The sequence below is a fragment of the Gymnoscopelus microlampas genome (assembly GCF_963454915.1).
Source record: "Gymnoscopelus microlampas genome assembly, chromosome: 7".
NCBI classification, from domain to species: Eukaryota; Metazoa; Chordata; class Actinopteri; order Myctophiformes; family Myctophidae; genus Gymnoscopelus; species Gymnoscopelus microlampas.
The window spans coordinates 52,956,364-53,028,452 of record NC_139944.1 but is presented as its reverse complement, the minus strand read 5'-3'; the positions used below and the strand labels follow the sequence as shown (position 1 = coordinate 53,028,452).

Below are 72,089 nucleotides of genomic sequence, written 5' to 3'. Positions count from 1 at the left end.
ACAGGGAGCCAGTGTAAGGATTTAAGAACTACAGTGATACTGTATGCTCCACTTTCTTGGTATTATAGTAAGGACTCGAGCAGCAGCGTTCTGTATCAACTGCAGTCGTTTTTTTTTATGGAGACCTGTAAATACACTGTTACAGTATAGTCTAAAAGTTTACTGAAGAGATGAATGCATGGACACATTTTCTAGATCCTGCTGAGACATGTATTAGTGTTTAACACATTCACTGCCAGGAATTAATGAATTAATTCATCAGCCAGTGCCAGCGTTTTTACTAATCTTTGGAGACCCACATACATGTTTTTCAAAGAAGATGTGAACATCAGATGTCTGGGGGTAGAAAAAAAAATTGTAACCACAATCTTTCCTTCTTTAGTTATCGGCAGTTGAATGTGGCTTGTTTTCACCAAAAACGCAATCTGGGAAAAGAAATCAGAGAGAATATATATTTTTATAAATCTGATAACTCTATCGTTATCACTGAAAACACCAAATGACGTCTATATGGAAGTCAACGGCGGTTAAGTGTTGGATTAGAAATGACTTCTATAGACGTCAATGGCAGTTTTTCGAAGGCAATGTTAAGGTCACTTCACTGCAAATCCAGAGTGTTAATCTAACTCTTTCAGGCCCATTTTCTTTTACACTCACACAAGATTGCTGTTATTGTAACACAACCAGTGGTGGAAAAAGTACTCAAATGTTTTACTTAAGTAAAAGTATCAATATCAGGGTTCCCACGGTCATGAAATTCCTGGAAATATTTTGAAATTAGAAAAACAGTTTTCCAGGCCTGGAAAAGGTTTGGAATTAATCAAATGTTTTGGAAAATGTTTGGCTATCGTCTCTGTCGGGTGGAAACCTCATATGTCCAAATCTGTTACTTTTCAGGATTAAAATTCTAAAATGGCAAAAGTAGCAGATCTACAAGCTCAAAACACGTCGCCTGTTACTCTGTTACTTTTGATGCTTATGTGTGACACTGTTTGATTTACAAAAAAACAAGGAGTTAGAGTACGGAGATAAGAGATTTCTGCCCGACAGCAACGAAATACATTGTTTTTGTCTAACATTACGTGCAAGATGGGTAAAACGTGGTAACACGCAGTGCTACTTGATACGTTGTTAACTTGTAGATCTGATCTTTTTGTCACGTGACACCTTCGCTCGAGTCTGTCTCGGGGCATTGATGGCAGACTGGTTTAAGAGTGTCATTATTGCACTGTATGATTTCTATAGTCCTGGAAATGGGGTAAAATACTTTAGAAAAGTTATGGAAAAGTTTTGAAAATTCATTGTTGAAAGTGTGTGGGAACCCTGCAATATGTAGAAGTACTCTGTTACAAATAAGAGTCTGTAATAAAAAAAAATAGTAAAAGTACAAAAGTATTGGTATCAAAATGTACTTAATGTACCAAAAGTAAAAGTACTAAAATGTTTGAAAATAGCAGATCTACAAGCTTGTTGATCGGATATTTTAAAATAGCCTAAGACAAGTATACAGTACAGTTGGGCTAAAGTGGTTAATGTATGTTTTATAATGTAATAATTTATATCGGCAAAGTAACTAGTAACTAAAGTTTTCAAATAATTGTAGTGGAGTAAAAGTACAATATTTGCCTCTGAGATGTAGTGGAGTAGAAGTATTGACAATGGGAAATACTCAACTAAAGTAAAAAAAATACCTCAAAATTGTACAGTACTTGAGTAAATGTACTTAGTTACTCTACACCACTGAACACAGCATAAACCCATCTCCTCTCCTCTAGACTGCAGGGACATGATCTCCAGCATCAAAGCCATGAAGATCCTGAAGAGGCTCGGAGGCACGAGGGGCATGTGGACCAAAGACATCGGCGAGAGCCGCTCGGGCAAGGTGTACGTGTTCAACGGCACGGACGGAGACGCCATCTACGAGTTCAACTCCGTGCACGACTTCACCGGCTCGCCCGGCGCGTCTCTGGCCAAGCTCCAGAAGCTGCCCTCGGCCTGGAAGGGCACGGGCCACGCCGTCTACAAGCACCACGCCTACTACGTGAAGGAGGCCGACGGCGTGCCCATGGTGGTCCGCTACGACCTGAGGAACAGCTCGGCGGTGGACAGCGCCGTGTTCCCCGTGCAGGTGAGGAGGAAGAAATCATAAATTATGCTATTATTGGTTGTTTATATGTAACGTTTATTCCAGTACGTTAGTTATGTTGTTCATCTTATGTTATTTATCTTTGTGTCCTATGATGACATGATATTTTACATGGCGTAAGAGCCAAGATGTCGCTCTTTGACCTGATAGTTATCGTTTATGGTTCTCAACCATGGACAGTAAAAAATATGGACAACGTTACTCCCATAGACTGTACAGACCGTAAATTAAGCCTATTTTTCAATTTCAATGTTTAAATAAATGGGACCATAATTTACCATGGTCCCATTTTTTTGAAAGGAGACTTTAAACTAGCGACTGGAAGCACATAGTATTTATGACAATGTTTATTAAGGTAATAAAATCAATGTAAAATTCGGCAAAAACCCAACCACTTGAATAGAGCCTAATTGCTTCTGACACGAGGATGGGTGAAACAGCGAGACTACAGGCCATTCATATGAACTGTCACTTCCTATATAGCCTCAATTTACAACTCAGAAGCTGGCCCCTTGCTCTGGACCCCGTTTAATTCCTATCACCGCTTGACCAATGAATTCCCACCAACACAGGACCAGGTGCCCGTGTACGGCCTCAACGCGGAGACCAAGATCGACCTGGCCGTGGACGAGGAAGGCCTGTGGGCCATCTACGCCACGCAGCAGCACGAGAGAGGCCACATCTCCCTGGCCAAGATGGACGCCGGCACCCTGGACATCGAGCAGATGTGGGACACCAACTGTCCGCGGGAGAACGCCGAGGCGGCGTTCGTCATCTGCGGCACGCTGTACGTGGTGTACAACACCAAGCAGCCCGGGCGTTCGCGCGTGCAGTGCGTGTTCGACGTCTCGGGCCTGGTGAGCACCGACGAGGCGCCGCTGGTGTACTTCCCCAAGCGCTACGGCTCGCACGCCAGCATCAAGTACAACCCTCTGGAGCAGCTGCTCTACGCCTGGGACGACGGCTATCAGATCCTCTACAAGCTGGTGATGAAACAGAAACTGGAGGTGTGAGAGCTGAAACGTTCAGATCAGATTAGAATAACGGCAAGTTAAAAAGTGGCTGACTTTAGAAAGGCTCCTGTAGTTATTTAGTATATTATGAAGATTTGTTTAAAGGGGCATGAAACCATTGGCCGATTTTGTCATTTGTTTTCTTGCATAGGTAAACACATTAAGACCGGGAACGCATCTGTGTCATTTTTTAAAATTTATTTGGCTATTAAAAAAATAACAGATATACAAGCTCATAGCTCGGCACCGAGTGCCGAGCTATGAGCTTGTAGATCTGCTATTTTTGAAAAATCGTGGAAATTTGTGCAAATCTTGAATATATATATATTTTTAAAGCAAACATCTTTAACTCAAATCTTTGCTTCTGGGGGTCCCTGGAACAAAATATTTTGAGATGGGGTCCGCGGCCAAATACTAATAGTTTTGGGTGGTCCTTGACATGAGAAAGATTTTAAGCACCACTGATATTATAGTAACATACGTTTTTTCCAAAAACTGTTAGAGATTTAGAAGACATTTGTAGAATCCCCAGAAGCAATACGATTTGCGGTACAAATGTTCGCTTTAAAAATATATATATTCAAAGATTTGCACAAAATGTTCATGATATTTTTTAAATAGCAGATCTGCTATTTTTGAATAGTCAAAGAAATCTAAAAATGAACACAGATGCGTGTCTTAATGGATTAAAGTCACACTATGTTGCTCTGATGTGGCAAACTATGAGTACGACTGCTCTCCTAAATTCACGACAGTTGATGAGTTCTGATGATAAGCAGATGGTGGACATTGTATTTGCTTCATCTCAGTTGCACTATTCCCTTTCTTGGTAATATAAATCAGATGAAACAGGTTTATTTCCAATATACTGTACCTAAAAATATAAACGATGTACTGTAACTGTTATGTTATTTAAGTCTTGTATTTCTTGCTAAAATGGAACTGTAGCAGAATGGAAGACAGCAGATGACCTGTAGTTGACTTTGTTTGTTTTTTCCAAGATGTCAAAATAGTGATCCTCTTGCATGGTTTAATCCCCTGTTCTTTCTGCGATCCATTGTTGAATAAATACCAAAACATAACACAGTATTCAGTGTCTTTTCCTATACAAACATGATATTATAATAATACTTTCACTGTGAAAGCTACTCCTTTTTGCTTATACAAACAAACCTAGCAGACCACAAGTCAATGATTCTTAATTTATATTACCTTACATCCAAAACACTTTGGATTTGTTATGCCACATGAGAATGAGTTGGAAAACTATTAATTCACCTATTAATCCCCTTCATTTTGGCTTAACTTTATTTTATTTTAAATGTGCATGAATCCAACATACTATTAGCAATTATAAATTGAAAGAAAGACTACCCAACTATACCCCCAACCCCCACTGTGTGGGGTACAGTAGCAATTCAAGCAACAGATAAGTTAAACCAGGGGTCGTCAACAGGGGGTCCGGGACCCCTAGGGGGTCCTCAGAGTTACTACAGGGGGTCCGCCAAATCTTTGTGTGATATGATTTTTTTTTTACCTTAACCACTTGAACCCTAACATCCCTTTTCTGAGGAGAACTTTAGCCAAAAATAGCAGATCTACAAGCTCACAACGCCTCGCAGCGCGAGGCGTTGTGAGCTTGTAGATCTGCTGTTTTTGGCAAAGAGGTATAGGTGTAGAGGGAAAAAAAGAGCAGACCAAGTAAACAAAAAAGTAAAAGTGTACATACTTCATATAATTACAAATATTAATGATTATGATTAATAGATAAGCCCTAATAAAAAAGCCTGTCAACAGAACCAAGAAGCAAGTTCACACTTTTGAGTGTTACTTGCATAATGTCCTATAACGTGAACCACACTTCACGCCCACATATGTCTGAGAAACGTTTACATTTCCTTCTTCTGTTGCGTGTTTTTAAAAGCGTTGCATAGCGAGTGCTGACAACTTAATTAGCTATTTTCGTGCCTTTTTTACTCTGTATCTGTATTGAATGAGAGCAGGGTGGAGAGCAACTGTGGTTCAGCCATACCCATATTTAAATAAGAGAAGGGCAATTTCTCCTCTGAGAGTAAAACAGGCAGGTGCTGGAGCCCTGGGTGGCTCCTATGTGTGCACCTGATGGAGGCCCTGCATGCTACACAGGTTAGAGGGTAAACTGCATGCTACACAGGTTAGAGGGTAAACTGCATGCTACACAGGTTACAGGGTAAACTGCATGCTACACAGGTTACAGGGTAAACTGCATGCTACACATGTTACAGGGTAAACTGCATGCTACACAGGTTACAGGGTAAACTGCATGCTAGTTACAGGACATCTCAGGTTACAGGGAGTCACTCTTAACGTTGCCAAATAAATTAGTGCTGAATTGTCAGATGTCATGAAAGCTGTGAAGAAGCTGTGAAGAACACCCTGCTCTACTTCACCATTCTGAGGTTCGATGGCTATAAGGCTTTCACACAGAACAGTGTTGTTTGGCATGTTGAAGTTACTGTATGTGTCTAGTCGGGAGTTTTTCTACTTCTCTAAAACCGCACAGAGCTGAAACAGAATTCTTGAAAATGTGTGCAAATCTTTGAATATATATATTTTTGTAAAGCGAACATTTTTAACTCCAATATTTGCTTTTGGGGGTCCCTGGAACCAAATATTTTGAAATGGGGGTCCTTGACATGAAAAAGTTGGAGCACCACTGACATAGCAACATACTGTTTCGATTTATAAAACATTTTTAGATATGTATTTGGCGGACCCCCATCTCAAAATGTTTTGTTCCAGGGACCCCCAGAAGCAAAAATTTTAGTTAAACGTTCAAAGATTTGCACTATTTTTTACGAAAAGCCAAAGAAATCTAAAATGACACTGATGCTTTCCCGGTCTTAATGGATTAATGAAGCAATACCAAATTCACTTCCAGATTCTATTCACCCTTTCAGCCTCTTGGTGTCAGTGTTGACAAGTTGAATTCATGACATCTCTTCTAACAGCATAGATAGGCCTAACCTTTGGCACATAAATATGCAAACCTTGCATTAAAGGTTAATCTTGCAAAAAAAATGAAAAATCAACAGAAATGTAGGTCTATGTCTGTGAACAAACCCCTAATCGAAGAAAAACGATGGTAAGAGAGATGGCTCAAAGGAAATTAAAGGACTACAAGGAAGGGAGGAAATGTGACCTAGGTTTAGGTTGCCTGTGGTTTTCTGCTGCATCTCTACAGTATATCGTCAGTGTACCAGCCAACCACGGGCATAAGAGCAGTAAACAACTTCTCTTTCGTCTTTAGTCACAGAATGGAGTACTCTGATGATGATGATGATGACTATAGCGAATATAACTATACAGATGATGACATGTCTTATCTTCTAACCAACGAGGAGGATTGTCCCGGCTCAAACCTCCACGGCTCTCACATCTATCTTCCCATCGTGTACTTCCTCATGTTTTCCATCGGCTTCCTGGGAAACCTCTGTGTGATCGCGGTCGTGGGCACCAAGGGTAAGAGGAAGGGTCAGGGTGGCCGGCGGCTCGTGGACACGTTCGTGCTGAACCTTGCCAGCGCCGACCTCGTGTTCGTCCTGACGCTGCCCCTGTGGGCCGTCTCGGCCAACCAGAGGGGCTACTGGAACTTCGGGGAAGTGCTGTGCAAGCTGAGCAGCTACGTCATCGCCGTCAACCGCTTTTCCAACATCTTCTTCCTCACCTGCATGAGCGTGGACCGCTACCTGGCCGTGGTCAAACTTATGGACTCCAGGTTCCTGCGGAGCAGCCGGTGCGTTCGTCTCACGTGTGTCACGGTCTGGGCGATGTCCCTGCTCCTGGGCTTGCCGTCCCTGGTGTACCGCACCGTGGTGAAGCGGTCTGCCGATGACGACGACGACGACGGAGCGGTCTCGGTCTGCGTGGACGACGACGGATCCCTGTTCTTCCTCAGCATGAGCCTGATCGCCGTGTTGCTGACCTTCGCCCTGCCCATCCTGATCATCGTCCTCTGCTACGGCACCATTCTCGTACGCCTACACAAGCACTGCGCCGCCGCGGCCGGAGGGAATCCCCGGGCCGATGCCAGACGACGGCACTCCCTCAAGATGGTCCTCACCATCATAGTGGCCTTCGTCGTGTCCTGGTTTCCGTTCAACGTCTTCAAGACCATCGTCATCGGCTCCCGTCTCTCTAAAAACGGCGCCGGCTGTACTCCGTCGTGGCAGACGGACGGCATCGTTCTGTCCTGCTGCCTGGCCTTCCTCAACAGCTGCGTGAACCCGGCCATCTACTTTTTCCTGGACCATCACTTCAGACGTCAGGCGGTGAGCCTGGGTCTGGTCTGCCTGGGCAGGAGGTCCAAGGGTCCTCAGATCCTCAGCTCCTCGGCCTCGTTCACCACCAACAACTCAGACACCTTCGGGACGAATGCCTTTAGACTGCGACTTCAGTCTGGTGACCAGAACATCTGATAGAGCCAGTGGTTGTCAAACTTTTTTAATTTTGGGGACCCCTGGTTTGGTATGTATACCCCTATAACTCTGAGAATGAACAAATGGAACCAAATGGACCTTTACTGGTCCATTTGGTTCCATTTGTACACTCTCAGAGTTACATGCCTGCAAGGGTCCATTTGGTTCCTACTTCCAAGCTATAATAAATCACTTTGCTGGGGAACCCCTTCAAGGACCCCTGGGGGTCCCCAGACCCCACTTTGAGAACCACTGTGATGGAGTACAGGCCCTCATTTTTAAAGCATTAGATATTTGTTTCCATTTTGTGAGCCTTGTGAGTTCTCATAAATGAGTTAATATCCACTGACATACATAAATACTACAATTTACAATTTGGGCATTTAGCAGACGCTCTTAATCCAGAGCGATTTACAGTAAGCAAGGTAAACACAAGGTAATACATAAAATGCATAGAAATAGTAATCTAGGATCACAAGTAAACTAAGAACCAATCATCAGTCTAAACAGTATAGTATAGAAATGTAAAAAATCTTTACATTGAAACTATACAAACTATGGGATGCCGCAGGTCAACAAATGAACCTGGTATCTGTCTACATAACATGCTATTTAAATTACATTTTAGCCTTTGCATAAGACTGCAAGGTCGTCGAGGCTAGGGCAAGTGCTTTGGGCTAAAGTGGAGTCTGAAGAGGTGAGTCTTCATACTGACAAATATATTCATAGTTAAAAAGCTGTTCAAAAAGCTTTTTGGCATAAGTTAGAGTAAGCTTGCAACGCTTTGATAACCCTATTAATATAAATTTGATACAAGTGAACTTGAATTTGTTGGGTACTAAAAAAAGATCTCCTTGATTTTAAGTTAAGGTTTAAACTCATGTGCATAACACGCTGTAATAATATTATTAACGCATTGGTTATTATGGAATAAATAGGCCAAAAGGAAAGGAAATTCTAGCATTTCTAGCTAAGAATGTTTGTTAACTTTTATTGATTTAACATTAGTTAAATTACAAACACCTTTGTAGAGTAAATCTTTCATCTTTCCAAATTTATATTTCATTTAGCCTATATTATTATTGTTATACTTTTTCCTATTTCATGGGATATTTACACATTTTACTAAATAAAAGTAAAAACATTAAATATATTATATGGAATCTTGTCATTAATGCTACATTTTATTTCCTCAAACACACTCACATTTGTGAAATGTTTATTTAAAAAAGAATATTTATAAAAATTAAAATACAGAATGGCAGGTATGATGAGACCTCTTAAGGCAGGCAGGTATCTTTAGCAGCACTGGGAAATGTGCAGAAGAAGAAGCAGAAGGCATATATACAACTATATCACATTCTCTTGACTATTTCACTTGTCTATGTCAGTGTTTCACTGTTTCCCATATAGTGGGTCGGGACCCATGCGTATGTGAGTAAATACCCCTCTATTGTTTGTGTCCTACAATTTGTTTTTAATTATTATTTCAAAATATTCCCCAAAGAATTCCCCCAAAATTAAAAAAGTTTTGTTTTCTAAAGAATTCCGTAAAAGAAATTATAAAAAAAACGAAAACCATAAATTAGTGCATGGGGGGAAAAGGTGAAAATAACAGATCTACAAGCCCACAACACGTCACATTGTGACGTGTTGTGAGCTTGTAGATTTGCGATTATCTACAAGCCCACGTGTGAGCTTGCAGATCTGCTATTTTCACTAGTTTGGGTCCCAGGGAGACGTACACAATTTCTCTTCTGGGTTTTGAGCTAAATTAAATTCTGAACCACTGGTCTGTGAACACACATGTGCAAGTAACATTGTGAGCAGCCGCTTACCTTGATAGATGTCGGTTTCCCCCTCTTAACAACACAATACGTGTCCAGTGATCACACTTGATCACTTCACAAAATGTCTCTACATATAATTTACTATTTCATTTACTACTTAATCATTTAACATTTACCAAACGTTTTTGTCAATGAATGCTTTGAGACAGGTTTCATGATAAAAAAAAAAGAATGTGGCTCAAGGAGAGCTTATATTTGTCAGTTCACATTTAAAAGGAGAACAGAATGTGCTTTGTGAGGTGGCCTGTGATGTGAAAGTTCAAATGTTCAGCGGTGCCCACTTGATTTTCTGTTTTTGGTTGTATTATGAATCATCCATTCAAAAAAGTCTTGGGTGCCACACAGCGGGTAACGTTTTCACATGAGAAAGGATAGTTTCACATAGCGCAGAGCATCCATCATATCGTCGAGCAGAAACCAACTATATATTTTTAATAAATCAGTGCTATTGAACACCCTTTACGTCTGTGTGTCTGTTTTACAAATATTGAACCAATGAAAAGTATTAAAAAGCAATTCTGACTAAACCTCCTAACTCCATTGGATGCTAAAACTGTCAGTCAAACCACCTAACTCCAACTCCAACTTTTTTTTCAGTCAATTGTGTTGTTTTAAAAACATGGTATTTTTCATTTCATGAAAAGCTAATATTTTGGACATAGTTGGTTTCTACCCAAGATATTGTAAAATATATAATAGTAATAATAATAATAATTTTGATCAGTTTGTGTATTACAAGGGCTTCGGTTTGTGTTCAGTCCTAAAATCTCCTAAATATCTCTTAGTATTTCCTGTTGTGCTGCTACACTGTCCTGTAATTAAGCTGAAATATCTTTGATAGAAAAATATAATCCAGGAGATCTGGATCATCCTTTCAATTATTTTCATGGTAATGTGTATGTTATTATGTTGTTGTATGTAGGTTATTAGAGAAAGAAAGAAAGAAAGAAAGTTTAATGGTTTCAGTAGCCACAGGCTCCATTCCATTAGTAAAAATAGGAAAGAAATAAAGGAGATATCGTTTACTCTAGATAGATTTGCTTCTCTTCAAAAGCAGACATGTGTCTTTTTCATCACCAAGTGAACTTGTGTTTAATTTTGTGCCAAATTAAGATCTTTGTGTTACAAAGTTAAGTTGTTAGAAACTATTTTCTTAGATTTGACTGTAACAACAATCAAGATACGATAAAGATACAATAATAACTAGCTACTACTTACTAAATCCCAGTGGTGGAAAAAGTGCTCAAATATTTTACTTACAGTAAGTGAAAGTATCAATACTGCAATATAGAAACACTCTTTACAAGTAAAAGTCCAGAATTCAAAATGTACTTGAGTATAAGTACAAAAGTATTGGTATCAAAATGTACTTAAAGTACCAAAAGTATAAGTACTAAAATGTTTGAAAATAGCAGATCTACAAGCTCACAACGCGTCACTTGTGAGCTTGTAGATCAGCTATTTTCAAATAGCCTAGGTATAAAATAGGGCTAAAGTGGTTCATGTATGTTTCATTATATCATAATTTATATCTGAAAAGTAGCTAGTAACTAAAGTTTTCAAATAAATGTAGTGGAGTAAAAGTACAATATTTGCCTCTGAGATGTAGTGGAGTAGAAGTAAAAGTATTGGAAATACTCAAGTAAAGTACAAATACCTCAAATTTGTGCTTAAGTGCAGTACTTAAGTAAATGTACTTAGTTAATTTCCACCACTGCTAGCTACTACTTACTAACTAAATCCCCATATATAACAATGCACTATGTAAACCTGGATTTGAACCCAGTGCTGATATTTTTTTACCATTGAGCTAACTCCTTGCTCAGGGGATGAATTGAATCTTGACCATCAGGTAATATATTAAAAAAAAGATTAAGCACAAAAGGTTAGAAAATGGAGATAGGAGGTTAATGATAAGATCATTTCTGTTGAACCCGGTGCACAGAATGAGAGACGAAACCTTATTTTTTACTGCCAGCCACTTGGGTTTCAGTGGGTGACTTTTTTCAGTGGGTGTCATTTTCGGTTGGTGAGAACCATGAGAATATCAACTCTCTGCTGTTCCCATGGGTGCTCTGTGGCCTACAATCTCACAGTAGTTCCTGCAGTGTGACTGTGGTTGATTAAAACTTTAAAATGATTACTCAAACATTACATTTGCAAAGGGTTTTGATTTATTGATATACAGTACATCCTGCATGCACACATCTTTTGCACCGTTGCTTTTGCTATAACATGCTGACCAATGAAGAATAAAAACAATAATCGTGTCTGTTAAGAAAAACAAACAAACAATTTAAACATGTTCAAGGGTCTTGTATTCAGGTTACAACAAAGCCGCCCCCGCTCTTGCCGTGTTCAAAGCCTTCCTCAAAACCCACCTTTTCAGACTTGCTTTCCCCGCCTAACTCAAACCAAATCTCCCGTTCTAGTACTTCTTAGTCTTAGCTTAATGTTTTTAGCCTTTTAACTTTTTTGCTCCTAATAAAGTTGTTTATTTTGATTTGTTTTGTAACGCCACTTTGGGTACTAAGAAAAGCACTATATAAGTCTGATGTATTATTATTATTATTACATAGTAGCAGTGGTGGAAAAGGTACTCAAATTCTTTACTTAAGTAAAAGTACCAATACTGCAATATAAAAATACTCTGTTACAAGTAAAAGTCCAGAATTAAAAATTGACTTGAGTAAAAGTACAAAAGAATTGGCATCAAAATGTACTTAAAGTACCAAAAGTAAAAGTACTAAAATATTTGAAAATAGTAGATCTACAAGCGTCGCATCGCGTTGTGACCTTGTAGATCGGCTATTTTCAAATAGCCATATGTATAAAATAGGGCTAAAGTGGTTAATGTATGTTTATAATGTAATAATTTATATCTGCAAAGTAATTAGTAACTAAAGTTTTCAAATAATTGTAGTCGAGTAAAAGTACAATATTTGCCTCTGAGATGTAGTGGAGTAGAAGTAAGCCACAAGTCATAAGTATTGGAGGTGCTGTGCTGTGATGTTGATAAACTCATACCACATGCACAATATTATTGTGAGCATGCAGATACTGTAAGTTAATGGTTCTCAACCTTGTCAGGCCGCGACCTCCCAAAATAATTAGATTTTAACTGGGGACCCCCCAAAAATAACCATATTTTAACTGGGGACCCCCCACCCTGACACACACTTGGTATTATAGGAGTTGAGGCATTACATTTTGTTACATACATTTTGACTCGGTTCCACAGATACTCAAAATATTGTGAAAATAGCCGATCTACAATGTTTCATCATGTTTTTATAGTATAGTTTGTTGATTACCTTTGATGCAGCAATGTCTTTTTTATTTTCTTTCTTTCTTTCTTTTTTATTAAAAAGATCTTAAAAGTCCTTAAATTGTCACTTCACTGTCATCTGGGAACCCCCCAAAATCACATCAACCACTACAAAAACAGTCTTTTTTTTTGTTGTGGATGTGCTTTTTTTTCCTCTAACAACAACTGCACCTGAATCTGTCAAGTAATTCCATTGTGTACTTGTGAGAGCAGTACTCAGTCATATTGATTGATTAAATAGTTTATTAACAAGATTGTTAACAGTACTACAGTTACGGTCAAAGGTTAAAAAGAATAACGCAAAAAGCCACCAGGGGCTTTGATAGCCTACATTTGATGGAAATACTGTCACATTGAAAAGGTTCTACTTTGACCTGGAAGCCTTAGTTCTACAAAGACATAATGTCTGGTAGGATATCTGATAGAATAGGTTATATCAAGTCCCAGCAATCTATAAGTCAATTACATGTTTCATGAACTCAGAATGCTTGTAGAAAGTAAAGTGTTTAGCATCAGCTGCAGAGCTGTAAAAATAATCACCACACTATGTCATTCTTTTTTTTTCATGTAGGCTACTACATCCATGTAGGTTAATACATCTAGTTAATATTTTTATTAACTAGAAAAGGCAGTTCCTGTAGAAACTGCGTGAGCTCGCTGAAAACACATACAGTGTACAAAATATGCTAATTAGAACATTAATTTCAGGGAAATATTCCTTCAAATGTACAAAAAGTTAATATTAGTGCTGCTTTCAACAGTGATCAGAAAAAGGCAAGTTAACTTACAAAATGTAAGAACGTTGAAGTAGAATTTCTATCACAAAGTATGTGGAAGTTTTTAGAGTAACATGTTTTTAAGAGGACATGAGTGTGCTCGCTGGGCAGCGAGTCTACCAATAAAGTGAAATGGAGAAGTGAAAGCTGTGTACTGTACAGACGGGTTCTTTACATAGCCTCACAGGTTCAATCAGGAACTGTAACGTCTAGCGATAAGAATCTATTTTATTTATAACACCAACATAGTGTCTCACCAACTCAGTTCGGTTAACAGAAAAGGTGTGTGTGTGTGTGTGTGTGTGTGTGTGTGTGTGTGTGTGTGTGTGTGTGTGTGTGTGTGTGTGTGTGTGTGTGTGTGTGTGTGTGTGTGTGTGTGTGTGTGTGTGTGTGTGTGTCCTCATAGTTGTCCCCAGAAAACACATGATGTATAAATAAATTGTTAAAGTAGCACTGTAACTTTCTTTTAAGGAATAAAATGTAATTTTATCCAATCTTTATGGTAGAGTGTGTTAATACAATATAACTTATACAATCTAGATAGTAGATCGGCTATTTTCAAATATGTTAGCACTTTTACTTTTGGTACTTTAAGTATATTTTGATGCCAATACTTTTGTACTTTTACTCGAGTAAATGTTCTCAAAGTGCAATATCTCCCCATGACAAGTGTTTGTCCCGTCTTAGCTCAACAGGCATTTTGTCTCTCATGCAGGAGACGCGGGTTCGAATCCAAGGACATAAAGGTCTCTCTGTCATCTACGGCAGTGGTTCTCAACTTGTGTGTGGGTGGCCAAATTATTTTGGGGGGTCCCCAGATGCTTTGCTTTAATGTGGAACATTGTTTTCTCATCAACAGTAAACAAACCAACATACAGTATAAGTGTATACAGGGTATCTGCTTTCTAAAGTTACAATTTAATGACTTTTAAGATGACTTTTTAATGACTTGTAGTTTGGCTATTTTCACAATATTTTCTCCTCTACCACGGATTTGAACCCGGTTCCCTGTGAAAATGCGGAAATGTTTACATCATGACCACGGCCAATCAGTAGCAAGCAGCATACCGAAACATCATGACCACGGCCAATCAGTAGCAAGCAGCATTACACATCACCGGTTTGGCCCTGTTTGGCCTGCCTCAGACCACCCTGGAGTGGGGTCATAATTGGCACCCTCTTCGGCCCTCTTCGGCCCCACAGAGCCCACTTTGCCGTTATATGGAAACGACGGCACAAGTAGGCGGTGTGGTGTGGTGTGGTCACTGTGGTGTGGTAAGGTGTGGTGTGGTGTGGTGTCAAAATTCACCAGAACACAGGAAATGACTCTACTATGTTAAAAATCTGTGCATGCCATCACACAGAGATATTAACTTTTAAGTAATGAATGGTTATTATTAAAGATGGGTCTTACATTGCTTCAGTCATCAAATCAATTTCTGTAGGCCTACTTTTTTAATGGATGAAAGTGTACCCATTATTTTCCAATGCTAGTAAAGCAAGCCTGATAAAAGTATCAAACTCACAAAATTCACCAAAACACAGGAAATGACATCTACTCTGTTAAAAATAATTCAAGGGGAGGACCCCCAGACCCCCAGCTAGCCACGCCCCCAACCTATCTCCTGGATTCTGACAGTCCAATGTTGGCAGCCCTGTGCTGTGCTGTGCTGTGCTGTGTCTGTGCTGTGCTGTGTCTGTGCTGTGCTGTGCTGTGTCTGTGTCTGTGTCTGTGCCTGTGCTGTGCTGTGCTGTGCTGTGCTGTGCTGTGCTGTGCTGTGCTGTGCTGTGCTGTGCTGTGCTGTGTCTGTGCTGTGCTGTGCTGTGCTGTGCTGTGCTGTGCTGTGTCTGTGCTGTGCTGTGCTGTGTCTGTGTCTGTGTCTGTGCTGTGCTGTGCTGTGCTGTGCTGTGTCTGTGTCTGTGTCTGTGCTGTGCTGTGCTGTGTCTGTGTCTGTGCTGTGCTGTGCTGTGTGCGGACTTTCCAGTGGAAACCCAGTGGACCAGTAGGAGAAATTCACCGAGCCATGGACCAGGAGGAGAATCATGGCCCTGCACCGAGCCATGGATCAGGAGGAGAACTTGAGCGCAGTGCAGGGACTAGGAGGGGAGGCCTCCAGCTGTGACACAGCAGGCCGTAGATCAAGGGTTCCCAAACTTTTCCGGCAGTGTTGAAAATGTGGGCAAATCGTTTTTTAAACTAAATACATTGGCCCTATTTTGGGGGGACAGTCCTTAACATGAAAAGGGTTTGAGGGGAGGACCAACCCACTACAGAATGTGATTAGGCTAACTCTACTTTACAACATATGATGCAGTGCAGTTCCTGTCCAATTGGAGAGGCTGCTATGCTATGGGCATGTTTTATTTTTAACTGTTATGCTCTTAAATCATAACAGTGAACACTACTGTATCTATATGTCACCTGAGTGTAATTTGTAAAAAATAAAATGTAAAAAAGTGATTAAAAAGGTTCATGATTTCAATTTGAATGAATCTGGAAACTTCTATTGTTATTTACAAAAGTAAAACATGTCCTGTAGCAGGCATTATTATATTAGTAATATTGTTATTATTAGTATGATGTAATTTAGTTTATCTCTTTCCCTTTATCAATACGTTCAGAGGAACCAGACCTTCTGTTTAGAGAGCATCACAGATTCCATAGCTCATGCTCTGCTGCCCTCTAGTGGCTGGGATTTACAAAGACCCCTAACAAACATTGAGGTTACAAACACAAACAAAGCTCGTTGTTTCCATGGTTACCATGGTTACCAAATGATTGTTATTCTGAGCTCACCTGAAAAGTAAACTCAACAAAGTACTGTTGAAATTAACACAACATTAACACGACAAATGCTCTCACACAATAGATGCAGAAAGCCTTTCTTTTCTTTTCTGCCTTTGCATACCTGCCCCCCCCCTCTTCTTCTTCTCCTCCTCCTCCCCTTCTCCCCCCGCCCCTCCCTCTTCCTCTCCGCCCCGCCCCACAAATAGCAGGACATTGGTAGTGTTGCCATGTCTGCTTATTATAAGCGACTTTGGGCTTGTCTTTCTGTAAAGTTGCTTGTATTGTAAATATTGGTAGTTGCAGGTTTTTTGGGGGCTTGTGTACAAACAAAGGGTAGTTGTTTATTTAGGCTTGTTTCCTGATGTTGTTTAAAAATGTTGTTTATGTGGTTCTCAAAAATGTTGCCCCCAAATGATTTATCATGTCAAGGACCCGGGGTCCTTGACATGATAAATCATTTGTTTGCAGACCCCCATCTGACTGACCCCCATCTGAAAACAAATATCCATGATTCAAGACTTCATGTGCTGTTTAATTGATAGAAAATAAGTATTTTTTTGAGTGAACTACTCCTTTAAAATGTCAAAAAATATTTTATTTGTATTTTTAATTGTTTTGTATCAGATCTACAAGCTCACAACGCGAGTGTGAGCTTGTAGATCTGCTATTTTCAAATGGCTGATGCTGATGTACAGAGACAGGGTTCAATTGGGATGCTTATTATACCTAGTTGCTTGTTTCTCTCCCAAAACCTGGCAACAACACACTCACATAGCAGGACATGGAGGGAGTTCCAGTGAGTGGAGGAGGAAGGACTTCCAGCCAGCAGCTGGATGGATGATGCATTCAAGGATTGGATGATGGGGGGCTGCAACTAAAGTTGATCTCCAAACCCCCCCCAACCCCCCTTTTTCCCACCCAACCCCCCCCAACCCAACCCCAACACAAACCCGTGTGCATGCATGTTGTGGGGAATGTGTTCCTCTACATCTGGACTAGGACAGGACCTCTGTCTGTAAGGTAAAGGACATCTTGTTTTATCATCTCCTCTGTATTCTAATCTATACGTTAGAGAAGAGAAACCCTTTCATTGTGCTCTGATCTGGACTGAATGATGCAACAATAAAGCATGGAGACAAATCATAGAATAGAATAGAGTAGAGAGCACAATGTGAGAGCTAACTACAACTAGCTCCCTGGGTAGCCTACTATAGTATAGCTAAACAAGCTTGCAGGTTTTTAGGTTTAAGATTAAGATCGAATCGTGTTGTGCATTATGGAGGGTGTGCATTCCTCAAAGTTTCTAGGGTGGTAATTACACTATGCCATGCATTTATTTATGCATGCATAGTTTTCAGGATCTTTAGTTGTCCTGTGCTGTAGAAAGAACCCTCATGCTGCTGCTAGCAAAGACCACCTTCTAAACTCATAGACTTTTTGCAGCATTCCAGCAGCTAGCTGCAGCAGCAGCAGTGTGGCTGAATGGATGATGAAATGTATTGTTGGATTTTATACACCAGCTCAATGTTTATAGCAGCCAGGGGAGGTCTAGTACTCTGATTTGTTGATGCTTTGGGGTTGCCACCTCTTCAAATAAATCTGTGCATGGCATGCACAGATTTATTTTTCAAGTGTCCTCTCTCTCTCAAGGATGTTTTTAGTTGTGGGAAGGGAGTAGGGTGACTATTGAATGATATATGTAGGTATTATGCATTAGTTCACAAAAAGTTATTTACACAAGATTGTATTTACTGTTTTTTTCTGGGGAGAACCACTATAATTTGCTTATTATTTCAGGTTATAGACTGGATTGATTGATTGATTGATTGATTGATTGATTGAATACTTTATTAACAATTTGCAAAAGGTACAGAGGTATGATTGTATATTGCATATTGCTTAAAGGATAACAGAAAAAGCCCCGAGCTGAGGGTTTGTTACCATTGTGGTCCTGTGTATTCAATTCATCTCAAGGATGTTTTACTTAGGTTGTGAGTGACTGATTGAATGATATGATGTAGGTATAGGCATTATTTACTTCACAAAAAGTTATTTGCACGAGAGTGTGTTAAGATACTGTTTTCTCTGGGGAGAGCTACTGTAATTAGCTTAGTATTATTTCAGGGTATTGGATTAATCTTTTTATCTGACATAATTCCAATGACTATCATTGTAGGAGACAGAATGATTCAGACACACAGCAATGTGCTGTGCATCCCTCTGACCAATAATGCAACAATAAGTTAATAGAAGGCAATAGTTCTCAAACCTTTTTCGTGTGAAGGACCCCCAAATTGACATGTATTTGGCTGCGGACCCCCCCATCCGAAAAGAGATTGTGCCAGAGAGAACCCCAGAAGAGAAGATTTAAGTTAAATGAAAGATTTAAAAAAAATAGCAGATGTACAACTTGTACATTGTATAAATAATAAAACATATAAATGGATAAAGTGGTTAAAATTATTGTGATGCTATGTTAACTACTTTAGCCGGGGACCCCCTGGAACCATTGATGTAAGGCAGGGGCCTTCAACAGGGGGTCCGGGACCCCTAGGGGGTCCTCAGAGTTACTACAGGGGGGCCGCCAAATCTTTGTGTGATATGATTTTTTTTTACATTAACCACTTGAACCATAGCATCCCTTTTCTGAGGAGAACTTAAAATAAATAAAACAAATAGCAGATCTACAAGCTCACAACGCCTCGCAGCGCGAGGCGTTGTGAGCTTGTAGATCTGCTATTTTTGGCTAAAGAGGTATAGATATAGAGGGGAAAAAAAGCAGACCAAGTAAAAAAAAAGTTTAATCTGAAACACAATTTCATACAATATAGAGGGGGGTCCCTGCTTCATCTCTCTCTCACCTAGGGGGTCCTTGGCCTGAAAAAACGTTGAAGACCCCTGATGTATAAGGGAATTAAGGAGCAGAATATTTGTAATATGTCACCCTATACTGTCACTAATGACATGTGACGTGTGCATAACCTAAAGCTCTCTATGCGTTGACCTCAGCTTTATTGGCTCTCATTGTTCTCTTTGTATGCAGAGTTCTGTCTCTAGTGGCTGCCATGGTAACTAAAGTCCACTTTTAGGAGGATTACCAGAAACTAATAAAGCAGCACGAGGAAGTTAACAAACCTGCAGCTTCCTGTTCTTTTCTTAACCAGAAGGACAAAAACAGAAGAAATGTGATATTGATTAAGAGAGAGAGAGGAACCAACAATGTCACAAATTGACTTTGTTGTGTTTGCTAGTCACAGTGTTAGGCTATATAATGTCTCTGTCAGGAAACCTCATATATCCAAAACTGTGACATGTTTTGAGCTCATAGATCTGCTATTTTTTATACTTTTTGTGTGACACTGTAGTATGATGAAGTGGTTAAAATGATTGTGATGCTGTATCAACACATTTTGCCCTTTAATTTATGACATTAAATGTATTACTGTAATGACATGGTAATGGCAAATTTATAAATGACTTACGTTGGGTGTTTCTCCGTTCAGTTAGGCTCAACTTGGGGGGCAACAGGCTCTAAGTACCCCCCTGGGGGGGGGTTCCCTGGATGTTGTCCATGAGGTACAAGCTCTAACTAGGAAATACCACATCTTTACAGAGTTTCCATCACACCTCTTCATTATGCTCAATTAGTACCTTTTGGTTTAGGCCACTGGTTCTCAACCTTTAAGGCTGCATCCCCCCCCCCCCTCCCAAAAAAAACAAAAAAAGAACATATTAGAACTGGGAACCCCCCAACCAAGCACATGGAATTGTAGGAGTTGAGGTATTACATTTAGTTTGACTCTGTTCCACAGATAAATATTGTGAAAATAGTCGATTGCGTTGCGAGGCGCATGTAGATCGGGTATTTTCACAATATTTTTTCTCAGTTAGTATGTTAACGCAGTAATAGTCTTGTTTTGCTGAGCCATGAGGCCCATAGGGCAGGAGCCTATCTCCTGTTTCTGTAGCGTGAGGCGGCTTGACGCTAGTATGTCGCTAGTATGTCGCAGGGACTCCCCCCCCCCAAACCAAACCTTGATGCTGAGTGCCAAGCAGGGAGGCATTGGGTCCCATTTGGTATGTCTTTGGTGTAACCCGACTGGGGAATCGCACCCCAACTTCCCAGTCTCAAGGCGGACACTCTAACTAACCACAAGGCCACTGAGATGGTCGTTAACATTACAACCAGTTAAACTAAATAGTCAGACATGGCTACTATACATCGATGTGGGGAAAAAAGATTGATTGTGTTGACATTCTTGCCTCATGGAAAACTGAGCGTGGTCCATGACACATAGTGGCTGTAGTAGCAGCAGGCTAGTAGTATAGTAACACTTATAAAAAGGCCTGAAGGATATTCAAAGAATTCCGTTGAGCCAGCTGTTGTGTGTCGTTGCTGGCTGCTGCCTTCACAAAATGTCCTGTCTCTGTGACACTGTGGGATTTGTGGTTTCATAAACGCAGCCATGAAGCCAACCATGACATCCACCAACTGGCTCAGCTTGATTCATGTTCATTCATGTTCAGCACTGTCTGCAGCACGACTCTGTGTGTACAAACTGAACCATTGACCCTAATGGCCATCATGCATTTAAGAAATGGCACTATATACTGTAGATAAATATATGGTCTCTGTCGGGGTGGAGACCTCATAATTATGTCCAAAATTGTTGCTTTTCAGGATTCAAATTCAAAAGTAGCTGATCTACAAGCTCGAAACGAGGCGCGAACACTGTTATGATCAAACAGGAGCGTTAATTTACGAATAAACGCGAAAAGTGAAAGTTTGGAGATAAGAGGTTTCTGCCCAATGATATGCCTAATGTCCAGGAAAGTGAGAAGTATAGAATCAGATATACAAGATATACAAGCTCGTAGTGCGGCACTCGGTGCCGCACTACGAGCTTGTATATCTTGTATATATATTTTTGAAAAATGTTGAAAATATGTGCAAATCCTTGAATATATATTGTTTTAAAGCGAACATTTTTAACTCAAATCGTTGCTTCTGGGAGGTCCCTGGAACAAAATATTTTACTTGGGGGTTGGCGGCCAAATACATATCATTTTGGGGGTCCTTGACATGAAAAGGTTTGAGCACCACTGATATAGAAACATACATTTTTCAGAATACTGTTAGGATTTAGAGGGCCTTTGTAGAATCGGCTTCCCCGATGGCAGGGAGCCATTGTTTGGTTAAACAGTAGGGATACTCTATTCGTCTATTGGAACCACACAGTGGCTTTCAGACTACTTGAGCATAAGTTACATTCCTGCAGTGGTTCCCACCTCACCAGCAATGTTTAAATCTGGTAATCTTGTGCTTATCATCATGGAGCATATGTCTGTCACATGACCTGCCTCTCTGCCAGTAGACAGACACTTACTATTGTTTAATCCGATCATCTTTTTAAAGCTCCCTCTCTTGTAGCGCTCGGGTGGTGCAGCGGTAAAGTGCCTGCATGCCCACCACCGCTGAGGAGGTTGTCGGTTCGAAACCACCGTGGTGCATGCGGCTTTGTCGAGCGTCTATACGAAGCACAATTGTCCCGTGTTTGGGGGGAGGGAAGCGTGATAATTGTCACTGCAGGTATTCCTACGGCCTGGGGCGGCACTTGTCGGCAGGGAGTGTTGAGCGGGAGGAGTAGGACGAAGGCTCTACCTACGTCCTCCCGGTGGGGGCTCCTCCTCACAGGTAGGTGAGTCAGTAGGATAAAACAGCAGTGACAACACAGAAATGTGTGTGTGGGGAGGAATTAATAATTGGCATAACGACTTGCCCTGCCTGGTAATCGAACCTTATGGTCTGTGATGGAATCTCTACTTGGCCAGGGGAGATATTGCACCTACAGCAGGGGTCTTCAACAGGGGGTCCGGGACCCCTAGGGGGTCCTCAGAGTTACTACAGGGGGTCCACTGTTACACTGTGCTGCTGTGACACCACAATTTCCCTTTGGGGATAATATAAAGTATTTCTCATCTCATCTCATCTCACCAAATCTTTGTGTGATATGACATATTTTATGTAGCATCCCCTAGCATCCCTTTTCTGAGGAGAACTTTTAGCCAAAAATAGCAGATCTGCAAGCTCACAACGCCTCGCAGCGCGAGGCGTTGAGAGCTTGTAGATCGGCTATTTTTGGCAAAGAGGTATAGGTGTAGAGGGAAAAAAGAGCAGACCAAGTAAACAAAAAAGGTTTAATCTGAAACACAATTTTATACAATATAGAGGGGTTCTGTTCTAGCTACCATACAGATGTAGTTATATTGTATTAACATACTTTTTGTTGCTACTACTGTTGTTTGTGAAGTGGGCCCTAAGAGGCATGCTAACAATGTTGAAGCCTGAGGGGCCCTTACCCCTTATGCCTAAACCTATTAAGATATTTTCTACTATTTTGAAAAACCTTTTAAAATAGTTCAAATTGCTGATCTACAAGCTCACAACGTGTCGATTTTTTCTATTTTCACTATTTGAAAATGTTTTTTCCAAAATAGTAACAAAACAAAAAAAGGCAAAAATGTTTAGGCATAAGTGGTAAGGCAAGGACAAGCTAGGGCCCTTAATGTGGGAAAGACTGAACCAAAAACTCGTTTTTTTTTCTTCTGTTTTTTCACTTGCTGCTATGGTATGTCGGTGCCATCGTGTCATTCGACACGTTCTGCTCTTGGTGTCTGAGAATTGCTGGACTTTGTCCAGAGTGTCTCTGTGCGTGGATTCCTGGAGAGCCAGAGAGAATATCGGGATTCTCCCTGAATGTGAACCATGCATTTTACACAGCAGGTGCTGAGCCTGTTGTGAGCCTGGAGGCCTGACCCCGGCCACAGTTTGTCAAATTGGACATAGTCCCCCCCCCTACAGCCTCTGGTAGTCTGGTTAGTAGACTTGGAGTCTATATTCGTTGGAATTATAGATATGGCATATCTCGGCTGTCAGGGCAGAAACCAACTATGTCCGAAAATATTGACTTTTCAGGATATGAAAAAAGAAACATGTTTTTAACACCATTCTATCCGGGAAACGCATCTCTGTAATTTTAGATTTATTTGGCTATAAAAAAATAGCAGATATACAAGCTCATAGCGTGACACCGATGTATGGAAGAAAATAAAAAAAGTAGAAAAACGGAGATAGTTGGTTTCTGCTCGACGGCGTTGATAGGTAACCGGAAGACCCCCCCCCCCCAAAACCCTCGCGAACCACCGGTTCTTCTGTTTGTTTTACTGAGGATAAGGTTCAAGTTTATGGTTAGGCATAGTTTTACTGAGGTTAAGTTTAGGAATAAGGTTAGGTTTTGGCACCGTTTTACTGAGGTTACGTTTAGGAATACCAGGTGAATACCGCCGGATTTCCCTCGGGGCGACTGTGTTTTGGGGGCGAGCGTTTTGGTATTCCGACGCTATAGTAGTAAAATGATGAAAATATTTCTGGTTCTAGTTCATGTTTCAGATACCAAAAGAACAGCATTGTTTGATGGGCCCTTAAACAGCCAGGAGGTGGCAGTAGATTTTCATTGACAAGTTTTATTGGCAGAGCAGCTGCAACATAAGTTAAACAATGCCTACATATTGTCATTCCATAATAAGTCCAAAGAGCAGTCACAGAGAACTGACAATGCTGCTGTGTCACGTTTTTCTGCTTACAATATGAAACTGCAGCCAGTAGACAAGTTGTATGCTAGTGTGTGTGGTGGTGGAAAGTAACTAAGTACATTTACTCAAGTACTGCACTTAAGTAGAAAAAATCATGTCCAATTTTCAGTACTTTTACTTCTACTCCACTACATCTCAGAGGCTAATATTGTACTTTTTGTCACATAGCGACGCATTGTGAGCTTGTAGATCAGCTATTTTCAAATGTTTTTTATATTTGAAAACTTGTGAAATGGGACATTCTGCATAATGAGTACTTTCTACTTTTGGTACTCCAAGTGCATTTTGATACCAGCACTTTTACTCAAGTAAATTTGGAATTCCGGACTTTTAATTGTAACAGAGTATTTCTACATTGCAGTCTTGATACTTTTATCTAAGTAAAAAACAAAAAGGGAGTACTTTTTCCATCACTGAGTGTGTGTGACAGAAGCATTGATTCATTTTGGGGGGGTTGGGAGTTAGTAGGGGGTTGATGTCTTGCCAAAAGTATTCTTTAGATGCTTAAAAAAAAAGAGTAGACATTAGCTTGGAATTGTTCCTCATATTTGAGCATTGGTGGAAAAAGTACTCAAATTCTTTACTTAAGTAAAAGTACCAATACTGCAATATAGAAATACTCTGTTACAACTAAAGTGAAAGTCCACAATTCAAAATTTACTTGAGTAAAAATACAAAAGTATTGGCATCAAAATGTACTTAAAGTGCCAAAAGTTAAAGTACTAAAATGTTTGAAAATAGCAGATCTATAAGCTCACGACGCGTAGTGAGCTTGTAGATCTGCTATTTTCAAATAGCCTATGTATAAAATAGGGCTAAAGTGGTTAATGTATGTTTCATAATAGCATCATTTATATCTGAAAAGTAACTAGTATCTAAAGTTTTCAAATAATTGTAGTGGAGTATAAGTACAATATTTGCCTCTGAGATGTAGTGGAGTAGAAGTAAAAGTACTGAAAATGGGGAAACACTCCAGTAAAGTAAAAATTCCTCAAAAGTGTACTTGAGTAAATGTACTTAGTTACTTTACACCACTGTATTTAAGCCTAAAGAAGAACTTGAGAACCACTTTAAACACTTAATTGCTCCGATATGTATTTTGGGCAGTGCTGTTTGCCCAGGATCTCGATACTGCTGCCCTTCTGAAAGCAAAGGATTAGGTCATAATGGTCTGCAAGTTTCAGTCCGTTTACTGGTTATCGCCTCACAGCTCTCAGAAGAAATACTGATAAGAGTTTAAAGTGAAATGTTAATTCATCATTATCATCATCTTAAATCAGTGTTATTGTTGACACAGTTCCAAACTCTAGTACAAGAGCAGAGTGTTATATGACTCCATGACCAGCGTTGCCATGTCTGCTTATTATAAGCGACTTTGGGCTTTGTCTTTCTGTAAAGTTGCTTGTAAATATTTGGTAGTTGCAGGTTGCATTTTTTTTGGGGAGCTTGATTCTAAAGTGCTTATTTGGGCTTTTTTCCTCACACTGTTTAAATCAGTGGTTCATGTCAAGGACCCTCAATTTAATTTAATGTATTTGTCAGCAGACCCGCCCATCTGAAAATATTTATTGCCAGGAACCCCTCAGCATCATAGAATATTTCTGACTAGCATTTAAGTGTAGTGCTGACTGACGCGGTTCTCATACAATTTGTGGATTTGGACCCTGCAGGTTTGTGCGTGTGTAGTGTAGTGTCAACCTTTAAATACCATGTCTAGTCCTTCCAGTCTCCTCTTCATATTAAGCATTGAGGTCATCTGTGAGGTTATTTTCTCATGGGTTGCCACCCTAAAAAAATGTCAGTCACATTAAAATCAATGGGTTAAAATGTTCCTCATTTACCTCAGCCGACACGACTGTGTAAAGGTAGGGATTAATGTAACTGTCAGGGTGAGTCAGATGTGCTGGTTGTTCATTACATTACATTACATTACAGTCATTTAGCAGACGCTTTTTTATCCAAAGCGACTTACAATAAGTGTATTCAACATAGGTAGGGAACGAAAACTACTAATCACCAGAAGTCTCAAGTGTACCAAGAGTATACCTAGCGCTAAGGTAAAAGTGCAATATATCAGCTACCTACTTTCTTAAACAGATGAGACAAAATAGCAAAATCAAATGAGCACGAGCTCAGACAAATAGGTGTATCGACTAAACAAGATCCAGTAAAACAATACAAAACTAAAACAAGAGTTCGTACAACTAGTTAACAACAAGTAGGCCAGGCAAAGAGGAAGGGTAGTGTTTCCTGAAGAGGTGGGTTTTCAGCCTGCGGCGAAAGATGGGCAGTGACTCTGCTGTCCTGACATCAGTGTGAAGTTCATTCCACCACTTTGGGGCCAGAACAGAAAAAAGTCGTGACCGTGTCGATCGACCAGAAGGACCCCTGAGTGACGAGGCAATCAGTCGCCCCGAGGTGGCAGACCGAAGTGGTCGGGCAGGGGTGTAGGCATCAACCATAGCCCGGAGGTAGGAAGGAGCTGTTCCTTTCACTTTTTTTTTTTTTTTTTTTTTTTTTTTTTTTGTTCTTTATTTACCCAGGGTAGTAGCTGAGCACAAGTGCTCATTTTCAGCAACGCCCTGCACGCCCTGCACAACGCACGCCCTGCACAACGCACTGCCCTATAGGCTAGCACCAAGGTTTTATACTGGATCCGAGCTGCTATGGGGAGCCAGTGTAGAGAACGGAGAAGGACGGTTGTGTGGGAGAACTTGGGGCGGTTGAAAACCAGACGAGCTGCAGCTTTCTGAACAAGCTCCAGAGGTCTGATGGCATGGCAGATGCCGGAGCACCAGCAAGTAGGGAGTTGCAGTAGTCCAGGCGGGAGATGACAGTCTCCCGTAGTCCTAGATTATGCCAATTGTATTGATAGCTACCATTCCTCCTTCGTTAATGGGATTGTTATGAACTTGTAGATCTGCTATTTTCAAATAGATGTGGTAGCCTAGTCTAGTGGGTCCCCAAATTATTTTGGGGGGTCCCCAGATGATTAGCTTAATGTACAACATTGTATTCTCACTCAACAGTAAACAAACTAACACAAGTGTATACAGGGTATTTGCACATTTAAAGTTACAATTTAATGACATTTAAGACCTTTTTAATACCAAATTGGTCAAATTGTCAAATATTACAAAAGAAATAGGCATATATTGTTAAAATAGCCGATCTACAAGCTCACAACGCCTCGCAGTGTGAGGCGTTGTGAGCTTGTAGTTTGGCTATTTTCACAATATTTATCTGTGGAATTCGAAGTGCTTGTCAGGGTGGGGGGTCCCCAGTTCAAATATGATTATTTTGGGGGGTCGTGGCCTGAAAAGTGTGGGAACCCTTGGCCTAGTCGCTTCTTATGGGCTTTTCTTCATAGACCTGGTTGCTTATGTCTCTCGCAAAATCTGGCAACACTGCCCCTGACTCCTCTGTTCTCAGCCTTGTGGCCTTGTGGCCACTCCCCCTCAATGGGCGAGTCCCACTAGCAGTAAGTGGGTGAGTCTCTCTCGCTCTCTCTCACACCTACTTTACACTCTGCTCACCAAAGCATTGTTACTTCAGTTACTTCAACCATTCAATACAAGGAATTCTAGACGCAACTTTACACTTTATCAAGATTTTGTTGCATTTTTCTTTCATTCTTTTTTTTGAACAGGCTGACCATGAAGTAAGTGCTTTTTTTTGTTGTATGGGATATACTGTCCTTCTGACACAATGTTGCTCTATGTATTTTTTATTTCATTGAGAGTTTTTTCATAGAGTCTGTTCTAGTCCAGTTAGTTCTAAAACATAAACATTTCAATGACCCCGATAACTCTGAGAGTGTACAAATGGAACCAAATGGACCCGGTTCCATTTGTACACTCTCAGAGTAACAGACCTGTAAGGGTCCATTTGGTTCCATTTGTACACTCTCAGAGTTACAGACTGGTAAAGGGTCCATTTAGAATCCCCTCAAGGAATCCTGAGGGGTCCGTGGACTGGACCCCCACTTTTTGAGAACCACTGCTTTCTAGGTTCTAGCTCAGTGGTCTTCAACAGGGGGTCCGGGACCCCTAGGGGGTCCTCAGAGTTACTACAGGGGGTCCACCAAAACTTTGTGTGATATGATTATTTTTTTTACCTTAACCACTTGAACCCTAACATCTCTTTTTCTGAGGAGAACTCTAGCCAAAAATAGCAGATCTACAAGCTCACAACGCCTCGCGCTGCGAGGCGTTGTGAGCTTGTAGATCGGCAATTTTTGGCAAATAGTTATAGGGTGTACGGGAAAAAAGAGCAGCAAAAGTTTATCTGAAACACAATTTTATATAATATAGAGGGGGGTCCCTGCTTCATCTCTTTCTCGGCTAGGGGGTCCTTGGCCTGAAAACGTTGAAGACCCCTGTTCTAGGCTCTAGCTAATTACCTGGTACAATGTCAGTTATAACAACAGTATTACTAAGTTTTGTCTTTTGGTGAAGAAGAGACATTGTCAAGTTTGAATTCACTCTTTTAAAGAGACTGCAGCAAACGTCTTGAATGGGTTTTGTTGCTATTTTTAAAAATGTCATTTTTGTGTTTATTGTATTGGTGGCAGCAGCTGATGACAGGGATGTTTTGGTTCGTTTCATGTTGCTTTAATTTGCTTTTAGACGTAACCAGTGGCACATGATGTGGAAGTGTTGCCTGTCATTAGCGTTTCCCCATCAGTCGTACGAGCTCTGTTAGTTAAGCACCTGATGATATGGTGCAGCGGTTCTGTTCAGGGTGGTACATGGAACTGTAACTGTGATTTAAAGTTATTTAGATTCCATAGAAGCCAGCATGTCTTCTATGGAAGCATGTTGCGGTTATTAGTTATTTTTAAGATGAAAGCGTATTTGAAGTGGTTAAACTAGCAAATGTAACTTAACTATATTAGTGGTCTCCCCTGGACCAGTGTTTATGTCAAGGACCCCCACAATGATATCATTTCATTTCATTCCAAACCTTTATTTATTCTAGAAGGACATTGAGGTTGGCCTCATTTTCAGATCACAGAGACAATTTCATTTTCATTTTTACATCAATATTAATATAAATGATAAAACAAAACAAAACAGAAACAAAACAAAAACAGAAACTTTCCCCTATCTTGTGATACAACACACATTTAAAAGTAGTTGCAGATACTTGTGGGCAGGTTTTCAATCAAAAATTAAATTGACTGTATGTTATGGGGGAACAGATCTTAAATTTAAGCTGTAGGTCTTTCCAAGTGGTTGGGACATTAAAACAAAAGGCTGTTTTCTCCAGTTCAGTCTTTACTTTTGGGACATGTATTTGGCCGCGGACCCCCATCTGAAAATGTTTTGTGCCAGGGAGGGAGACCCCCAGAAGAGAAGATTTGTGAAAAAATCCAAAATTTTCCACATTTTCCACACTTTTTCAAGATTTTTCTAATTTTTAAAAAATATAGCAGATGTACAAGCTCGCAGCTTTGTAGATCTGCTATTTTGGAGAACCACTGTTCTAAACCAAGGGTTCCCCAAACCTTTCAGGCCGCGACCCCTCAAAATAATCATATGTTTTCAACTGGGCACCCCCCACCCTGACAAGCACTTGGAATTGTAGAAGTTGAGGCATTATTTAGTTTGACTCGGTTCTACAGATAAATATAGTTAAAATTGCAGATATGCGAGGCGTTGTGAGCTTGTAGATCGGCTATTTTCACAATGTTTGCCTCTGTCTTACGTAATATTTGACAATTTGACCAATTTGTTATTAAAAAAGGTCTTAAAAGCCCTTAAATTGTCATAAATGTGCAGATAACCTGTATACACTTATACTGTTATGTTGGTTTGTTTACTGTTGAGTGAGAAAACAATGTTGCACATAGCTAATAATCTGGGGACCTCCCCCAACAAACTATTTGAGGACCCCCTGTCCCCTTTAGGGGCCCAGACCCGCAGTTTGAGAACCACTGCCATAAGGAACAATTGTTAGATGAAGCATACTTGACTTGGCAGTGAGTGATGTGTTGGGCTAATGACTCAGACATGAGACATGATCCCAGAGCCTAGATAAGTCCCAGTTCCAAAGCATTACGCATCATGCATGTTGATACTCTGTGTCTGGGGAGCTTCCTGTGACTGAACTACCTGTTTGTGAGAGCCTGACATCATCACAATATACAGCTTGTGTTGTGGACAATGATTAACTGAAAATGCAATGAGCCATAAGATTCAAGTTTGGTGAGTTCTTTTAAACACATGAGCGCCTCGCCTCTATGCTGTGATTTCTTGCATGATTGATCAAAAATGATGTGGTTGTTCTTTAGAGTTCTCAAATTCTGCCCGAACCCGACCCCACCCCGACCCGACCCAGCGTTTTCGGGCCGGGTCGAAATTGTATGTATGAGACGAGCCTCTGGTTCCGTAAAAAAAAAGTATATATATATATTTTAAATATATATTACCCCTAAAAAAGAAAATTCAACTGCCTCTTGCAGCCGAACGGTAAGGCAGACAGAAATGGCAGTAGATGTGTTGGATGCAGCTCAAAATGAACTGAAAAATGAACACTCAGGTATCTAGTTTGTCACCTTCCGACCCTCCTAGCCCGTGTTATTAAAAAAACACTGGCGAAAATGTCCAAAACTCAAAAGTGGCCGTTTTCAAGATGTTTTGGTCATTATCTGACCGTGTATTTGAACTGTACTTTCATGTGCTTTTTTTCTGCAAACTTCTAAATAAAGTATTCAATCAATCAACCTCTGGAACGGAAGTTCTAATCTGCTCAGTTCAAAGCTACTGTTGGATGCGTGACTTTGATGACACGGCAACAAAAAAAAACATGTTGTTGGATTTTTCGGGCCCAAATTTTGGGTAATTGTTCGGGCCGGCCCAGTTAGGGCCCAGTTAGGGCTGGGCCTTAATGTTCGGGCCTGTTGAGAACTCTAGTCTAGAGGTTGAACTGTTCCTACTTTATGGGTCTGAACTCACACTCCTTGAGTACTCATGGGAGTTGAGCAATCTCCCATGTTTGTCCAGGCATTGTTTAGTGGGTGTGTAGTTCAACTCAGGGACAGACACGGCCCTTCCTACGCACACCTGGACAGACTGAACGTGACTAGTAGCCACAACCAAGCCTCAGTAATCACCAAAAACAATGGTTAATGTCTTCTCTCTTCCAAGAGGAAGGCATTAAGAAGAAGTCCAGCAATTTCCCCCTCAAAATAACTACTTCTTTCTGAGACATATCCCATAATCATCATTTTGCTAGAAATGTAAAAAACAAACCAAAAAAAAAACAGTCACTTTGGGATCTTAGCTGAAGTTAAACACAGCAAATCTCACTTAATAATAATAAGAGTTGTTGAACGACAGGTCTACAATATTGCATTAAACCTATATTATGTAACATGTATGCTATCACAAATAGCACAATCACAAAGTCACAACTTTTCATCAATTAAAAACAATTCCAAAAATGTCCAGTATTTCATAAATCAAAAAATAAATGAATAATAATGTTTAAAAAGTTTCGCGCTGCATTGCGAGCTTGTAGATCTGCTATTTTGACTAGTTTGCGTCTTTCTCTTTCGGGTCTCGTGCTAAACATTTTGGGAACCACTGCTGTGCAGGGCCAGGGATGGATGGTCATTGTTACGGCAATGCTCTGCAAGATACTTGCCGTCTATATGGGGGTCTCTTTGTCTGTGTGCGTGTGTGCGTGTGTCTGTGTGTCTGTGCGTGTGTCCAGAGCTAATCTTGCAAAGCAAAGCACTGGACCGATCACTTGGCACTGCCAATAGGCCACAGAAGTACACACACAAATGTTGTTCCCCGTGTGTTTTATACTTGTATTCTTTAGTTTTAGAGCTGAACTCAACGTGGCTGTCTGTGATCGTACTGAAATCTTGCCAGTCATATCATATGTCATAGATATGTCATAGACATAGACACAGGCTATGATGTCACAGGCTATGATGTCACACAGGCTTATTTACATGTCTGAGATCCACATTGGAGCCCCACAGCGTTTCTGTTGTGAAATAGAGGAGTTTTATGTTACTAGGGTGTAGTAACAACATAAAAACTACTTTAGCCTTATTGGTTATTGTATATTGGGTAATTGCTGACAACTGTCATGGCTGGAACCTGCAATAAAACTGTAATTGTTTCCTTTTTTCCAGGGCATGGTAAAAACCTTGACATGATCCTTTGGCTCCTCCTCCACCTGTGAAGAATCTCAGACAGAAGAAGCTGAGCTACAGCGCTAACGCTAACTAGCATGATGGAGTGCAACGGGGAGATCAGCGACACGGACAGCGGGATCATCCTGCATTCTGGTAAGAAGAAGAAGAAGAAGAAATCCACTTCCTGTGGCGACCTTTATGAAAATAAAGAAATCGTCTCTGTAGCTCATAGCGAGTGCCGCGCTATGAGCTTGTATATCTGCTATTTTTGGAAAAAATCTTGTGCAAATCTTTGAATATGTATTGTTTTGTTAGCCTGGGTGCCAGCCTGCTTCGCTGCGTTCGGCGGACTTTTTTTCTCTCTCCGCTTCTCAGTCTGGAATGCACCCCATTGACTCGTCTTGGAGAACTACACAGGAAGTACACAGGAACTACATATGTTACGTTAGGCAACGTCGTTGCTGATTGGATGTTGTTCAAACTGTCGCAAAAATTGCTTGTTCAGGGTGGGATTGTCGGGTCTCTTCTCTACATGTAAAGTGTCTTGAGACAACTTGTTGTGATTTGACACTTTAATAAAATTGAATTGAATTGAATTGAAACGAATGACGAATCAAAACGATCACACCGTTTGTTTTGTCCCGCCCCGCACCACAGACCAATCAGAAGCCACGGTAGGTTTGGAACCGTGGCTGCTGTGTCCCGCCTCCTGGAGATAGGAGGCATTCCAGACTGAGAAGCGCAGAGAGAAAAAAAAATCCGCCGAACGTAGCGAAGCAGGCTGGCACCCAGGCTATTGTTTTGTACCTCAAATCTTTGCTTCTGAGGGGTCCCTGGAACAAAACATTTTGAGATGGGGTCACGGCCAAATACATATCTAAAATGTTTAACAGTATGTTTCTATATCAATGGTGCTCCAACTTTTTCATGTCAAGGACCCCCAAAAATTATATGTATTTGGCCGCGGACCCCCATCTCAAAATATTTTGTTCCAGGGACCCCCCAGAAGCAAAGATTGAAGTTAAAAATGTTCGCTTTAAAAATATATATATTCAAAGACTTTCACACATTTTTCACGATTTTTCTAAAAATAGCAGAATTTTTGAATAGCTGAATGGGATAACATTAATTTTCGAAAAACAATTAAAAACGTGGAGATCAGAGTTTTTTTTCTGCCCGACAACAGCGGTACACTACATAAATGCCTGTGCAGCGTGGTTGCTAACCAGTCTCCACCGGTGGCCGGGGGGCAGAGAAAGGGTGTGTGTGACATTCAAAGCATTTCATGTTAAGAATGTTGCTTCGTGGTCAGTCAGTGTTGCCAGATTTCGCGAGAAAAATAAGCTACTAGGTCAATGAAAACGAGCCCAAAAGAAGCAACCTTTAAAGAACTTTAAACCTAATATATGCATCGGATATTTGAAAATAGCAGATCTGCAAGCTCACAACACGTTGCATCAATCTGCTATTTTCTGCTATTAAAAAAAGAAAATCTTGGGGAAAAAAGTGAAACATTTTGAATCTTTTTTGAAACATTTTAACAACACAACACAACACTGTGAACAAATAATATCCATACATTTCCTTGACATGGTCATTTTTGAGAACCACTGGTTTAAACAACATTAGGAAACAAGCCCAAATAAGCAACTACACTTGCAAAAAAATTGCCAATATTTACAAGCAACTTGAAAAGGTTGCTTATAATAATCAGACCTGGCAACTCTGATGGTCAGTGTCATTCACATGGACGCAGACAGTTCTTTAACACTAACTTTTGAGCATTTGTTTGTATAATACCATAATCATATTATAGTGATTTATTGTGCTTGTTTATTCAATTAGTTCAGGAATCTCTTTATATTAACCACTTAAGCCCCCATATACTTCATCATTATATACGACCAATAGCAAAAAATAGCCTATATCCTCACGCTCACTGGTATATATGTATCTGTTATTTTTGAAAATCTTTTAGAAGAATGTTTGAACATTCTGATCTACTGTATAATGATGTGCCCAAAATAGACAGACCATGTTCAAAGTGGCTCAAAGGGGATTGTTAGGAAATGCATCATTATATAATTATGGCCTCTTTCAAATGTGGGGCAAAGCAGCGATCTACCGGGGTGATCTACTGGGGAGATCTACCGGGTTGATCTACTGGGGAGATCTACCGGGGTGATCTGCCGGGGAGATCTACTGGGGTGATCTACTGGGGTGATCTACCGGGGTGATCTACCGGGGTGATCTACCAGGGTGATCTACCGGGGTGATCTACCGGGGTGATCTACTGGGGTGATCTACTGGGGAGATCTACTGGGGAGATCTTCTGGTTAGATCTACTGGGGAGATCTACTGGGGGCATTCTGGTGGCCTAGTAAAGTGGTTCTCAAATCTTTTCATGTCAAGGACCCCAGCATTGATATGTATTTGGCCGTGGACCCCCAATCGGACTTTCTTTTGTGCCAGGGACCCCCCAGAAAAGAAGATTTACGTATTAAAATATTTCAAAATTAGCAGCGATTCGTCAGACAGTACAATAAAGTGTAGAATTCTAGGCAAGGCAAGACATGACCTTTTCATACTTGAATGGTAATGTCATGTGATCCTTGCTCATTGTATTATAAGTATACTCATTATATAATACCTACCCAGTCCAGCTTCACAAAAGAACTCTTACAATTACAGGCGACGAAAATAACCAAATAAAGGACATTGCATTTTAAAGTGATTCAAGTTGATTGAAGAACACAGTCAACATTAAATGTTGACTTGTGTGTCACTTTTAGATTTCTTTAGGCTATTCAAAAATAGTAGATATACAAGCTCATAGCGCGGCACCGAGTGCCGCGCTATGAGCTTGTAGATCTGATATTTTTGTAAAATCGTGTAAATGTGTGCAAATCTTTGAATGTATGTATATTTTTTGAAGCGTTTTTTTTTATCGGCCTCAGGTCTAAATGGGTTAAATCAGGCTGCTTCCTCGTTCAACTCTTTAAGTCAAGAATGTTTTGAATATCACGGTATATAATTCAGGGATTCTGCCAGACCAGACCAGTCCAGATCAGTCTAGGCAGTAGCACCACACCACTGAGACTGTATTGGTCAGCGCTGAGACTATTTGAGAAAAATATAATACTATAGGGCACTGTAATATGCTGTATTTTGAAGAATGTTTTCACTGTTGCTACACTTAAAATATAAAATAAGTGTGAACCCGTCCCATAGTCATGTTGAGTCACTATTGAGATATTTGGCATAATAATTGAGGTATGAAATTGTGTGTATGCCCAGCGTGTGCAGGCACGTGGCCCCTGCCCCCTCCTCCAGGAAACCCTGTAATTAGTGGCATTACTATTAAACTAGTACAGAAAACGTAATTTATTTCCAACAGTAATTTTAACTTATGGTTTCATTTTCATTACCACTGAATGTCATTGAAAGTGCAGTGAAAGAATGACAGGGTCTTTCCAGCAAGGGTTCAAACCATGTGTGTGACATGTGTTCCAACCAGAACTGTCTATCTTGCGTGGGAAAGTACCTACAGCAAGTAGTAAGTAACTGTACTTACAATTTTGTACTTTTACTATAAAGTCACCCATGCAAAATAATGAATACGTAATTTTGATGCCAATACTTCTGTATTTTTTCTAAGGTAAATTTTAGAACACAGGCGGTTTTACTTGTAACAGAGTAATTCTATATTGTTCTTCCAGCACTGCGTTGTGCAATGGTGAATAGTGTTGATTTTGACAGCACATTTTTATTCACTTTTAGTCATAGTCTTTTGACTCAAATTCCATTTAGTTTTAGTCATATTTTAGTTATAGGAAATGTTTTAGTTTTAGTGGACATATTTTAGACTAAAATGTATTTTGGCGGTGCCTTGATGGCGTCGTAATGGCTGATTTTACACTTGGTTGCACTCTGAAAATAGAAGATCCAAAAGCTCACAACGCGTCGCAGCGCGACGCGTTGTGAGCTTGTAGATCTGCTATTTTCAGAGCGCAACACCTGAGCGCAACCAAACATAAAATGACTTGTCTTTTAGTTCTACCGGATCTCTTCTCCACTAGTCCCTCACTGACATTTTAGTCTAGTTTTTATTTGTTGACGAAATTGTCAACATATTTAGTCTTAGTTTTAGTCATCATAGCTTAGTTTTTATTTAGTTTTCGGCAGTGAACAAAAAGTAGTCGACAAACATTTTTCGTCATAGTTTTAGTAAAATCGAAATCAACACTGTTGGTGACGAAAAACATTAGGAATCATTCTCTGTCTCAGCTCTAGAACGAGTTTTGAGAACAAAATGCACTGAGGGCTCTGCATGCTTCAGAGATTATTACCTAATTCCCTGCAGGTCCTGACTGATATCTATGAGAGCATGAGGTGTGACAGGAGGACAAAGACAAGCAGAGAATACATAATGCCACCAGAATGGTTACTAAGGGCTGAGCTAAATAAACAGTGATACCCAGCTTAGTGACAACAACTTGTTTTGTGTCTGGACTCTGGGCTGACTCTATCCTGGCTGCAGTGGTGGAAAGTAACTAAGTACATTTACTTAAGGACTGTACTTAAGTACAAATTTTGAGGTATTGTTGTATTTCCACTTTCCGATATTTTTTGCTTCTACTCCACTGCATCTCAGAGGCAAATATTGTACTTTTACTTCACTACAATTATTTGGAAACTTTTAGTTACTAGTTACTCTTCAGATATAAATTATGATTTTATGAAACATACATTAACCACTTTAGCCCTATTTTATACCTGGGCTATTTGAAAATAGCAGATCTACAAGCTCACAACGCGTCGCATCGCGACGCGTTGTGAGCTTGTAGATCGGCTATTTTCAAACATTTTAGTATTTTTGCTTCTGGTACTTTAAGTACTTTTTGATGCCAATACTTTTGCACTTTTAATCAAGTGCGTTTTGAATTCTGGACTTTTTACTTGGACCAGAGTACTTCTACATTGCAGTATTGATACTTTTACTTTAAGTGACAAATGTGAGTACTTTTTCCACCACTGCTTGTGGCTGTAGAGGTTCCATTGTAGAGAGAGAGCAGACCGTCGTCGTCACATGGCTGAATGACTTGATGGAGGTTAAGAATGTGTGGAGCACAAGACGTGCATTGTGGAAGACTATTAGGTGTTGCAAATAAAAATGAATTGCTTAATCCTATCTCCCCCCACGTCACACACACACACAGAGAGAAGAGAACTCTGAGTTAACATGCCTGTGTGAGGAGGAGGAGGAGAACGACCCAGAACTAATTAAATACTGAGTCTGGAAACAAAACAACATCAGATGACTTAAATATCATTACAAAAAGGACAGTTCAGTATGAGATAAATACAGATATTATTCAAACATACGGGTGCAACTAAAATAATGTTTGATAATTCAATTAATTGAAAAAGTTATCTTTTTTTTTGTTGCAGAAACATGCAATGCTCCTAGGATTAGGTTCAAGTCCATAAACAAATCAATAAGTATAAATTATGGCCACATAATGATTTGCAGTGTTTTACGTGAACAGCAGAGCCATTCATAAAATAGTAACATCGGTAGCAGTTGAACAACAGCAGTCCACACGACATGCATCTTCATTTGTTTCTAGATTTTCTATTTTCCAGTGGTGTAAAGTAACTAAGTACATTTACTCAAGTACTGTACTTAAGTGCAATTTTGAGGTACTTTTACTTTACTGGAGCATATCCAATTTTAAGTACTTTTACTTCTACTCCACTACATCTCAGAGGCAACTATTATTACTTTTACTCCACACTATTTCACAACTTTCACAACTACATCAGTGGTGTGTTCTACCGTTATACGCTGTATACGCCATATACAGTCCAGATTTTTGGGGGGAAAAGTGTATATAGTCTAGTAACTATTTCATCCATTGAAAACGCGAGAGCGTTTACCCTCGACCACACGCATCGTATCGTATCGTGTACCCTCCAAAAAACCTAGAACACACCACTGATGTAGTTACTTTGTAGATTTTTGATTATTTTTACAAAACATACATTAACCACTTCAGCCCATATTTTCCGGCCATTTGAAAATAGCAGATCTACAAGCTCACACTGTATGGCGATGGGACGCATTTTCAAAATACTTTTGATACATTTTGATCTTGTGAAATGGGACATTCTGCAAAATGACTACTTTTACTTTTGGTTCTTTAAGTATATTTTTGATGCCGATTTACTTGTAACAGTAACAGAGTATTTCTACATTGCTGTATTGATACTTTTACTTACCGTAAGTAAAAAAGTACTTTTCCCACCATCGCTATTTTCAGCTTTCAAGTGACATGTCCTGTTCCACCAAGTGAAGGAACAGGACATCTTTGCGTATTCTAATTTATACCTCCAAAAATTGATGATTTCAGATTGAAGATCATCTTATCAAGAGTATAATTATAATGTAGCTGTGTCACTGGGTGGATTATAGCAATAGCAGAACCTATATGTATAATCACCTGTGTTTGTTTTCTGCCCTGAAAAGGAGTCATTATACTTCAGCTTTGTTGCATAGCAATAATCTTGGTAACGTTAGATAACCTGCATTCATTCTTGACTTTTTAACTTTACAAACTTTCTGTACAAACAGGCAAAGTGATTTCATTTGTATACTTGGCCAGACAGTGGTTCTCAAACTTATTTCATATTTTAAGTGTATAGCAACAGTGAAAACGTTATATATTTTTCTGAGTTTTTTTGGTCTCGGCGCTGACCAATTCAGTATCACTGGGGAGGTGCCTACTGGTCTGGATTGGTCTGGACTGGACTGGTCTGGTCTGGCAGAATCCCTGAATTATACCTTGATATTCAAAACATTCTTGACTGAAAGAGTTGAATGAGGAAGCAGCCTGATTTAAGTCAACATTTAATGTTGACCGTGTTCTTCAATCAACTTGAATCGCGTTAAAATAAAACAATTGGTTTACTTCGTTGCCTGTAATTGTTAGAGTTTTTTTTTGTGAAGATGGACTAGGTATTCTGAATGTACTTATAATACAATGTGCAAGAATCACATACCATTACCATTCAAGTATGAAAAAAGTCATGTCGTGCCTAACCACTTAAGCAAGACAATTCCTTAATTGTTTAGGAAACAGCGCTAGTGTGATGGGAACCTCCTTTCACGTTGTTTCACAAAACGCACATTTAGGACTTGGTCATTCAAACATTTTCAGTCGTGAGATTTTATTTTGCTTTAATCCATGTGTATTGTATTTATTGCAATTAGCTCTTGTCCATAGCGTTAGAAGGCGTTCTCCTTAGCGCTGTGGTACTTTCAAGCCGTTGCCCGCACACCTGCGGTAGCACAGGCTACTACAGACTCTCGTCTGTAGTAGCCTAATAAAAAAAAATATACACTTTCATACACTTTCACTACTCACCAAAACCAAGACGGTTTTAAGAAGCCTACTTTCCTTAGTGGGAACACTCTGAGCCCCCCACCTCACATCTAAAAGAAAATATTTCACCGGAAGGAACAATCTGGTATAATAGAAATAGCAGTGGACTAAAAAAAAAAGAATCCTTCCAGTGAAATATTTTCTTTTCTGGCCCAAAAAGTGTATTTTCGACGTGAGGTGGGGGGCTCAGAGTGTTGCTATCTGTTCTGCAGCTTACTACCATGCTTAAAATGCTTAAAATATATAAATAAAAGTGCCTTAAAAGGACTGTTCCGTGAGTGCTGGTATTCTCTTACTGAGATTTATTGCAAAAGTTACTTTTCCTGACTGTGCACCCGGTAAGAAAGTTGAGTATTGTTGAAAAGAGTTGAAGTCGTGCTCGCACCCTAAGACAGTTTTAAACAGTCTTTGTTTTGGTGAGTAGCGAAAGTGTATTCTTTATTTTTACTACAGGCGAGAGACTGATTTCATATACCGTGTGTGGGCAACGGCTCGAAAGTCCCTTAGCGTTAAGGAGAACTCCTTCTAACGCTATGGACCAGAGAGCTCTATTGCATCATCATGTCACACAGGCTCTGACAGTGTGTTGTGTTATTGCATCATCATGTAGGCTCTGACAGTCCCACGACTCACACCAAGGACGTGACCACTCATACCCGCGCCATGAAGCTCAAACACCAGGCGCTGCAGGACCGCTTGGAGCTCTGTGTGCTGGAGCTGAAGAAACTCTGCATCCGAGAAGCTGTGAGTAACTCATGATGAACTACATGTACACCATGCACCAAGAGACACGTCTTTCATCATCAGGCACACTGTTACAAAGTCAAGGGACCTTACTAAAAAAGTTCAAACATATTATTACCCCCCCTCTCAGGAGGTTGAGTACGTTAGAATGAACGAATGATAAAATATATATATTTTTAATTGTGTTACGTTATTCATATAAATGGGACTGGGTTGGGGAATAAAAAAAAATAGGCCTATTTTAGAAATACAATTTATATTCTTAACCTATTAAGACCTGGAACGCATCTGTGTCACTTTTTGATTTGAGCTAAAAGGCATTATTTTACACTTTGGCTATTAAATATCTGGTCAAAAGTACTTCCCACGGCTATGCAAGGGTGTGAAGAGAAGAGTAATGTTATGACCTACACCTGGTGACCCCTAGGGTTAGGGTCGCAAGAAGTAGTATGCTAGCTGGAGGCTAATTACATTAAACTAAGATGAATGTACGTATATATATGAGTGCCATGTTGATCCCTGAGGCGTTCTCTGCACACACACACCCTATAGACCAGGGGTCTTCAACAGAGGGGCCGGGACCCCCTAAGGGGGTCCTCAGAGTTACTACAGGGGGGTGGTTGCCAAATCTTTGTGTGATAGGAGCTTGTTTACTTGAACCCTAGCATCCCTATTCTGAGGAGAACTTTAGCCAAAAATAGCAGATCTACAAGTTGTAGATCGGCTATTTTCCGCAAAGAGGTTTGGTGTAGAGGGTGAAAAGAGCAGACCAAGTACAGAGCCAAAGGTCAAGTGTGCTAAGTATTGAGGGTTTAAGTGGTTAAATGTCTGAAATAAACAACACAACACTGATGATGATAGTGTATCAAGCTATCCATGAAATCTATGAAAAAGTTTAATCTGCAACACTCTTTTATTGTTTAATCTGCAACATGTAGTGGGGGGTCCCTGCTTCATCTCTCTCTCAGCTAAGGGGTCCGTGGCCGGAAAAACGTTGAAGACTCGTCAACCCTGTAATAAAGGGGTCTTCAACAGGGGGTCCTCAGAGTTACTACAGGGGGTCCGCCAAATCTTTGTGTGATAGGATTTTCTTTTTTCACATTAACCACTTGAACCCTAACATCCTTTTTCTGAGGAGAACTTTGGCCAAAAATAGCAGATCGGCTATTTTTGGCAAAGAGTTAAAGGTATGGAGGGAAAAAAGAGCAGCAAAAGTTTATCTGAAACACAATTTTATACAATATAGAGGGGGTCCCTGCTTCATCTCTCTCTCAGCTAGGGGGTCCTTGGCCTGAAAACGTTGAAGACCCCTGCTGTAATAGATTATGGACTACAGGGGTGTGAAGAGAATAATAATACATCAGACCTATATGGCGCTTTTCTTAGTATCCAAAGTGGCTTTGTATTAGAATATGGACAACAGGGGTGTGAAGAGAAGAGCTGTCGGCTAATTACATCGCGGCAAACTACAATGATGATTTTTCTTTATTAAAGTGTCATGCTTCCAAAGAAGCCCAGCCCATATGGACTTACAGGACACTTTTACATTTCATATGACATGAACAATGAACCGACATGATAATTCAGTCACAAACAATGATCAAACAAATAACAAACTAAAACACACAAGCTTCATACTGTACATGACAGATTACATACATAAATACAACTTTAAATACAGCATTGGGCCTGTCACCTCACATCTTTAACCAAGGAGACCGGACATGAACCTAATTGAAAAGCTGTCTTCTACGATGCATGTGCCATGTTGATGCCTGAGGAGTTTGTTCTCTGCAAGAAATCACTCAGACAAGAAATCACTGCTGTGCAGTTCGTCCTCATGTCATTCAGGAACAACCTTTTTAAAATGACATAATAGCATCATAGCGAAACCAGACAGGCAGGCAGTATTTTTGCTTTTATTACGTGTCAAATATCAACAGTAAATTATAATTTGGTCATCGAAATGTGATCCTTTTTTTTTTTTTTGGTGGGACTGAGTTGTACCTGGCTGTAGGGCAAACTCCTCATATAGATGATCATTCTTTTCCTGTTGACAAATGGGCTTGGCCGCGTCCTGCTGGGACATGTCTTTAGGAGAGGTGTACAAATGGGGGAGTTGACACCTCTCCCTGTTTTTTTTTTCAGTGACAAAAGAAACTTAAATTCATGGGAGAGACTCTTATTCTCATGCGATTGTGTCTGTCTCTTTAACACGTTAAAACCGGGAAAGCTTCTGTGTCATTTTTAGATTTTAGCTATATATATATAAATATATATATACTGTATGTAGCAACATAAGTTTTTCAGAAAACTCTTAGGATTTAGAACAGTGGGTCAGAACGGCGGTTCTCGAAAATAGCAGATATACAAGCTCACAGCGCGTCACTTCGTGCCGTGCTGTGAGCTTGTACATCTGCTATTTTTGAACATTTTGTTTGAAAAACAAACTTGAAAAACGTTTTTTTTTTCACACAAATCTTCTCTTCTGGGGGTCCCTGGCACAAAAATACATATCATTTTGTGGGGGTCCTTGTTGGCATGAAAAAGTTTCTGAACTACTGCTTTAGAAGGCATTTGTAGAATGGGCCTCAGGTTTGAATGGGTTAAGAGAGGAAGAAGAGTGATTCAGATTGAAGAGAACAGGATGTTCTTCTGGCTGCTTTGACCGTTTCTCAGGTGAAATCAGTCATGTGAGTTCAGTGCAGAGTGGCTTTAACTTCTGGTGCTCCAGGTTTTGGTTTGATTTCTTTTAATGTTTTAGGGGGGGGATTTGTTTGGGTGAAATTGTTCTGGGGATTTGTTCAGTTTTTTCATCAAATGACCATCCTAGGTTACAATAACAGCATTGCATTGACCTATGAACTGGTTTTCATAAATAAACAAAGACAGTAGCATGTGCATATTTTACATTATTGTAACTAAACCATTAAAGACGTGGTGAAATGAAAAATATGTTTTGCAGACTAGCAGACTTTTAGAGCATATTTTTGATTTTTGATTTGATTTATTTATTCGCACAATAAAAACAGAACAAAAGTAACATCATTAAAACAACACAGAAATAAGTGCAGGTGAGAAAAGGAAACCCATAAAGGGCTTATAAAGATTCTCACCTAAAAATAATAAACAAGTAGTTAAACAAAAATAAAGTTAAACATACTAATCAAACATAAGACATAACAAACACAAATACCTTGAGTGCAGTTCAATGTGTGGGTGTGAGTGTCTGTGTATTGTGTGTGTGTGTGTGTGTGTGTGTGTGTGTGTGTGTGTGTGTGTGTGTGTGTGTGTGTGTGTGTGTGTGTGTGTGTGTGTGTGTGTGTGTGTGTGTGTGTGTGTGTGTGTGTGTGTGTGTGTGTGTGTGTGTGTGTGTATGCAGAAAGATATGTTAAATGGTAGATGGAGAATGATGCTTGATTCATCAGGCCGGCCCTTAGCATACCCACAGTCAATCAATTTTTATGTATTTTTTCGTATAAAAAGTCCCTACATTTTTTATTTCTTCCTGTAAATGCAAAATAGAGAATAAATAAATATTACACCCATACTAAGGTATCCTCTAAAATGTAGTTACTATGGCCAGGTTTTGGGTGACAATAGCCTTTGAATTTCGATTTTCATCCTAAAAAACGATTCTGACCCATCCCTACTGGATGGCTTTTCTGGTGCTCCAGGTTTTTGCTTGGAGGTGTTTTAGTGAGGACAGGATGCCGGCTTGCTGACACTGGATACAGTGAAGCATGAGGCCCAAAGAATGTGTTGTGAAAGGGAATCTTTGGGAAAAAACAGCATTGTGCAATTTATATGCCTCAACTTGTTCTTTTGAAAGGTAGAGATATTTCTAAACTAAGGCCCATCACTTTCAATTTGAGCCCTGGGTCACTTTCAAATCTAATAGAATTAAATGATGCACATACTTATTTTGACTCTTTAAACAAGAATAAAACCTTTTGAAGGTTTAAGTGTTAGTTGGAACTCTAATGTGGTGCTAAGAGGTTGCCTTTAATTAAGAGGTTTTGTTAAACAAGTAGAGAATAGTACTGGTCACATTATGTGTGTGGAGATATGAGCCATAACAGAAAGGAAAAGAGTATGATATATACCAGGGGTTTTCAACTTGTCTGTGAAGGCACTGCATGTGGTCCATGATCATGCATTTAGAAACAAGGAACTGAAGAATGTCTTTAATTTATTTTTTACACTAGTTGAGAAACTAAATGACCTGGTGAACTGGCTACAGTATGATAACGTGACAATGTTGTAATTTACTTGGAAGTTAGGAGTTGAAGAAATTCCACAGAAAATGGGAGTTTGAACCAAGTACAGAGCCAACGGTCAAATGTACTAAGTATGGAGGGTTGAAGTGGTTAAATGTCTGAAAATACACCTTAACTCATTCACTGCCAGAATTATTTCTGGCCTGTTTGAACACCGCCAAGATTTTTCATTGAAAAAAAAAAGTACTCAGGAGCCGAGATACAGAATTTTTAAGTTTTAAGTTAACAAGGAAGTGGATGGGAGTCTATATCTTCGAAAAATCATATCTCCTTGGTCTTTGGGTCAAAAAAAAAAAAAAAATCTAAAAAAAAAAAAAAAAAAAAAAAAAATATTTTTAATTTTTTAATTTTTTTTAAAAAGTCGTTTTAGTCGTTCTTGGCAGGCATGGCTTATGGACAGAAGTCGTTTTAGTCGTTCTAGGCAGTATATGAGTTAACATGAATCCAACATATGAATAAAAAAGATAAGACTGATGATAGTGATGACAGTTTGACATGCATTAGGCTACGGACCCCCATTTAATGTCCTTTCTATCTCTGGAACCCCCATTTTTATTGTAAAATCAATGTTGATTTAACTCTGAGAGTGTACAAATGGAACCAAATGGACCCGTTAGGGTCCATTTGGTTCCATTTGTACACTCTCAGAATTACAGAGCCATAAGGGTCCATTTGGTTCCTAACTATCCATCATGTAGCTGGGGACCCCCCTCAAGGACCCGGACCCCACTTTGAGAACCAATGGTCTATGAAATCTATGAAAAAGTTGAATCTGCAACACAATTTTATACAATATGTAGTGGGGGGTCCCTGCTTCATCTCTCTCTCAGCCAAGGGGTCCGTCCAGGGTGACCTCTCACCCTGTATTGATGTGCTGGTGTGCCGCAACACGTAGGTGCGGTTTTTAACCCTTGCTATGCAGGACTGTATGACTTGAATGATGTTTTTCTAATGTTATTGCCTGTGTTTTTATAGGAGCTGACGGGTCAGTTATCAGCAGATTACCCTCTGTTGCCGGGAGAGAAGCTTCCTCAGGTCCGAAGACGTATCGGCGCCGCCTTCAAACTGGACGAGCAGAGCATGATCCTTCAAGGAGCAGAGGTACTGGGAACGCATCTGTGTCACTTTAGATTTCTTTGGCGATTCAAAAATAGCAGATATACAAGCTCATATCGTGGCACCGAGTGCCGTGCTATGAGCTTGTAGATCTGCTATTTTCTTTTAAGAAATCGAGAAAATCTTTGTACATTCGAAAAAAAATCTTTGAATATATATATATATACATGTTTTACTCAAATCTTTGCTTCTGGTGGTCCCTGGAACAAAATATTTTGAGATGGGGGCGGGGGTAACTTTCCTCTTCTACCCCCCGGATTTGAACCTGGTTTTCAGCGCAAGTGCAGACATGTTTTACCATTGAGCTAATAGAGCCGGGGGATGAATTGAATCTTGACCATCAGGTCAAAACTCATGTCAGATCCTGTGTCCAGGTGAGACATGACCTTTGACACGATCTGAATGTCTCAATAGAACAGGGTTCCCACGGTCATGAAATTAGAAACAGTTTTCCAGGCCCTGGAAAAGGTTTGGAATGAATCAAAAATGTTTTGGAAAATCTTTGGCTATCGTGTCTGTCGGTCGTAAACCTCATATGTCCAAAACGTTGTTACTTTTCAGGATTCAAGTTCTAAAATGGCAAAAGTAGCAGATCTACAAGCTCGACGCGTTTTGAGCTTGTAGATCTGCTACTTTTGATGCGTTTGTGTGACGCTGTATGATTTACAAAAAAACACAGAAAGTTAAAATACGGAGATAAGAGGTTTCTGCCCGACAGCAACAAAATACATTGTTTTTGTCTAACATTACGTGAAAGATTGGTAAATGGTGGTAACATGCAGTGCTACTTGATGCGTTGTTAGCTTGTAGATCTGTTCTTTTTGTCATGTGACACCTTCGCTCGAGTCTGTCTTGGGACATTGATGGCACACTGGTTTAAGAGTCTCATTATTGCACTGTATGATTTCTATAGTCCTGGAAATGGGGGAAAATATTTTGGAAAAGTTATGGAAAAGTTTTGAAAATTCATTGTTAAAAATGTGTGTAATGTGTATAAGTTATATTGTATTAACATACTCTAGCATACAGATTGGACAGAATTACATTTTATTCATTAAAAAAAAGTTACATAGTGCCGCTGAAACTATGCAATAACAATTCATTACTCATTATATTTAACAAAAACTCCAGACTGATGTATTTCACCGCATAGGCGTCTGTGGCAGGGAATTATGAGATTCCACAAACTATAACCATCTGCAAGTTCTAGAGCAGTGGTTTCCAATATTCCTCTTTTTTTTTCTTTACAAACATTTGTAATATTTTTTTTTCTCCAGACATTTTCCAGAAATAAATAAAAAATGTACAAATTAAAAACGAATATATAAACATTGTTCAAAAGACTGTCATTAAAAAAAAAGAAGAAATTCCATATATTAGATTTTCTTTGTGTGTGAGCTTGCGTTGTGAGCTTGTAGATCTGCTAGTTTCACTAGTTTGGGTCCCCGGGCAAACGTCTAATTTCTCTTTTTGAGGTCTTGAGCTAAAAAAGAAGAACCACTAATCTAAAGCAGTGCTTCTCAAACTTTTTCATGCAAGGGACCCCCAAATTGATATATATATTTGGCCGCGGACCCCCATCTGAAAATATGTTGTGCCAGGGACCCCCAGAAGCAAAGATTTGTGTTAAAATGTTTGCTTAAAAAAAGAAATATTAAAATGAAAAAAAATCACTAATGTTCAAGATTTTTGAAAAATAGCAGATCTACAAGCTCACAGCGCGGCACGAAGTGACGCGCTGTGAGCTTGTACATCTGCTATTTTTGCATAGCCAAAGTATAAAAAGGTTAAAGTGGTTAAGGACCCCCTGGAACCTCCCCAAGGACCCCTGGGGGTCCCCGGAAACCCACTTTGAGAACCCTAATCTAGAGGAGAGACGATTCATTTTTAATGAAGTCTTTTTCTCTCTCTCCGTCTCGCCAACGTCTAAAGGAGTCAGAGCTGAACTCGGTGGACGCTGAGCTGTCTCTCCAGATGAAGATCTACGAGGCGTCCCGTAAGCTGCTGCAGGAGGACCACCTGCACAAGGGCCTGAAGAAGAGCCGCCTGCAGCAGTGTAAGAGAGAGGAGAGGAAGCTCAAAGACCTGCAGGACACGTCCTTCCAGCTACGCCTGCAGCGCGGTCGCAACGTCGCCCTGCACGGTGAGCTGATGATTCCCCCTGATAACCAGGCTTTCCACCACAGAGGGAACGCCTGGTATTCATTACCTTAAATGTCAAAATAGTCATTTTGGACAAAAAAAAAATACAAAATCTGTCTGGAGCCGCAAAATATTAACATATTTGAGCCTTATAATGAAGGCAACACGGCTATTAAGTGTATATTAGCCAATCAAATCAAAGTCAAAATATTCCCTGCAGCAGTATCATCATGGCATGGCATGGCACACCACATAACTACTCTGCAGTGCGCTATTTGGTACTTTAAGTTTCAATTCCATTACAATATGTTATCAACATGGCTTTTTGTTGTTGCTTGATAACTTCTTGTCACAGATCAAACAATAATCCAGCAGCACTGGCAGGGAAAGCAAATGATCCACAAACTATTACATTCTCAGTTTTCCTCAGTTATCTTTCTTTTTTTGCATTTGGAATCCATAGTGTAGCAGGGAATCACACACTAGTTCAGGGGTCTTCAACAGGGGGTCCGGGACCCCTAGGGGGTCCTCAGAGCTACTATAGGGGGTCCGCCAAATCTTTGTGTGATAGGATTTAGTTTTTTTACATTAACCACTTCAACCCTAAAATTATTTTTCTTAGGGGAACATTAGCCGAAAATAGCAGATCTACAAGCTCTCAACGCCTCGCGCTGCGAGGCGTTGAGATCTTGTAGATCGGCTATTTTTGGAAAAGAGGCTATAGGTGTAGAGGGAAAAAATAGCAGACTAAGTAAAAAAAGAAAACTTTAATCTGAAACACAATTTTATACAATATAGAGTAGGGGGTCCCTGCTTCATCTCTCTCTCAGCTAGGGGGTCCTTGGCCTGAAAACTTTGAAGACCCCTGCACTAGTTTGTTTATACAAGCCACCTGCCGTGCCAATACATTTGTCTCATGTTGCAAATTTTTGTTTAGAGAAAGGTTGAAACTTACCTAACCCACTTACACATTTTTACAATATTCGAGAACGTAAGAATGTATGTGTCATATTGGCCAGCAATGATACATTTAAATCAAAATTTGAAAAAAATGAACATTGTTGATTTCCATGTATTTTTTTTGAGGGAGCCACTAGGGAGGGGCTAAAGAGATTTGGCCCCTAGATTACTATTTCTCTGCATTTGATGTAATTACCTCGTGTTTACCTTGATTACTGTAAATCGCTCTGGATTAAGAATGTCTGATAAATGCCTAAATTGTAAATTGTAATGTGTTGTTATGTTTCAGATCAGGGTAACTCTGACGACAGTTCTTTATCGGATTCGGCTGTACTTGACGAAGGTAAGAAGATGCTCACTCATAGATTTACATACGGAAATTATTTTGTATTTAACCCATTGAGACCTGAAGCCGATTCTACATGTCTCCTAAATCCCAACAGTTTTCTGAAAAACGTATGTTTCTATATCAGTGGTGCTCAATCTTTTTTATGTCAAGGACCCCCAAAATGATATGTATTTGGCCGTGGACCCCCATCAAAATATTTTGTTCCAGGGACCCCCCAGAAGCAAAGATTTGAGTTAAAAATGTTTGCTTTAAAAAAATATATATATTGAACGATTTGCACACATTTTCACGATTTTTCAAAAATAGCAGATATACAAGCTCGTAGCGCGGCACTCGGTGCCGCGCTATGAGCTTGTAGATCTGCTATTTTTGAATAGCCCAAAGTGTAAAATAATACTTTTTAGCTCAAATCTAAAAATGACACAGTTCCAGGTCTCAATGGGTTAAGCACAGGTAGGGAAAATAGCTCTACGTGTCACATCGGCGATGTGTTGTGAACTTGTAGATCTTGTAGATTTTTTAAAAACATTTTGAAAGTGCTTCGTGCCGCGTTTCGAGCTCGCAGATCTGCTACTTTTTGACGGTTTTTGTGTGTCGCTGAAGGATGATCAAGCAGCGGCGTTAATTTATGAAAAAAACACAAATAGTTAATATATGGACATAAGAAGTTTCTACCCCGATGATTTGTTAAAACCTGGAAAGAATTCAAAAATAGCAGATCTACAAGCTCATAGCGCATCACTTGGTGCCGTGCTATGAGCTTGTAAATCTGCTATTTTTGAATGCTAACGTATAGAATAATGGTTGTAGCTCAAATCTAAAATTACACGGATGCGTTCCTGGATTGAGTCGCCGTTAAAACACAGATCAATCGATGTGCTAAAATCACTTCTCTTTTTTTGCTCTAGAAGCACCGAGCCAGGGACCTCACGGAGGACAGACGGATTCTCCTCCTCCTCCGGCCGCTCCTCTTCCCGCGTCCTCACAGACCCCCTCCTCCTCCTGCCACACGCCCCCCTGTGCGACCCCCTCCCCTCTCACCCTCAGCCACCGCCACACCAGCCACACCAGCCTGGAGTCGTCGCAGAGCTTCAGCTCCAGCGTGGAGTTATATAACGAGGCCCCGCCCATCCCACACTCTGACTGGACAGAGTCCAGTTTAGACCAGCCCTACGAGAAGAAGAAGAAGTCACGCTCGTCCACCACTAGCAGCAAGTGCAGGTAAAAACTAACACCCACCATGATAATAATAATAATAATAATACCTCAAATGTATAGAGCGCTTAACTAAGTACCCAAAGATGCTTTACATGGGGGGGGGGACAAGAAAAGTAAATCAACTTTATTAGGAAAAAAACACCAAGGACCCCCTGTTTGATATGCTTTAGGCCATGGCCTTACCCCTTATCCCTAAACCTTTTTGCCGTTTTTACTATTTTTACTGTATCTCGCCTTCTGTGTTTTACTATGTATTTTTGGCGAAACATACTATTTTCAACGGCCTATAACAAGCGAACGGGAGGTGAGATTTATGTATTTTTTCGCGGAAGCACAGTGAAACCCCCCGGCCCCCGTGATTAGCAACCATCAGGCGATCGATCATACTGGAGATAAATGCTCTGTGACTACTTGAAAAGGTAAGAAAATCACAAAATCGCTGGCAGTGGATGATTCATTTATTTATTTATTCTGGCTGAGTGAACGTAATGTTTTATAAATTTTACCCGGATTGCAGCTTTTAAATTGTTATTGCCTATAAGCAATCGATTTAACCGCACACACACACACACACACACACACACACACACACACACACACACACACACACACACACACACACACACACACACACACACACACAAACCTCTTGGGGAGACTCTCTTTTCCCATGAAGTTAGAAGATAAAGCAATTTGCTGAAGATAATTGGCTGTAATTCTTTCAACGTGCTGAGAAGTGTTTAGCAACGCTGGAATTTGATTTGAACGTTGTGTTATGTACAGTAGAGCAGCTCCCTGGGCTCACAATAATCATTTAAATCATCTTTATTTGTTGTTTCTGTGAAGCTCCATGAGAGACACTCTCACTGTATGGCAAAAACTCTGTCTTAACCCAATCAATCCAGCAACACATTCTCTGTCATTTTAGATGTCTTTGGCTATTCAAAGATAGCAGATCTACAAGCTCATAGCACGGCACAGAATGCCGCGCTATGAGCTTGTATATCTGTTATTTTTGTCGTGAGAATTTTTTGCAAATTCTTGAAGATATATGTTTTAAAGCGAACATTTTTGCTTCTGGGGGGTCCCTGGAACAACATATTTTGAGATGGGGGGTCCACGGCCAAATACATATAATTTTGGGGGTCCTTGACATGGAAGAGTTGGAGCACCACTGATATAGCAACACTCTGTTAGGATTTAGAAAACATTTTTAGATATGTATTTGGTCAGCGGACCCCCAGCTCAAAATGTTTGGTTCTAGGGACCCCCCAGAAGCAAAGATTTGAGTTAAAAGTGTTCCCTTTAAAAAATATACATATTGAAAGATTTGCAAACATTTACACGATTTTTCAAAAATAGCGAGTGCCGCGCTATGAGCTTGTATATCTGCTATTTTTGTATATCTGCTATTTTTGAATAGCCAAAGAAATCTAAAATGACAGAGTGTTTGAGAACTATACTGATTTAGAGGGCATTTGTAGAATGGGCCTCAGGTCTACAATGGGTTAATACGAATCACAGCTGCAGCTAATAAAATAAATAATTGTGTTACAGTGATACAGTGACACACCCAAAGCCCATGTGGGTGTGTCACATGGACAATGCTTTGCACGTTCACACACCTCAAATCTGACACACCCATTATTAATGATATTAAGCTGCTGCTGCTCGGAGCCATTTAAGGAGAGTTACTACGTGATCTCCGTTCTCCTCATGGGGCCAGATCTTCTACAGCATTGGTTCTCAAAGTGGGGTCCGGGGACCCCCAGGGGTCCTTGAGGGAGTTCCAGGGGGTCCCCAGCTAAATGATAGATTAGGCACCAAATGGACCCTTATGGGTCTGTAACTCTGAGAGTGAAATTGACATAGATTTTACAATATAAATTGCGGTCTGTAGCCCTAATGCATGTCAAACTGGGGGTCCTTGAAATTAAAATGGTTGAGAATCACTGATAGAGAGCCGTAAAAAATCTTCTCTTATGGGAGTCCCTGGCATATCTTTTGAAATGGGGGTCCGCGGGCTAATAAGTGTCAATTTGGGGGTCCTTGACATGAAAAAGTTTGAGAACCACTGTTCTACAGAGCCTTCTATTGGAAGAATAGTGACAAAGCCCTGAACTGGAAGTTTTTACGGAATGCACTGGAGTTATTTTTGCCACCTTACGCAGTAGCATAGAGAAAACGTCAGAGCAAACAAAAGAAAATGAACTAACACAGTGTTTCAAATATTACATTTCAGAACAGACCAAACAAAAAGAAACAACGTTTCAGGTTTACTTTACTTTTTCAGATGTAAACAATTTGTATATACCTTTTACTAATTATAATACAACAATAACAACTAATCACTGTTTAGAATTATCATTACTATTTTTATTAATTCATTTTATTTTATCTTTCTATTTAATTTTTTTTTATCTTCCAATTGCTTTCTGCCCGACAGCTATACTGTTGTGATTTATTTTGGCTAGATTAAAGGTAGGGTAAGTGATTTTCTTTGGTTAAAATAAGTGTTAAATAGCTCTATATTCTGATAGTACTCATTGCTATAGAGTGTTTGTTCAGTAAAAGGAGTCTCCTTGTCTCTCCAGCTCTTAATTAAACAGAAAATGCATTTTTGTTTCAGTTTAATTTCCAATGTTATCCAATAAGGATAGAGAATTCAGTAAGGATATAGATTAAACAAGTGAAATTGGAAGTGATGACACTAAGAAATGAGCAGACAAAATTGGAACTGGAACACTATAACAATTAAGCTGACTAGACCATACCTGGTCGACGCATCCGTGGGGGGATATGCGCACATGATCTGGCAACCCGGGAGGCAGTTCGTCCCATAGCTGGGCAGCCCCGTAACCATGGCGACAGTGTTTGACACAAAAACGCTAATAAGAAGCTGAGATTTGGTGAAATTGAAAAACGGGCTTCACAGTTAAGTTCAGATGGTAATGGTCAATGGCTGTGTGCAAAATCAGAGCAATTGGTCCAGCCACTGAGGAGAACCGGGTATCTTCACATACTCACGTACTCACCTACTCACCACTACAGACGGACAGAGGTTACTAGAATTATAGTAGGATAAATGGGTATTTTTTCCTGATTGGCTGAGATTTTGACACCTACCGGAAAATGTATTTTGTGTTTATTAAAGAGCTGGAGAGACATGGAGACTCCTGTTACTGAACACACACTCTATAGCAATGAGTACTATCAGAATATAGTGCTTTAACCTTTTAACAAAATACTTTTTGTTTTAACCAAAAAATATCACTTACCCTACCTTTAAATAATGTTGTCTTCCCCCTTGTTTGTTGTGTCTCCAGTAGCCCCGCCTCCCCCCAGGTCCTGCCCCCATTGGACGCCAGCCTGGTCGGACCCGATCGATCTGCTGCCCCTCTGCCACAGAAGATGTCCCATCTGAAGCTGCGCCACACCGTGTCCAACAGCACCCCCTGTACGCCAGAGATGCAAGTGCGCCGCCAGCTCTCCCTTAGGTAAGTCACTATTACGTATGCCAGGGGTCTTCAACAGGGGGTCCGGGACCCCTAGGGGGTCCTCAGAGTTACTACAGGGGGTCCGCCAAATCTTTGTGCGATATGATTTTTTTTTTTTTACCGTAACCACTTGAACCCTAGCATCCCTTTTCTGAGGAGAACTTCAGCCAAAAATAGCAGATCTACAAACTCACAACGCCTCGTGCTGCGAGGCGTTGTGAGCTTGTAGATCGGCTATTTTTGGCAAAGAGGGGTTTGGTGTAGAGGGAAAAAAGAGCATAAAAGTTGAATCTGAAACACAATTTTATACAATATAGAGGGGGTCCCTGCTTCATCTCTCTCTCAGCTAGGGGGTCCTTGGCCTGAAAACGTTGAAGACCCCTAACCTGTTGTTGCATTGTCTGAAATTTAAAAAAATACCGTGACAATTTGACTAAACCACTAGGTTCTCAAACCAATTCATGTCAAGTTTGTATTCAACGTCTAAGAACTAATGTAAAAGTTAGATGTGTTTCAATTTTGGGAGTTCAATTATAGAATAGCCTTAGTGATGGGGTTGAAATTGTGCACATCTCAGGGGAGATTTAAAAAAGGCTTAAAAAGTAAAAAAAAATCTTTCTTTTTTTCTCTTTTATCTTGCAGCATAGTTTAAGGTTTTCTAATATTAAGGATTGTAAAGGATAGGCAAAGAATAAGCATTGTGCTTCAGCCTGTTCCTTTTTTCGGTCATTGAATTTGGATTGTGTGTGTGAGTTGGTTGGATGTGTACATTTGTGATGATGATTTTTTTTTGTTGAAAGTCCACACAAGTGTGTTTTGATTTGTTGTAAACAAAGACCGAAATAAACCATTCATTCATTCATTCATTCATTCATTAATTCATTCAAGGACCAGCAATTTGGCTGCGGACCCCATCTAAAAATATTTTGTGCAATGCTATTTATTTCATACTGAATTCATGCCAACATTTGCTGCTATACATTCGCAAAAACATTGTTGTGTCACAGTGTTGATTTCGTCGACTAAAACTATGACGAAAAATGTTCGTCGACTACCTTTTTTCACTGACGAAAAGCTACGATGACTAAAACTAAGACTAAATATACTGACAATTTCATCCTCAAATAAAAACTAGACTAAAATGACTAGTGGAGAAGAGATCATTTTATGTTTGGTTGCGCTCGGGTGTTGCGCTCTGAAAATAGCAGATCTACAAGCTCACAACGTGTCGCGCTGCGACACGTTGTGAGCTTGTAGATCAGCTATTTTCAGCATGCGACCAACTGTAAAATCAGCCATTACGACGCCATCAAGGCACCGCCAAAATACATTTTAGTCGACTAAATCAACTGTAGATTTAGTCGACTATAATCTTATGATATTTAGTCAACTAAAACTAGACAAAAACTAAAACATTTCAGATGACTAAAATATGACTAAAACTAAATCAAAATTTGCTGTCAAAATCAACATTGTCGTGTCATTCATTCCAACAGGTTACCCAACCACACGGAACCCTCCTACGACCAGGAGAACCGAGGCCGCGTCAGAGGGCCGCGGAGGCGACTGACGGAGTATGCCATCACGTTACCGGAGTCGTCTCCTACGGTGGCGGCCATGAAGGGGGGCGGCAGCAACTACGGAAGCCACGCCTCCGAGGACAGTAACTCCGAACACTCCTCCTCCACGACGTCCTACGCCAGCTCCCCGTGTCAGGACCTGCCGCCCCCTTGTGGTGACCTCCTGACCCCCAAACAATACCACCAATACCACCACCAGCCTGGTGGCCCCCCTCCTCCTGCATTCCAGCAGCAGCAGCAGCACTTCAGCCCCATCGGCGCCCCCTTAGGGATGGGAGTGGGACCCCCGCCTTTCCCGAACCCCCCTAACGGCGGCGGCGGCGGCGGCTTTTACCAGAACCCCCGGCACCAGTCCAGCCCCAGCTTCCACAGAGGCTACTACGGTGAAGAGGTGGGTGGTGGTTACCCTCCCCCGCTGGACCACGTGGACCACATGGCCGCCAGGAGCTACTATGGGACGGTCCAGCACCACCAGGCTCCCTGTCCCCCCAGCAGACATGACTACAGGTAAGGCTTGTCACAATTATTACTGTACATAATCGCAATTATTGGAGATAATTGCCATTATTTTTGCATAACCGTCATAATTGTCTCCATGTTGAAAAATGTTCATACATTTTCAAACAAATTCCAGAAATGCGTTGTAAGCTTGTAGATCTGCTATTTCCTGCTATTTTTAAAACATCTTTGATAGTATAAAATTATTTGATTCTTTGTACATTTTAAGTTATTTGTCATATCTATGCAATATTTGGTTTACGAAGCCTGAAAGGCAAACAGAGATCACATTTTTACTCATAATATGAGTTTAATTGTGTTTTTTGGGCATCAAACATGGGAACATATTATGTTCCCATGTTTGATGCCCAAAAAACACAATTAAATTGTTAAAGCAGCTCTATGTAACTTTCATCTTCTACCCTGGATTTGAACCCGGTTTCCTGTGCAAGTGCTGACATTTTCTTTACCATTGAGCTAATAGAGCCGGCCTGCTTGCTCAGGGAATAAATTTAATCTTTTTTTGTGTCAGATCCTGTTACATGGTGCTGCTTTAATCGCAAAGATTTGCATGGCAATTAATCGTATTTGTTTTGTCATGGGGACAGCCCTAACTACAGGTACATAGAGGCACCCGTGCACCACCCACACCCCCACCACAGGGGGGCGCTGCCCCCTCCTCAGCCTCAGCACAGGGCACTGCCGCCGAGGGGCACCTTGACCCCCCCCGACGTCCGACTGTCCCGTTCCCCCTCCCTGTGGGAGCACCAACAACAACATCAACAACATCAACAGCATCAACAGCAACAACAGCAACAACAACACTACCAGGCTAACAGCGGTCTGCCTCGACAAGTGGTGAACGAGGAGCTGTGCTCGTGGCACCAGCGCAGCGCCACGTTCAGAGGAGCCCCGGGCGGACCCCCGCCGCCCAGGCCCCGCTCCCTGGACCGCCAGGGGGCCGTCAGGGTGAAGAACCCCGCCGCGGGCCGGGAGTCGCCGCTCTTCCACCGACGCCAGTACCAACCAGAACAGGTAAAGTTATCACAAACGTTTTTTTTAACCCATTAAGACTGGGAAAGTATCATTTTTTGATTTATTTGGCTATTAGAAAATAGCAGATCTACAAGCTCATGGCGCGGCACCGAGTGCCGTGCCATGAGCTTGTAGATCTGCTATTTTTTGAAAAATCATGACAATTTGTGCAAATCTTTGAATATATATATTTTTTAATCGGACATTTGTAACTCAAATCTTTGCTTCTGGGGGTCCCTTGAACTAAATGTTTTACAAATGTTCACTTTAAAAACTTCTTCCACAAATGTTCACGATTTTTCAAAAATAGCAGATCTACAAGCTCGTACGACGAGCTTGTAGATCTGCTATTTTTGAATAGCCAAGGAAATGACACAGATGCGTCCCCGGATTGAATGGGTTAACATAAAAGACCTCTCATAACTCTAAGAGTGTTCAAATGGAACCCCCTCCCTCAAGGAAACCTTGAAGGGGTTCCTGGACCCCCACTTTGAGAACCACTGAACTAGACCAACATTTTAGCTCAAGACCCAAAAGAGAAATTTAGACTCTCCAGAAGAACGCGGTCAAAAAGCCATGATTATGCAGGCTAAAATCCTTGATTATGGATTGATTATGCAAAGTTGCATTATTTATTCTCTTCCACGGAACAGTGCAATAAATAACCTATGACAGGGGTCTTCAACAGGGGGCCCGGGACCCCGAGGGGTCCTCAGAGTTACTACAGGGGGTCCGCCAAATCTTTGTGTGATATGATTTTTTTTTTACATTAACCACTTGAACCCCAACATCCCTTTTCTGATGAGAACTTTAGCCAAAAATAGCCGATCTACAAGCTCACAACGCCTCGATGTAGATCGGCTATTTTTGGCAAAGAGGTATAGGTGTAGAGGGAAAAAAGAGCAGACCAAGTAAACAAAAAAGGTTTAATCTGAAACACAATTTTATACAATATAGAGCTAGCTAGATAGCTTCATCTCTCTCTCAGCTAGGGGGTCCTTGGCCTGAAAACGTTGAAGACCCCTGATCTATGATGATGCGTCAATGTTGTCAGTTACTGGGAAGTCGGAGGGCAAGAAATTCCACAGAAAAGGGAGATAGAATCTCAAGACCCCTTCTTGAGATTCGATCTCCCTTTTCTGTGGAAGTGTACCAGATTGCCTGATTGAGTCATCATTGTTTATTTATTTGTAGCTCTGTACCACTCATATGTTTCAGTTAAATAATGCCTGGGCTTGATATCATTTGTTGCACTTGCACATAGTATCGTGCAAAGAATGAAATCAAGCCCTTTAACAGTCATTATTTAATGTCAAGCTTTTTCTCCCACACCACGCCTAGTATTCATTCAAACGTTTTCTGACATTTGATCGACTTATGAAATAGTATTTAAACCTATTAAATACATTTAAGAAAGGCATATTATCCCATTTAGACCTGAGGCCGATTCTAAAAACGCCTTCTAAATCCTGACCTGAGTTTTCTGAAAAACGTATATATTTATTCAAAAATTACAACAAATATACAGTATGTTGCTATATACTGTACATCAGGGGTCTTCAACAGGGGGTCCGGGACCCCTAGGGGGTCCTCAGAGCTACTATACTCCACTCACTCCACACGTTGCTAAATTAATAGTAAAGGCCACATGCGGCTGTTTTGAACACCTAGTAGGTTTTGTTGATGCACGACTGAGTGAATGAAATGTTGGCTAAAACTATTGCCAAAAAGGCAGAAATGAAAACAGAGCCGTGAAGACGGCATCATAACATATGAGAACATATTTTCCAGGGTGTCCTGGTTCAGTGGAATTTGAACAGGCCTCAACACAGTTCCTTCACTGACGTTAATGTTTACTGACAAGACAACAACAAACTTTCTAACAGGCTGATATAATATACCTGTGGGCATCCTAACTAGTGACATGGAGCCCTGAGCACCTGGCTGACAATTAGACTGACTAAAGATGTTAATACCAACTTGCATATTATTTATGGTCTTCTAGAATCTAGATCACTGTTTCCCAAACAGTGGATAGGGACCCAATTGTGGTCCGTGGACGGATTTTTGTGGATCGCGAGGAAATATCCCCCCCTTTTTTTTGTTTTTTTCAAAAGATTTTCCAAAAATAAATTGAAGACTTTCATACATTGAAAGGAAATTCAAACACTTTTTCCAAAAATAATTTCAAATTATTGTCAAAAAACATTCACATTTTTAACATAGACTTAGTCTTTGGAGAAGGAATTAGAATAAACTCCATAAATTCCACAAATTTTACTTTTAAGCAGAAGTGAAAATAGCCGATCTAAAGGGTAACCGGAAGGCTCACCCCAAAACACACTCACCCCCATTTCTTTCGCAGACCAGCGGATAAGGTTAGAAATAAGTTTAGGGTTAGGCATAGACTGAGGTTAAGTTTACCAATAAAGTTAGGTTTTGGCACCGTTTTACTGAGGTTACATTTTGGAATAAGGTTAGGTTTAGGCATAGTTTACTGAGGTTACGTTTAGGAATGCCAGGTGAATACCACCGGATTTGCCCCGGGGTGACTGTGTTTTGGGGCGAGCATTTTGGTATTCATCTAAAGCTCACAACGCGTTGCGGGAGAATCATATTGATCTTTTGGGTCACAGGCTAAAACGTTTGGGAACCCTTGTGTAGATGTAGTTGTCTCCCTGCATTACGATGGTGTAGAGACGTGACCCTAAAACACCTCTAAATGCACCACAACAACACAACAACCTGATTCTGTACCGCAGGCTTGTTTTTGTACAAAATTAAGTGGGTAATAACATTTAAGTTTAATTGAATGAGAAGTAATTATGTTTTTAAATAGCTCTCCGGGGCTTTGAAAACATCGTTCTTATTTTTGTTGTTCTTTCTTTCTGTGAATTCTTGCAGATGAACCAAAGACGGGTCCTTCATCACCAGAGGCCTGTCGTTGATGACAGTCCGGTGCGTTGTTGGGCCGCGGACGATAACTCTGAGATTTTCAGTCAAGTGTAAAAGGTATCTCTCCACCAAACAGACAGACCACTACAGACTAATACAGACTGCCAGTCCAATGAAGTCGGGAGTTTCAGTCGGTTCGGACGGTGTGGTACAAAAAGTCGCTGAATGCACCTGAGAGCCGACACCGACAGACGTTCTAACTATGGTGCTAAAAATAGCCTTTGATGGCTATGATGTCTTTTTTCAACAACAAGCCCGCTGCTATCCGACGGTCCAAAGCGTCTTTCAACGCTTTCCTACAACTTGCGACCCGACACTTGCCATTCAACAGCAGATTTTCAGCAAAAAAGACTCTTTCCAACACTGCAGTGGATGAATTCCTGCCTTCTCACTGGACAATGTTTACATAACAGCTGCAGCTGGTTCCTTTTACGATCACAACTGCCAGTTGAAGTTGTCCGAAAATGCCATTGATGGACTAACAAACTGCTCAAATGCATACAAGAATGACATTCTCCGTGACGGTTTTTACCGTGGTACGCCGTTTACAAATCTGCATGCATTTAGTTTTTTCCTGTTCTTATCCCTTTACAATTTAGGCTTCAGATTTGAAATGTGTTAAAATCTAGATTTTTTTAGACGGATGTTTAAAAAAAAAATATATATATATATAAAAAAAGCTTTTCATTTATATGAAAAGCACACAAAAAATAGTGAAAATATGTATACACCATGTGTATACACCTAAACAATTACACATAGAGTAGTGCTGGGCGATATGACTTCAAATCAATATCATGATTATTTCACACTTTTGCCTAGATTGCTATTAATGAACGATTATTGAAGAATGAAATAAATATTGAAAATAGCAGATCTACAACATGAGGTTCAGAGGTTGTAAAAATCGCCTATTTTCACTATTTCGGTACAACCACCATTGTACAACGAAATGTAATACAGGGTTAAGTAGTAAATCAGAACAAATCGATTTAGTCTATTATTAAAAAAATCTATTAGAATTTGTGCGTGCCGATTCGTAGATGTATAGGGAGGGAAAAATGATCATACTTCTCGATTATTCCATTAACCTACATGAGCGAGATTAAGTCAGGTTTATAGGTTCTAAATATCAACGATATAACGATATACTGCTTTTTAAATCCAAATCAGAAATGTATTAGAATGTAAACAACTGCGTCCATGCAATCCCTATATTATTGCACTTTCAATTTCTCGCTCGCAATCTCAAATCATGTACACGTGGATTGCAAGTTCTCAGTCGCCACAACACCATTTCAGTCGTTTGGATTCCATTAGAAGTCAGCATGTCTTCTATGGGAAGTATGTTATGCACCGAAAATAGCCGATCTACAAGCTCACAACACGTCGCAGCGCAACGTGTTGTGAACTCGTAGATCGGCTGTTTTAAGATGAAAGAGTATTTTTGAAGTGGTCAAACTATAGCAATAGAATGCATGTTCAGAATCATCTTCCACAATTACCTTAAAGGTCTGGGTCGATTTCATAAAAGCAAAGGTTAAAGTCTCGTTGGCTATTATGTGTAGAACATATAAACATAGGTTTAGAACGATAACACCTAAACGGCATCATTTTACAACATGATGTGTTCATTGTTTAGGAAACAGGCTTTTTTCAATGGTATCTCACACAAATCACAGATTGGGACTTTGGGCCTAACAAAGAATGGTTCAGTCATGAGATTTTATTTTTGCTTTATTCCATGTGTACATTCAGTTTCAGACTGTTTTTTGATGATGATGGGCCTGTTTTTTTGCCGAGGTACTAGGAACACGTTGTTTCATTGACTTTAGAGAGGGCCTGATCATTTACTTACTAAACAAAGTCATTCCATAGTAAGATATTGGTAAAGAAAGCCATTCAAACCATTTGCATTTTTAACATAGACTTAGTCTTTGGCGAAGGAAGCAGAATTAAGGCCATGCTTGTCAATACGTAGGCTGTTAGCAATAATAATGCATGATTTTTCAACTGTTGGGCATATGCCGAACGATTATCATAGAAAGCAGATAACTCTTAATAACTAGCCTCTCTTTCAGGCTAATAAAGATAAAAAACATAGCAGAACCTTTGCACACCTGTGTTGATAGGTGCGTCAGGCCGACTATAGCCTGATTTATACTTAGTTGCACTTCGGTGTTGCCTGCGGTAAATAGCGGATCTACAAGGTCACAACGCGTCACATTCGTGGCACGTTGTGAGCTTGTAGATCTGCTATTTTACTGACACGACACCGGCACGCAACTTAAATATAAAATCAGGCTTATCGTGGCAGAAAGGCAGACCCACACACACGCACCTGTCTTTAGTCGCAATTAAAACATTTCTTTATTGGGAACAACCGTTTCGGTACACAGATATTCATGTGGTTATGATGTAGCCCCGATGAAGGTCTGTGTACCGAAACAATTGTTCGCAATAAATTGATTCTTAACTGCAAGTGAAGAAGATTGCAAAGTGTGCGGGAGGCCTTTCTTCTAGGGCTAATAAAAAGAAAACATGTGTAGAACCTTATTGCCTGTACAGAGGTGAACTAACTACCTGCCAATATACTGTTGTTGTTCAACAGGGAAACACTGCAAGACATTATTCAGAGAGAGAGAGAGAAACTGAGCTCTTTTGAGGGTAGTGGTTCTCAAACTGTGGCTTGTGGCCCCCCAGGGGTGCAACATTGTTTTCCCACTCAACAGTCAGAAAAAAAAGAAAACACATTTTTAAAACATACATACACTATAAGTGTATACAGGGTATCTGCACATTTCTAAAGTGACTTTTAAGACCTTTTTAATACCACTAAAATAAAAAATAAGACATTACTTACTGTGTCAAAAAGTAACCAACAAACTATACTATAAAGAAATTGTTAACATATTGACAAAATATTTGCTTGTAGATCTGATCGGCCATGTTCACCATCGTTATCTGTGGAATCGAGACAACTAAAACAGGGGTCTTCAACAGGGGGTCCGGGACCCCTAGGGGGTCCTCAGAGTTACTACAGGGGGTCCGCAAAATCTTTGTGTGATATGATTTTTTTACATTAACCACTTGAACCCTTAGCATCCCTTTTCTGAGGAGAACTTTAGCCAAAAATAGCAGATCTACAAGCTCACAACGCCTCGCGCTGCGAGGCGTTGTGAGCTTGTAGATCTGCTATTTTTGGCAAAGAGTTATAGGTGTAGAGGGGAAAAAAGAGCAGCAAACGTTTATCTGAAACACAATGTTATACAATATAGAGGGGGGGGTCCCTGCTTCATCTCTCTCTCAGCTAGGGGGTCCTTGGCCTGAAAACATTGAAGACCCCTGAACAAAAAGGTTGAGAACCACTGTTTTAGAATAGGAATAATAAGTTGTTCTGTTGGTGGATTACTTGGCTTCCTCTTATAACCACTTCCAACCTTTGGCGTCCCTATTTTGGGGCACGTCGTTTATTATGAAATGTCAAGTTGTCAAAAAAATGTTCAACAATTTCCGAACAAAATAGCGAAAACGGCAAAATCTACAAACTCTACAATCTGTCGCCTTGAGACGTGTTGAGCTTGTAGAACCAGTTATTTTTCGCTTAATCGTCGTATGACAAAGTATAGCCAAGGGCTATATCCGTATTTATTCATTAATTTATTAATGATGATTTGTACCACTACTGGAACCAAACCCCTTGGCAGAGTTTGGGGAAAAGCATAGACTTTTACAATCAAATATTAATCAAAAAATATTGAGCTGAATATTAACTTTCTAGCACAGAGGTTGTGTTGTAGCAGCATGAAATAACAGAACCACAGTGCAGTTATTGTACAGTATGCTTGTTTTTATTACATTTCTTTTTTTTTACTGATTTTCTATTTATGTTGTCTTTATAGTAGTTTTACAAGTGAACATAATGGATGTATAATGTTGTTGTTGAGAAATTCAAAGAAAACTTTTGTAGTGAAAATATTGTCTCTGTGGAATTAAATAAAGAATGTAATGAAATTACACACATTTCTGCTGTTGTTCATTAACTCTCAGGTTTATAAGCAAGCTGTCATCACAAGCTACGTCTTCACTCTCTTGTTAATATTGCATTGGGCTCAGCAGGGGGCCGTTCGGGTCGGGTGGCACGGGGGGGTTAAGGTTCCTGCATGCTGAACCACAGGGTTTGAGGCCTCCAACCTATACAACAGTGGTAGGCAACAGGCGGCCCTTGGGCCAGCGATGAATGGTAAATGGTGCATTTATATAGCACTTTTATCCAAAGTGCATTACATAGATTGTGCATTACATTCACCCATTCACACACACATTCACACACACATTAATACGCCGATGGAGGAGGAAACCATGCAAGGCACCAACTTGCTCATTGGGAGCATTTAGGGGTTCAGTGTCTTGCTCAAGGATACCTCGACACTAACTCTGGGGGAGCCCGGGATCGAACCGGGAACCTCACGGTTGCCATTCGGCTACTCTACCGGCCACTCTACCCCTGAGCCACTGCCGCCCCATAATATCTGGCGTGACAAAATATTTTGTGAATAATTTACAATAGCTGACCGACAGTGCAGGTAGGATATGGACAGCAATAGCTTTGAATTGATGAAATCAGGTATGATGAACAAATAGTTCTATTTACATTCTTTGCATGTTTTCACTGTCAACTTTCCTCTTGAGACTTTTGGATGAAAAACTTCTCTCACGTTTAGAAAACAAACCAAAGCTGTGTTTCACATGCCTTTAAATGATACATGGCTTCCGTTCTAAGAGACCTTGAACCATGAAAGAGCTCTTGTTCGAAAAGGAGTATGCCGCTCTGTCTCCAGATAAAATGTTCTTTTGAAACTTTTTGATGAACTAAATATCCTCCCTTCAAGCCATTGAAGGGAACGCAGAAGGGAGGAGACATGAAAATGTTGGGCAATGCGCATTCATTGTGAGCTTGTAGATCGGCTATTTTCAAACGGACGAAATGTATATAGGGATGAATGTGGTTAATGTATGTTATGTAATAATAATCAAAATCAAATTAACTAGTAACTTAAGTGTTCAAATAATTGTAGTGGAGTAAAAGTACAATATTTTCCTTTGCGATGAAGTGGAGTAGAAGTAAAAGTACTGAAAACTGGCAATACTCCAATAAAGTAAAAAATACCTAAAAATGTAATAAATGTACTTAGATTCTGGATTAGCACAGGTTTGAGTAAAGCATGTGGCCGACAGACCAGCAAGGAGGTGTGTTGCGTTAGGTACTGTTACTGTAGCAGTCAAGCCTGGAGGTGATGACTTGAGGCCTGGATGGATAAGGACTCGCTGGGCAGGATTCCTTTGTGAGGAAGGGTCTGATCCTCTCCATGTTGTACAGTGTGTACAACTACTGTACAGACTGACTGATCGCTGCAATGTGTGCCTTGAAGCAGTGGTTCTTAAACCTGTGGGTCTGGACCCCCAGGGGGGTCCACAAAGGATGTTGGATGGTTCATGCCTTCATGGTATCGTACAAGATCAGAAATAGTATTTTGGCCCTAAACCAGTGGTTCTCAACCAGTGGTCCGGGGAGTTGAAGGGGTTCCAGGGGGTCTAACCATGTGTCTAACTCTGAGAGTGTACAAATGGAACCAAATGGACCCGTTAGGGTCCATTTGGTTCCAACTCTCTGAGTGTACAACTCAGAGACACTCTCTGAGTTAAATGAACACTAATGATGATGATACAGTGTAGATTGGGACCCCTAAGAAATTAAAATGGTTGAGTCCCTGGCATATATTTTCAAATGGGGGTCCGTGGGCTAATATGTGTCAATTTGGAGCTCCTTGACGCGAAAAAGGTTGAAAACCACTGCCCTAAACCATTCAAATTGAATGGTTTAGGGCCAAACTTCATTTCTGATCTTGTACGATACCATGAAAAGCTTTATAGCTCAACAGTAGTATTTTGAAATCAATTCTTTGACACACAGTTTTTTTTACAGGAGACTATTGATTACAGATGATGACAACTGATCATTTACATACAAACAGATCATATAGTCCCAACGCTATTGTCACTGACTGACTGTATGGTACAGCACATGTTTTGATTGTATTGATCAAACCATTTGTCAATGTTCTGGCCCTAGATCACGGATGGGCAACTTTGATGATGGAGAGGGCCACTATATTTCCACACTCACTCCAGAGGGCCACATTGCGTATACTGTCTCGCCGTATTTTAACTTTTTTAGCCATTCTGCAGTATGTCACACAAAAGTAGCAAAAATAGCCGATCTACAAGCTCAAAACACGCCGCAGCTTTGTAGATCTGCTATTTTTGAATTGGAATCCAGATTTTCTTTTTGCTATATTTTAATTGGAATCCTGAAAAGTTACATTTTTATTTTATTTCAAATGCATTTAGTTATACTTATGTTAACTTTATGAACTTAAATACAAATACAGTGGACATAAAAAATACTGTTATTAAAAAATACTAGTCATTAAGCCACTAATATAGACTGAAGTAATTAAAGCGGGTCATGTTTGCATGTTTGGAACTGTAACAGCTGGAATCAATAATATATCAGTAATCTGATATTAACCTGCGGGCCGCATTAAGTGAAGGTGGGGGCCGCATGTGGCCCCCAGGCAGCTAGTTGCCCATGTATGTTCTAGAATGATGATGGGGCTTCTATCATTCTGGAAGACATCTCTGCCAGCTGGTGAAATGCATGATGGGTATGAAGAAGAGATGATCTCACCTCCTGAAGAAAAAAAGCTGAAACACACAGCATTGATCCTCATTTCTCTTAACCCTTTAAAGACCTGACTTCTAAATCAGTAGTTCTCAAACTTTTTCCTGCCAAAATTGATATATATTTTACGCCCATCTGAAAAGGTTTTGTTCCAGGGACCCCAGAAGAGTAGATTTGTGTTTAAAAATGTTTTTATTTTATTTTTAAAAATAGCTGTACATCTAAAATGACACAGATGCTTTCCTGGTTTTAATGGGTTAACCTGCCTTCTGATCTTAAGCTGCCTTCCTCAAACAAATTAATAGAAACATATTGACAGTATAGTAACTTTTATCATCATATATTAGGTTAATAACATCACCATCTGATGACAAATTGATCCTCTGCTCTAATCCTCTGCTCTCTGGGAATTAGAAGGCTATTTAATGCTTTTCTTATTCTTTGCTCAGGAGCGCCCCCTGGTGTTAAGTAACAGGTCTGCAGCTTGGTCTCTACACTTGTCTCATCAAACACAACCTTTTACTGATGTTCTAAAATGTTTAAGATCAAAAGAAACGTAATTCTCAAGTGGAACCAAATGGACCCAGTAGGCTACGGCTTTGGTTCCATTTGAGATATTAAAGGTAGGCCAAGTCATTGGTTCTCAAAGTGGGGTCCTTGAGGGAGTTCCAGGGGGTCCCCAGCTAAATGATGGATAGTTAGGAACCAAATGGACCCTTATGGGTCTGTAACTCTGAGAGTTAAATTAACATTGATTTTACAACATGAATTGGGGTCTGAGATAGAAATACCATTAAATGGGTGTCCGTAGCCCTGATGCATGTCAAAACGGGGGTCCTTGAAATAAAAATTGTTGAGAATCACTGCTAGAGCCGTAAAAAAAATCTTCTCTTTGGGGGTCCCTGGCTTATCTTTTCAAATGGGGGTCCGCGGGCTAATAAGTGTCAAGTTGGGGGTCCTTGACATGAAAAAGTTTGAGAACCACTGGGGTAAGTGATTTGTTTCGTTGGTTAAAATAAGTACTATATAGCTCTATATATTTGTGTTTGTTCAGTAACAGGAGTCTCCATGTCTCCAGCTCGTTATTAAACTGAACATGCATTTTCTGGTCAGGATACCAATTTTTGCCAATCAGCCAGGATAGAGAACTCGGACAGGAAACAGATTAGAGAAGTGAAATTGGAAGTGATGACACAAATAAATTAGCAGACAACATTGGAACTGGAACACTATAAGAATGAAGCTGATAAATGGGTACTCGTACTCTCTCCTGATTGGCAGAAAATGTGTCACCTAAACCTGAAAGGGTATTTATTAAAGAGCTGGAGAGACGAGGAAACTTCTGTTACTGAACTAACACTCTGTATTATCTAACTATATAAATGGCGACCAACTTCCGCACCCTCGGTGTCCACACCCCACAGCTCTGTTATCGACTAAACAACGCACCGCCAGACCACATGTCGGCAACTGACTCGCCACGGCGGCCGCGCTGAATTTACGCCTCGCGCAGGGGACATCTCACTGCTAACTACACCTTCTCCACCGCGCAACATAATTAATTCTACTCACCAAATGTCGGACAAAACGGAAGGGGAGGCAGCTTCGTACCGTTTACCGTGCGCACGACCTCATCACCACAACAGCACGCAGCCGCTGCGGGGTTTTTTTTCCTTTTTTTCCAAACTTTTTTTTTGGTCACCATTTTCTCCAGGCACCATTTCTGGTGTAACGTCGGGTGTTTCTTTTCACCAGCCAATCACCTTTCACGTTGCCACGTCCGTTGCCACGTCGCGCTGACGTACGCTAAACAAGCGCTGCCGTGCGCACAATGCAAACGAGCCCAAAGGCGCGCAAAAATAAGCCGACCATTGCTTACACACAAAGTCAGACCTGGCAACGCAGCCTACGCCAATCATGTGTGAGAGATCTACAAGCTATGGGGCAGAGACGCCACCGTATCTTAGCAACAACTACAGCGCTCACTCTCATTGGTCCTGTCACGCTAAGAGCAGTCTCCAGACAATGGCATCGCAGACAGCTTGCTGTTACTGCTGTAGCCATCACAGGCAGTTGCAGCACGACGGACAGGGCGCTGTGATAGCTGCCATGTCGCTAACGCTAACCTGGTTGTCATGCCTGCAGCGGCTGTGCAATCACTTTCTCAACAATGCACGTTCGTGTGGTGAATGTCTATATTGCTGCTCAGTTCGTCCATTGTAGATGGTGTATGTTTGTGTGTGTCTTCTGGAGAACTATGTAGCTCCACAGCAACTACAGTAACTAACGTAATGGCAGGACCGCCCCGTGCAACGCCTGTTACGCTGCATTATGGTCATGTAGTAATTTCAGATAATTTCGCTCCGATTACAGCAGTGTTTATCAACCCTTTCACGCCGCCCCCCCCCCCCCCCCCCCCCCCCAAATACACGTACTTGATCTGGGACCCCCCCATTCTGTTTGACTCCGTTCCACAAGTACATATTGTGAAAATAGCCGATCTACAAGCTCGAAACGCCTCACGTTGAGAGGCTTTGTAAGCTTGGAGATCGGCTATTTTCTACATGATTGCCTCTTTCTTACATTCTTTGCCAATGTGGCCCATGTTTTCATAGCATAGTTTATTGACTACTTCTGTTGCAGAAATGGCCATTTCCTTTACTTTCGGTTTTTTATTGTCTCCGCCAGGCCGAAAGGCATGGCGCAATACTATGTTTCACCCCCTGTCCGTCCGTCTGTGATAGCTAATCTCTCACATCGTTGACTTGATCGCAGCAAAATAACAGCCCGATGTGGAGAGTCAGTGAGAGCTGGATAAACGACGTAAAATGTGTCAAAAGGAGTCTGTACGGCTGTCGATAAATGAACACATGACGTCGGTGGGAGAGGAGATATTGTGTCTTTTGGACAAACAGCAGCGTGGTGCTGATGTTTGTTGTGTGAAGCAGCTTAATGTCAGAGTGTTTGTGTTGGAGCGCCTCAGTGCGGCTGCAGAGTTCATGTGCAACCTCTTCCACAGAGACACAGAGACACTAGAAACTCTGCTGGGGAAAAAAAACACTGCTGGGCATTGACTTTCCTATGGACATTGATCTACACACTGCAGCTATATCTGCTACACACACAACATCAAACTACACACTGCAGGTATGATGCAGCGTTTGCATTACAGCCAGCATGCCAGCGTAGTTCCCATATGGTTTCAAGGTGGGCTAAACCATATGGACCCCATGTCAGCAATGTCAGCGGCATCCACTTCAGTCCCAACTGCGATGCCCATGCAGGCTATAAGTAGCTTCTACCTGGCCCTTAGGTGGGCCCCAACTAGCCATGTTTATGTGGGACCAAGGCGGGTCCTAACTGGGTTTGCCCATGCAGGCTTTAACTGGGTTCTACCTGGGCCCTAGGTGTACCCTAACCAACCACAGTGCAGTGCCCATCGCTCCAATTGTTATGACGTCAGGGCTCTCAATACTGCACATTGGTGGAGGAGGAGGGGCCGCAGGGCGACCGCACACATCGCTGAACCAATGGTAGCCCACGGATGTTTCCTCTGTGGATTTACAATCTGCCCCTCTATGCCACATATCATCCGCACTACAGGGTCTTCACTGACCGAGCCACGGCCCCACTGACCCTCATGACGCTACGCCACTTAAACGTGCGGCAGCATGCGCTGGGTTGCCAGGTTTGCACAGCCTGCGCCAGAAACAAGCAACCACCTTCATGAAAAAAAAAAAACACCAAAATGGTCCGCAATGTTCCAGGGGTGTCCCCGCGCGTCCCAACACTCCACAGGGGGTCAGTGGACCATCAGGGGGTCCGCGGACCCCCTGTGGACCCCCTGAAACATAACAAATATTATTTCTTCAAATTTTTTCCTTTTTCAAAAAAACTTTTCCACAGTTTCACTCCGGCGATTTGGGTCCCCCAATATACACACGGCCACGCTGGGCCCCGTGCGCGGCTGGGGTTGAGGGGGCCGTAGCCCCCCGAAACTCTAGTCAGAATATAATGCTATAACCTTTTCACAAAAAAACTTTTTTGTTTTCACCAAAAATATCACTTGCCCTGCTTTTAATTTATGTTAGGCTATCATAAAAAAAATCATGTTTTGTCAATGATTTGGGCCCACTTGCAATGTCCCTATGGCCCATCAGTGGCCCACAGGTTGAGAACCAGTGGGTTTTCTTTTAACCAACACACACACATAAATACAACACACAAGCTTTTATTTTTGAAACGCGTGTTGTTATGTTGTTGCACTCTGTCTCCGCCCATCCGTTATTCCGTCTGTGTGGACAGCTAATCTCCGGCACGGTTGGCTTGATGGCAGCGAAACTCCCTGGATGCCAGAGCAGAACCTCTGCCCCAGATTTTTCACATGGGCCTGTTATAGCGCCACCAGGAGGCCGACTTGTGCATAACACATTTTTGTACAGTACTCCTACAGATTTTGTCCACAAATCACGAAGTATCTCTATAGTCATCATTAAACGAAACGGGTCTTTCGGATTTTTCATATTCCATCCTGATTGGCTAAGAATGGCTTCCAAAGTTTGCAGGAGTGCTCAAATCAAAATGCCTCAAATCATGAACACAGTGTCAGTGTGTGACTCAAATCAGCCTCATCATGGTGACACTATAACAGGCCGATTCGTGTTTTTACCTGTAACTGCACCAATCTGTGTAAAACGTTGTATGTGCACTCCCTAGAGGCCAAGGAAAAAGCTTTGCCCTGCATTTTTCACATCCACCTTTTATAGCGCCACCAGGAGGTCGACTTATGTAAAACATTTTTTTAAATATTAATCCTTTTACTCCTTCAGATTTTATCCAAATTTCACACAAATCGGCACACAGTAGGCCTATCAGTGAAGTGATCAAGACGAATCCGTCCAGTTTTTCATATTCCTTACTGATTGGTGAATTCCGAACATTGCTGGCCCACAATGACATACCTGACCTGGTGGAGACCTGTGCTCCGAGGCAGGGACGGATTAACCCCCGCAAGGGCCCTGGGGCCGCCAATTTTGTGTGTATGATATGAAATCCTTAATCATATTCCATCATATATGGAAGGGCCCCAGGAGCCCTTGGAGCCCAGGAGCCCTTGGAGCCCAGGAGCCCTTGAAGGGCCTCAAACCCAGCGAGAGTCACTGCTGTAAATACAGAGGAGGGGCCCACACATTTGATATTTGATTAACTTATACATTTAATTTTAGTAAATTCTCGATGGCCGCGCTGCCCAGTTCCATCGAAGGGCCCCTAAGAGCCCAGGGCCCTGGGGCCACGGCCCTGGCGGCCCAATGGCTATACAGCCCTGCTCCAAGGAGCACTTAAAAAAAAGTGTGTTGTT

General features: G+C 40.7%; 3 protein-coding genes across 4 annotated transcripts in view; all 3 read left to right on the top strand.

Moving 5' to 3' along the window:
• Positions 1 to 4,241, top strand: part of olfml3b (olfactomedin-like 3b) — a 13,293-nt gene extending 9,052 nt beyond the window's left edge. Inside the window, exons 3-4 of the mRNA XM_084062701.1 lie at positions 1,776 to 2,128; positions 2,719 to 4,241. Coding sequence (XP_083918827.1) covers positions 1,776 to 2,128; positions 2,719 to 3,159 — 794 coding nt within the window. The 3' untranslated portion in view covers positions 3,160 to 4,241. The remainder of the gene's footprint in view (positions 1 to 1,775; positions 2,129 to 2,718) is intronic.
• A 2,116-nt stretch (positions 4,242 to 6,357) lies between these two features.
• gpr25 (G protein-coupled receptor 25) lies at positions 6,358 to 8,719 on the top strand. The gene has a single exon (XM_084062702.1). The coding sequence runs from the start codon at positions 6,456 to 6,458 to the stop codon at positions 7,614 to 7,616; it is 1,161 nt and encodes a 386-aa protein (XP_083918828.1). The 5' UTR covers positions 6,358 to 6,455; the 3' UTR covers positions 7,617 to 8,719.
• An 8,541-nt stretch (positions 8,720 to 17,260) lies between these two features.
• LOC311049182 (innate immunity activator protein-like) lies at positions 17,261 to 63,118 on the top strand. 2 transcript variants are annotated; one of them, XM_084062667.1, is made up of 11 exons: positions 17,261 to 17,378; positions 32,164 to 32,319; positions 40,222 to 40,355; positions 45,611 to 45,736; positions 47,684 to 47,894; positions 49,143 to 49,196; positions 50,111 to 50,423; positions 53,747 to 53,917; positions 55,414 to 56,004; positions 56,604 to 57,030; positions 59,935 to 63,118. In XM_084062667.1, the coding sequence occupies exons 2-11, from the start codon at positions 32,262 to 32,264 to the stop codon at positions 60,037 to 60,039; spliced, it is 2,190 nt and encodes a 729-aa protein (XP_083918793.1). In that variant the 5' UTR covers positions 17,261 to 17,378; positions 32,164 to 32,261; the 3' UTR covers positions 60,040 to 63,118. The 2 variants fall into 2 exon arrangements, with proteins under 2 accessions (XP_083918793.1, XP_083918792.1); XM_084062666.1 differs by lacking the exon at positions 17,261 to 17,378 and adding an exon at positions 27,538 to 27,672.
• The last annotated feature ends 8,971 nt before the right edge of the window (positions 63,119 to 72,089 follow it).

Excerpts from the sequence above, each read along its gene's own strand:
- gpr25 (XM_084062702.1), top strand. The coding sequence starts at position 6,456 with ATGGAGTACTCTGATGATGATGATGATGACTATAGCGAATATAACTAT.
- LOC311049182 (XM_084062667.1), top strand. The coding sequence starts at position 32,262 with ATGATGGAGTGCAACGGGGAGATCAGCGACACGGACAGCGGGATCATC. Across the intron at positions 45,737-47,683 it reads TGATCCTTCAAGGAGCAGAG|GAGTCAGAGCTGAACTCGGT; the intron begins GTACTGGGAACG and ends CAACGTCTAAAG. Across the intron at positions 49,197-50,110 it reads TTCGGCTGTACTTGACGAAG|AAGCACCGAGCCAGGGACCT; the intron begins GTAAGAAGATGC and ends TTTTTGCTCTAG.